Source organism: Pipra filicauda, unplaced genomic scaffold (genome assembly GCF_003945595.2).
Source record: "Pipra filicauda isolate LSUMZ 115617 unplaced genomic scaffold, ASM394559v2 scaffold637_size195860_pilon, whole genome shotgun sequence".
Taxonomy (NCBI): domain Eukaryota; kingdom Metazoa; phylum Chordata; class Aves; order Passeriformes; family Pipridae; genus Pipra; species Pipra filicauda.
In genome coordinates, this window is record NW_024104795.1 from 124,843 (window position 1) to 195,848 (window position 71,006).

Genomic DNA, 71,006 nt, shown 5'->3' on the forward strand with positions numbered 1-71,006 from the left:
AGCCACACAACAGTCCAGCCCAATCACAGCCCCCCAAATTGTCTGCCACTGGGCCACAATGGCACAGCCTCAAGCAACCAGCACCACTACAGCAGGGAGCCCAGGTGGCATAGCCCTGGAGATGATCCCCAGCAGAAGCTGGGAACTGCAAGCAGTCCAGGGTCACATTACCTCCACAAGCAAGAGCAATCTGGATGACTTTGAACCCATTGCCCATCCCTGGAGATGTTCAAAAGCCATGTGGACATGATCCTGGGCAACTAGCTCCAGCCAGCCTTACTTGAGCAAGGAGGTTGTGCAAGATGACCTCCAGCAGTCCCTGCAAACCTTCAACATTCTGTGATTCAGCGAAATCTTACGATCTCAAAGTTCCTACTGAAGAAAGCTGTGTAACTCCAGTTCAGCTACATAAAAAATTCATAAATATTATGTGACCAACTCAACCCAGTGCTTTTGTTGAGGATTGTAGAACCAGAATAGAATAAGATTTTAGAACTCATAAAATACAAATCAGCATACTTACATGAACACTCACATCTGGTCTTAGGTCCAAGAAAATCTTGATTTTCAGTAGAAAAGAAAAAAATGGTTTTATCAAGCTCTCCCTGCATGGCTACAAATCCAATATTATTCTGATGCATGGGAGCTTTGCTGTTTATATAATCTGAGTGTAGGAATACTACAGAGATCTGGAAAGAAAAGTGAAAATTGCTTAAATCAATATGAAAATGAAAATGCTCAAAATCAATAATATGTAAAGTTAATTACTTTCATTTCTTAATAAACAGAGATGAAAACGAAGCCTTAAGACCAGCAGGTAGCAAGTTACATCAATATTTGTTGAAAAAAATTTACTTTGCCCCTACCCATCTATTTTATTCATTTGATGGCTAGGCAAGAATATAATAGATAATGTCAACACAAAGCTAAATATTACAAAAGTGTATTTGCATTCCATTTAGGAAAGATCTGATACATGAAAGCCAAGAGCTGCTGATTGCTGCTTTTGTTTCCCAAATGTAAACCTAAGCACGTTGTAAGGTCTATAAAAACAACAAACATGATGAGTTCATTGGACTAAGTGTTCACTTTAACCCCAGAATATATTAAACTGTATGTACAAACACTGTGAGATGAATTCTCTGTTTCTCAATTACACACTGTGGCTTTTAGACATATGGTAAATAACCTTTGGAAAGGTTGCCTCTGATTTCCCTGCATAGTAAGCCATTCACTACTCAAACATAAATATAAATCACATATCCCAGGAAAAAAGAATTGGTTTTCTTGCAAAGTCCTGAAGAGAGGAGCCATTTTTCCTATGCTTGGTGGGTTCACTGGCATCAGTGACCCCAGAAGGGACTCCAGCAACAGCCTCGTGCCCTGTAATGCTCCTCACACAGGGAGAAAGCATGCCAGAGGGATAGACCAGACTCCCCACTTGGAAGAGAATTGCTCAACATATTTTACTTTACCATATGTTTTAGTATATACTGAAAAACAAGAAGAATCCACTGAAGAGAATGATGTTGGAGAGATCTGCAAGTATTAAGCCTGCAGAGATGCCATCTGCAGGTTATTGAGTAGGCAGGTCAGGAAAGAGACAGCATAGTTACACCCAATCTACTTTCTCAGATCCTCATTTAGACTTACTCATTCCATACCTACCACACTTGAAAATAACCTGTGAGCACTCAAGCCTTAGCAGAGAGATGATATTTTGCTTCACCAAGGCAGGATTTTAATCAGTAACAAACATAGACAGTAACTTGTTATTAGTCTTGGGAGGTGAACTCAGCCTGGTGGGAGGAAAAGGGCATATTCTGCTTGCACAAAGCTGCAGTCAGGTGCTCCTCTGAACCTCCTCATGTTGTGTCAAACCAAGCACTTTCAGCAAAAGCTGCATCTCTGTCCACTGGATTAACCCATGTGCCATTGGATACCTGGGCCTTTGCAACTACAACAGTGTAAACTTCTAGGCAGTGTGTCCTTTTACAGAGAAGGCAGAAAAAATGAAACATTCCACAGAAAATGAGATGGCTCAAGAAGAAACTAAGGACCAAAACACAGTTTGTTCTCAGAGTCCTTATACAATGTAAAAATTTCTATGTATATGCACATACACACACTCATATGCATTGGTTTTAAAGAGTTTACTGTGGGATAAGAAAAAAAGAATCAGCAAACTTACAATGTATATGTATTTTTTAATAGATTTTATTATGTTCTTGCAACGCCATTTCCAAAAGAAAGTTATAAAAGGTTTAACCAGAAAAAACTTTGATACTTCAGCTGAAGAAAAGTACATTTTCTAATTTCTTTCACCTCTAGAACCTACTGCATGCTTACATCACATCTTGCAGTGACATTTTTGAGATGGTTAGTTAGCTCTCTTATATTTCATCTTGCTCTATTGTCCATCCACTGCACGCCCAAGTGTATTCTTCAAAGCACCTGTTTTCAGTCCTAACAGCCTGTTTTATGTATTCTGCCTTTACCAGTAGAGCAAGATAGACTACAGAATGTTCTTTCCTATAAAAAGGAATTATTTGGGCCTGTCTTACAGGCAATGAAAATAATTTAATGGGTCTGGAGCCCTCAGAATTCCCTGTGCTGCACAGCCCTGCCTCAAGCACTGCAGCATGGCGATGCCATCTGCTTACAGCAGCATGCAAGGCACTGCGCACACCCCAACTTTTGCACCATCTCTGCAATCATCAACATGTGAAAGATGTAATCTGCTCTGCCTCTGGCATAATCGGGAGAAATCCTCAGGTTTGAAACACTGCAGGATATTGCTGCTGAGTGAAGGGAGAACTGAAATGCTGAAGCGCTTCTTAAAGGGCAGAAAAAGTAATTGAAAGAGTGGAAAAAGATGAGGGCAGAGGATTTCTTTTAAATTATTCTTCGCAAGCGTATTTTAGAGTATTTTTGGTTTTTTAAAGGAGTGAAAATCTAGGCTGTGATTTAAACGATGAGCAAAGTGGAGGCTTGCATGAGAGATTTAGCAAAAACTCTTGTGTAGGCAGATGAAGGAATATCCACTACAGAAGTAACAAGAACAAGACCTGTGGGTTTACTTCTCCATTCTTGGGTGGATATCTGCTGTTTTCCAAGGAGTTGGAGACAACAACAGGCAGCTTTATTTCACTTGGACCTCCAGGAATCCCCAAAGTCCTACCATAAAAGAGCTTTGTACTGTGTAGGTGCATGACCTCCATTACACATACAGTCCTTGATTTTTATTTATAGAAATCCTTAAGCAGCTTTCTAGCCCCACACATCCCTATTCCCTACAGCAGGATGTTGTGCTGACAACTACAAATGTCATCAAGAAACTAGAGGGCATTTAACTGAGGACACAAACACCTGCAGCATCTCTTTCCCAACAGTGTAATTACATAAGAAACTGGGGAGGAGTGCTGTCCATCTTCCTGAGCAAGAAGCAGAGTATGACCTCTCATCCCAAAGACAGGCTAGCATGTCAATACATGTTCCCTAACTCCCTTAGGTCTAGACAGTTAAAACAAATTTGCTTTTAATTAGAAGGCTAAAATCAAGCTGTGAAGTCTTGTTTTCAATCACAGTATCTGTTACTCCCACTGGTGAATAGGAATGGAGTTGCTCTCCATCTTTGAAAAATGAGGCAATTACATGTCCAGATAAAGGCGCTTAACGCTAGGAACTCAGATTTGAAGATTTTTGTCCAAAAGCCACAAAAACTTGTTGGAAGTGCTCATGGCTCATTTCGAACAAGCACCAACTCGTTCCCATCAGCACCTGAACTGCAGAGTAGGATAGAGATTAAAACTTCTTACAAAAATCCAGTAGAAAATTCCTTGAAGTGAGCTGCAAGTTGCAGACTATAAAAAACCTCTCATGCTAAGTTGGAAAAGAAGCAATCTAGCTGCAAATGCAAAAATGAGAGCATGGCTCAACTGTATCTTTTCTGTCCTCTAGTGTCAGCTTTTTGTGATGAACAGAATCAGAATAAGCCTTTTTCTGTTGTCTATTTTAACTGCCTTTTTTTTAAAAAAAGCAAAGAAGTACCCGTCCTATTGTGAACACTCAACACTGTTTAGCACATATCTGAAAAGAGGCTAAATTTTGACTGAAAAACATCAGTCTTCCCCAAAGCTAACTGCAGAGTTTCAGACAGCATCATTGCAGCACGATTGCAACCAGCAAACCTCAAATAGGGGATCTACTCTAGGGGAGAATTACAGCAGAACAGATTTTGCTCCAAGCTTTTCTTTTAACAAACGTTCTTGTACCCACAGAGTTGTTGTAGCTAAAAATATGTCAGAACTGTCTTGCCCTCCACGATCTATAGTAGATCTATACATGCAGGCTATTGTGCTTAAGAACTTCTCTAGCCAATCTCCAACCAACAGCAGGCAGCCATTTCAGGCGGGCATTTATGCCAGAGTACAGGCATAAATTGTACCAAAGTAGAGCAGTTCTATGAACAGTGCAATTGTCTCTGCATTTAGGTGTTGGTATTAAAGTATTAGAAAAGCATAGAATATGTAGTTACACTGGTTCAGAAAAACGAAGCCAGATTAACAATAGTTGCATTAAACTGTGATAGAGCAGGAGCAGGAAGCAAAGCGAGCCAAAGATCTCCAGCACCCTCTTCTGGAGCCTGCAGGCACCAGCGCAACTGGAAACCCTTCTGCTCAAGTGCCATCGATAGACCCGGGAAATTAATACACACGTAGAGGAGAGCTAAAGGATGCCAGTCCCCTCAGCAGCACTGAATTCTATAGGATATATTATTCTTTTGAAAATTTCATGACAAAATTTTGCCTGTTGAGGTTTTGCTCCTCACTCTGTACATACACTGATACATATGTTGCTGCTGCTGGGCACCCCCAACGTGAGCAGTGTTAAGAAACACCTTTCCCCAGTCCACACACACACCCCCGCCACAAGGCTCACTGCATCCCCAGAGGGGCAAGGGGCTCACCTCCCAAAAAAGCCAACACTACTATAACCCTTGTAACCTCACAGTTCTACCACTGTTTCAAAGGTAATCAACAAGGTTTCTTCTTTGCTAAGGCTTTCTACTTATTAGTTAACTAGGTCTGCCCATCCTGATTTGGTAAATCCTAAATTACCACATATAGCAGAGATGGGTTTATTACTTTTTATTAAAAAAATAACAATGAAGCAGTTGCAGAACCAGGCTCCTCTGCTTAACTCCCCTGCATCATCCATCCACACACCACTGAGCAGTTCACTACTCAGCCAGAACAATTTCACCCACATTTCCTCCACTTGCTTCCACATTTACTCTTTGACTGGACTTGAACACCATTAAAGCACTCAGACGCCAACTCACCCACCTGCAGGTGTTTCCTGCCTGCACCACGTATGGGCTGCCCTATGAAACCCTCCAGCTCAGCCTGGAGCTTTAAATCCCCACTTTCCATCTGTCCTCATCCTCCTCTTTGCAGCTTCTCCTCCCTCGGCATGTTTCTGAGCTCCCCTAACCTTACTGAGCCCCCAGCCTCATGGCTCCTGTTGCTCCTGCAGCCAGCACAGCACCAAGGAGTCACTGGCTACCTCTCCCCCAGGGTGCTCCCACAGCCCCACCAAGCAGCTCTGTCCCAGCTCCTGATCCACAGTGGTAGCACTGCCAAAGCCCCTCTTCAGCAGAGCCAAGCTGACCATCCTTCATTTCATCCAGCTGTTTCTGCTTAACACTGATCTCTTCCACCACCCAGCCCCAAGAGCAATGCCTCTGCAGAGGTCTCTTCACTCTTGTTTACTACTATTTCTTTACAAATTGTTTTCCTCTCTTGATTAGAGCAGTTTTTGCTCCAGCCTTCTCTCTCTACTCGCACTCCTTGAGGCCAGCTCTACCTGTAGTTGCTACCTGCTGGTAACCTGGTACCTCACAGGGAAAGAACCCAGTGAGTCCTAGTGGGTGAAGGTGTCATGTCTGTGTCCTCTGCTGCCTTTGCCCAAGTGGACCAGCTTCTGGGCAGGTCCTTTTGCTATGGACTTGCAGTTTCTGCAACACAAAATCTACCAAAAATTCAAAGGTGAAGCAAGCTGCCTTTCAGAAGTCTTAACAGCAGCCAGACCAAAAAAAAAAAACAACCAAACAAAAACCAAAAAACAACCAAAACAAAAACAAACAAAACCCAAAGAAAAATAAAAACCAAACAAACAAGAAAACCAACCAACCAAACAAAACAAGTATCAAAAAACAAAAACAAAACTTTAAGGAAAATGCATATTTAGTCTGCACTGTAGCTGCTCTCCCCAACTCTAGCAGCAATGCATCCTTTAGGTAATGGCACTTCTACACCCCAGGTTACTTCGAGCATGCACTCTCATCCTCAGAACCCACAGAACTGTGCCTGCTCCTAAAAATCCCTTCAGGATTTTGCAGAAGCTCTAGCTCTTTTCTAATCTCTTTTTTCAGTCTTAATTTTCCCATTCATACAAGAAACTATTCTAACATCAGGACCGCCTTTGTTAAGTGGCACAAGAAGGGTATTCAAAGAAAATTAAGGTCAAGATGAGAAATACAGAACCTTGCTGAAGGCCAGGAAGCACAAGCCTGTGCAACCCTCAGGCCCTTGCAGGCATGTGTTACCTGTTAGTCTTTAATTGCATAAGCATATATGCTTAAGGACACCTGCCTTGCAGTATTTTCTTTTTACCTACTTAACACATCATCCATGCTGTGCACAGAACACAGAACTACTCCCCTCCTCGTTAACTGCGTCTGTACTCCTGTACTGAGTCCGTCAATATTACCTTATCTTTGTATCTTTGTGATTAGCCCACAGTGTGGTCCATTTTCTTCAAGTGAGTAAATTACCAAGGTTAAAATAAAAACTTTCAGAAACATCCACTAAAATCAACATCTTGCTTGATCATTGTTAAACCTAGCATGTCCTGACCAGCTTTATGTTCTCTCAACATTAAAGCAAAAACAACCCAAAAACCCAAACCAGACAAGGAATAAAAGAACCACATCAAACTCCTACATGAACCACCTGAGATGCTGACTTTCTTACAATGCAACTGCATAATCTGGGATCATCACATGGACCAAATGTTGGCTGTAATCTTCTAGCACAAGACCAGCCCCTAAAGAGGCAGGGAGGAACACTTCCCTGGCAGCAGAACACAAGACTGTCACCACATGATCAGGATAGAAACATATTGCAGAACTTTCTTTTCAGAATTACGAGCCCATTTGCTTCCATTTATCTTTGTCACTAAAATTTCCTTTCCCTCTTCCGCCATGGAGTTCTCCAGGGTCGTGGCTGCCTTCAACACATCTGCTGGGCTCTCCCACCCTGCAGCTGCATCCCGAGTGACTTGGTCAGCCAGGGAAAACTGGTTCCATTGCGTATTTGGCAGTTAATTGATGGTGAACAGATCCTTCCACTGGAAGCAAAAGGTAGCCATAACCACAGCCAGTATCACCAGTTTCACCTGCAATACTGTGTTTGTTATTTAGCAGTTTATAAAATAAAAGACTAATAATTAAATAATACTAATTTATAGTTTAACTGAAACATTCAGATCCTTCCAAACCGCATTTTCAAAATAACTAATTCATTCATCTCAACTATGAAAATGTATTTATTCTGTACAAAGATCATTTGTGCATGCCCCCTTTGGAGATGGACAATATAAGAAATTGAAGCAAAGAAAAATAAATATTCATGTGAGGATTTAGTAAAGTATCTGTGTAATTTACATTCATACTCGAGCTTCTACCTGAAACAGCCTTCCAATGCAGACAGAACTATTTCTCAGCTTTTGGTAATGAAGCTTTGCATGAACGGTGGCTTGATTCAGCTGGCTGCTTACAGTATATGTCAATTCCTTACAGATCACCCCATTTCCAGCATTATACTTCCAAACAGTGTGCCTTGTTACCTAAAGCAATGTTGTAGGGAAAAGAAGTGAACCTGATAATTGAGGAAGAGGCCCTTCAGCCTGGCTGTAATTTAAGTCCTGTATACCCTGGGCAGGAAAGAATGTGATACTCATGACAAGAACCACCACTAACACCAAGAGGTACAAATGGCAAGCACAGAAAATAGATTATTGCTGACAATTCTACAATGTCCCCTTGTATTGCATTCAAATTGTAACAGAGCACATGTATGCAACACAGTGTGTGCACATGTATGCTAAATTACTCAAAGCTCTATCATTTTTCACCCATCCATGATGCACTGAGCTCAGACAGGAGCTCCATGACTTGATAAAGATGGTAGAACTTCAGCAGTCTTCAGCAGGAAGCAATGGGAGATGGGAGATGCAAAGATTACAATAGCACAGAGCCCCCAGACATCAAGCTACCACACAGAAGGAAAAAGAATCCTAAGGAAGCCACCATACCAAGGACACCATGGTAGTGTAAGCAGGATCACAGCTGCACGTCATGACCTGCTATTTGCTTTATCGAGCTTACTCTCAGGTAAGGAATTTAAGAAATGCATGCCACTATAGGTCCTGTGAGAGCTCACACACCCATCAGATGATCTGATCCGCACAAGAGACTGTGACAAAACAGACTTTGGTAGGCATTGCATTCAGAAGCAGCAGTACCCTCTACTGACAAACTGGTTTAAGGTATCAGTTTTTCTTGAACCTGTCTGAAGATCTTTTCCAGACTGCAACCCACTAAGAGAAAGACCCTAGAAGTTGCTTACAAATCTCGGAGGAAGCGCAAACCTCCTGAGACAGAAGACTTTTTGACAACTGCCCTGTGCCTCACCCAGAGCCAGACTGCTCTGCAGATCACTCCTAGAGCTGGTTTAGTGAAACCATTTCCTAGAGATGCACGGAACACACCTCTAGGGAAGGCTGCAGATATCCAGGGCATGAAACAGACCCCATTCATTTTGCAATAAAGCTCACTGATGACTAAAAACAACAGCTCAGAGGAGGAAAGTTAACAGCATGAGGAAAGCTGACCAGCTAGTCAACACATTTATTACCCTAATGAGCCAGTAATTCTTGGTGCACAAGTGCAATAATTCTTAATCAGAGCAAAAGTTCCCTGCAGCTGACTATACTGCTTCAACCGGTGCCCAGCAGAAAAGAGAAAAAGGGAAAACAAAGACATCTTTGACTAAACTCCTTCCAGTTTCTAGCAGCCAGCAGTTTAAATGTATTTACTGTAGAACAGATATTCCTTAAAGAAGAAACACTAAAGTTGAGGTCCCCATCACAAATCAAGCAGATTTTTTTTTCCTCCACAGGCAACTGCATGGGGGAATAAACCCTAATTTCCTTCACATTTGGTAACATTTCTCAAAGAACTGGGATGACCATAAAAATCTTCTTCAGAATTTTGACTGGATCCAATATGAATCAGTGGACACCCTAACTGTAGTTAACACTCTTTTCAGGAAAGATAACAACCTCTATTCCTCCTTAACAGAGAGGAAGACCCCACACAAGTCAGTGATGGAGGCCTCTAGTCATCCTAGATGAAGTAAAGGAGTCCCAGCTCCCCACCATAAACACAGGTACCCCCCCAACACCAGCAGCAGGCAGAGGGCACGTCCCCCATCAATAGCAGATGAGAAAAATGTATGACTTATCACCCCTCTTCGCTTTTGAAGAGGGTTGGAACGGGGAACCAGGAACAGATGCTTCCCTGCCAATAAAGCCAGGATGATGAAGAGAAATGGTAGGGACTGCAAACCATACAGCTGTGCCATGTTTGTGCGCAGCAATCAGTCATTACCATCAATAAAGTCAAGCTCTTTCAGCCCAGCACTGACAAACTATCTCCAGCAGAGATAGAGTTCTCCAGATAGAGTTCTTTACCATTCAAAGCTTACTGGTACCTACCATGGCAATGGGCAAGCTTTGTCACCACCTTCTTAAGCCTTGAAGGCAGACATTTGCTCAAGCAAAAAAACAAGAGAGGATTTATCCTGGGAGTGGATCATGGTTTACATATGAGAGAAGAAAAAGGCCAATTAACTACTAAAATTGCCCTGGGAAAGGAACAAAGTCAGGATAAAGTTCTATTGTTAAATGCTAGAGAATCAGGTTTCATTCTGCTTTCTCTCATCAAGCACTGAACAAAAGGGCGGGGAACAGTGCAATAAAATACTTTCACACATTTATGGAAGTAAGATATGAAAACCAAACATTGTTTCAAGTGACATCTCCCAGGAAAATAAAAAAACTGAAAAGAGTTCCACAGTGAGTGACTAAAGAAAGAGTTTCTTAAAGTGACACAAAAGATGATGAACACGCAGCTTTGCCATAAGTAAATACAACAGAAAGCAATCCAACTCCTTAGTGGAAATAACAAACCTTACCCACTTCCACAATGCTGTGAAGGAAAACAGAAATAACAGAGCAGGCAGATAACCATTTAAGCTAGAGACTACACAGACCTCTGTCAGGTCTCTGAACTGGCATAACAAACCACTGTACAGGACTAGAAATTAATCCAAAACTATCAGCACACACCAGTGAAGAAGCCACACACTAGCAAAAAAGTTACAAAGGCTGTAAAGGTGTTTCATTCTACAAAGTAAAACCATGGCCCAACTCCTGTTACCTCCTCTGCTCGCAGCTCATTATAACCATTCCTTCCATTACCAGTTTCAGGATATAAACTAGCAAAAAGAAGTACCAAGTATAACTAGTATTTCTACTTTCTCTGAAGAGAACTTTCCCTCTCAGTTCCAACTTCTAAGTTTCCTAAGTCTATAAAATTATAACACAATTCTTATATAATTACATTATCTTCCCAAAGGGTTAATTACAGAAGTGACACTTGTTACTAAACTGAATAAAGAGAGGGTGAAGAGTCTACATTCCACTTTGAGAAACACCAAGGCAAAAAAGTTTTTACTTAGTATTAAAAGTAGCGCATTCACATACTACCACATAATTAGGATAGGCAGAATATCCTGTTGATAGTATGTGAAAACCAAAAAGTGAACAAACTACACCAAGGTGTCAAAGTTAGTAAAAAAAAACCTGCAAGAGGGAAAGGAGAAAGGTGTGTAGGGCACGCAGGTAGGAAAGACTTCATTACTGATATGGCAGTTTTCTCTTTAAAAAAGAAACATTTTTATCCTGTTAAATTTAGATTAGAAAATGGAGTATTTCAATGCACCATGCTAAAATTAACTACATCAACATTTTCATGCCCCTTCTAATACAAAAATTGACCTCTTGAATAGAAATATCTATTTAAATTAATAATAAATAAAAAGAGAAACATACTAACTTTGGCCTAAAATTGATGCCACCTTATAAAAAAAAGTAGTTTCCTAAAGAAATATGGCCAAAATTTCAACTTTATAAATATTTTTGCTTGCTTTAGAGTTTTAAATTGCAAATAATTTCCTATAAGAAATAGTACAATTTAAAAATATCTTGAAGGGGAATGTCTATATATATATATATAAGCTATGTTATAAACATATATGACATCACTGAGAGCAGTTGTTCTTATGAATTAATGCTACACAGCCTGTAAAACTGTGGAAAATATTTAAACAGCTAAAATAAACCAAATAAAACTATAAATAATACAATATTGGTTTTTAAATGCACAATCATAAATAAAAAGTCTGACAAAAATTAAGCAAAACAAGTGGTTATTGCACAGATATAATTCTGGTGCTATAAAAGCAAGATCTGTGATGAAAGTATTTTCACCTCACTCTGAAAGGCAGCCATTGATGCCAGAGTACATTTAATATAAATGAAAACAAAACTTAGCAGATTTAAAAACAATACCCATGATGCTAAGCACTGAGACAACACTCTGTAAATCAGTTTATTTCCCATGTAGTGGACAAATCCAGTCAGTGTAATGATTTTTCTGCATGTTGAATAGTAAAATCACACTGTTTTCCCATAAGAAATGTTTTCACTGTGAGAATAAGGGTCTTGCAATACTCTTTAAAGCTTTCAATTCAAAGGTTAATTCTAAAAATTTGGAACTGTAACATCAGGGTCCTTTGCCATTAATAACAACAACGACACTACAAGTGGCTGAAGAGCAGTTATTTGTGGAAGTAGAACAGTTCAACAGCTCAGTTAAGGAAAAGAGGTTTAGTGCACTTTGCTCATTTGAGCCAACATGCTACATTGCCCTTTTTGCGTACAAAGTGGACTCAATGATTTCCACTGTAAGAAAGAAATGAGTTGGCAAGCAAAACGCTGTGTCGAGCTGCCCTTTTTTTCTTAGACATTTTAAGACAGAAGCTTTGCAAGACATTACACAATTCTTCGCTTTTATTATTAATTGAGAAAGTCTGATTTATATCATTGTCACATTGCTAGTCAGAAATGTTTCAGTGATGAAAGTCAATGCTGGGTCAACCCAACACCTCATTCTACAACATCTGTTTACAGACAAATTATAGTGATTTTCAACACACCTAACAAAACATTCTTAGCTTCCTTCAGAGGAAAGTCCCATCATTCGTTCTCTATTGGGCATGTTATTACATAAATTAGAATTATTTTTTTTTGGATTACACATCTCCAGTCTCCATGAGGAAAAAACGGGCTTCTACAGGTGTTACATAAGTCTTCATACATCATCATCATCTGATGTATCACTGCTGCTCGTCTCAGAATCCTCATTCTCCAGAGCAGGTTTGAAAGTGTTGTTTTTCCAGGGGCTAAATTTAAAATTACAGATGAGGCCATTTTTCAAAATGCCATTTTTCCGAAGGCCATTTTTTTGTAACTGAAATGTGAAAACATTACACATTTAGAGAAAGAAAAAGCCAAACATAACAATCTGTTGCAATTCAACATTCTCTACATCTTCATTCCTGGGCTACACTGGATCCACAGCACTACCTTTTCATATACACACAAAAAAGAGAACTCCCCTGAGCACCTTTACTTCTAGGCCAGCCACCTGTATTCAAGTACTTCCAACTGTGCTAAACTCCTGCAGTCAACAAGAGTTCACCCACTTCCCACCCACCCTGCCCCAGAGATGCCTCCTCCCAAATGGTCTCTCCTGCGATGCAGTCCCCTCTCCCACAGCGCTGCAAAAAACTGTGCTAAGAAGGGCAGGATCTGCAATACGGAAGGGGCCCAGAAGATGAGCAGCAGTGAGGGATGAGTATCCCAGTCTGTCTACCTGATGTCATCAGAAAGTAAAAGACACTGAAGAGAAAGTAAACAACTGATTCTACAACAAGAAAGGAATTACTGCATTTCCACACATAATGCAGAAGGTGGGTAATAAGACAAGCATGTGTGTAACTAGACTTATGGAAACATCAAATGTTCGGGTTTAACACCACACACGATTCTCCTTTCCAGTCCTACTCACTGACCCCACCAGGTATACTCAACACTGCTAATAAAAATAAACAATTAAGAAAAAATCCAGTTTAGATTGCCCTTTCATATGTTGTTACTAATGAATTAAATGTCTCTCGATTCCCAGGAAAGAAAATGAAGATTTTGGAGTACTCAAGGAAACTGCCTTGAAAGAAGATTCTTTTTCTTTAGGCTAAGTTGAGGAGCTGGAAAGCCTGTGCAATTCTACTACTAGCAATGCTGAAACCGCTCAGAAGCACTCCCTTACCCTTCCCTTGATATTTTGTGAATAGTCCTTAGGTACAGTCAGCACTGGCACCCTGTGTTTTTAAAGCAACTTTACTTCCAAAAGCACAGGACTGAAATGATACTGGAAGAGCAACATCACAAACCATCAAAATTACTGCAGATCCTCCTGAAAGGTAGGCATTTAGGGTAGCTAACCACAAGTTTACAATGCAACATTAAGTTAGTGTTACCTGTTCACTAATGACTTGGAACTCCCTCATCTCATCCTCTGTTAGTGGGGCACATGTCTCATCATTTTCACTGTCTTCCTGCCAGCCCATCTCCTTTAACAACCTTTAAATTAAAAAGGACAGCATCAGGTAATTTACTACACACACTCATTCAACGTCTGCCTATATAAATGTCTAAAGACCTGTAATAAATGCATTGATTAATCAGTATTTTTTTAAACAAACCCTTACATAAAAGCAGGTTCCAAGCTTTGCAAAAGATACATAAAGGACACAAGTTGAGTTCTCAGGTCCCTCACAGATGACCCTGTTTTACCACTACGTGTGGTGAAAACTGTACATTCATTCCAAGGTACTTTTTCACCTGTGTCAGGTGGAAAAGTAAGAATGTATTTCCTTAGCATAACTTATAACTGTTAGTGGAGCAGCAGTGTATCCCCTTGAGAACAGTATGAAAAGATGAAGACTCACACTGAGGCAATCTACAGCTTTTCCTGGATAACAGAGCAGTCATGAAGAGCACTGGTGGTGTCCGTCAAAGGGTACCAATTCAGGATGAAATGGCCTCATATAATTTCTTTTTTATAGAACATAATAATGTCAAGAGTTGTGTCAGGCTTCCTTACAAATGAGTCTCAGCTAACAGCATATGCTGATATTTCAGCACAGGCTACAACTAAGATTCTTGGCAGGATTTTGCCAGCAATGGAGAGCAGAGTAATACCACGGTAATTTGAACAGTCTGAATTTGAATTTGAAGAGTCTGGCAAGAATACTCTTAAACAGACTAATACCCGCTATAGCAGAAGGAATTCTACCTGAAAGTCAGTGTGGTTTCAGAGCCAACAGGAGTACCACAGGCATGGTATTTGTTCTCAGACAACTGCAAGAGAAGTGTAGGGAACAGAACAAAGGTCTCTATGTAACCTTTGTTGACCTCACCAAGGCTTTTGATACTGTGAGCAGAAAAGGTCTATGGCAGATTTTGGAACATTTAGGTTGTCCCCCCAAGTTCCTCAAAATGATCATCTCACTTCATGAGGATCAGCACGGCCAAGTCAGTTATGGCAATGCACTTTCTGAGCCCTTTCTAATAACTAATGGTGTGATACAAGGCCGCATTCTCGCTCCAACCCTATTCACAATCTTTTTCAGCATGATGCTCCAAAGGGCCATGGCAGACCTCGATGATCAGGACGGTATCTACATTCGATATCATACTGATGGAAGCCTTTTCAACCTCAGGTGACTGAAGGCCCACACCAAGACCTTAAACCATCTTGTCCGGGAGCTGCTTTATGCTGATGACGTCGCCCTTGTTGCCCACACAGAAGCAGCTCTGCAGCGTTTAACATCCTGCTTTGCAGACGCTGCTGAGGTCTTTGGGCTGGAAGTCAGTTTAAAGAAAACAGAAGTTCTCTATCAACCTGCACCTCAGGAAGCCTTCCATCATCCCCATATCACCATTGGCCAATCAGAGCTCAAATCAGTCCAACAGTTTAATTACCTAGGTAGCCTCATCTCCTCGGATGGTAAGATTGATGGAGAGATAGACAACAGGTTAGCAAAGGCATATAGTGCTTTTGGAAAGCTTCATAAAAGAGTTTGGCGAAATAAACACCTGAAGAAAAGTACAAAGATCAGTGTTTACAGAGCCATAGTGCTGTCTACTCTCTTATACGGATCTGAATCATGGGTCATCTACCGCTACCACCTGCGACTCCTAGAACGCTTCCATCAGCGCTGTCTCCGTACAATCCTAAACATCCACTGGTCAGATTATGTGACCAATACATCTGTTCTAGAACAAGCAGCTATCACAAGTATTGAGGCCATGTTACTGAGAACACAGCTGCGATGGGCAGGGCACGTCTCCAGGATGAAGGACCACCGCCTCCCTAAGATCTTGCTTTATGGTGAACTTGCCACCGGCTGCCACATGAGAGGAGCCCTTAAGAGAAGATACAAGGACTCCCTGAAACAACATCTCAGCCTTGGCCATATTGATCACCATAACTGGTCTACTGTGGCCTCCAATCAGGAGGTCTGGAGACACACCATCTATAACGCTGCTGCTTCCTTTGAGAAAGCACGCAGGATCACCCTTGAGGAGAAAAGGCAACGCAGAAAGAATCGCGGCCTGCAGAATTTACCACCTAAGGAGTCTTTCTGCTGTGCCTTTTGCAACCAGACATGCCTGTCTCGTATTGGCCTTTTTAGCCACCAACGCGCTTGTAACAAACGTGGGTAGAGACCCTTCCCAAATCTTCGTTCCCGAAGCCTAGCCATGATAACTAAGATTGAATTTTGGGATGAGGGGAGGAAATGAAACAAGAAAGATTCCTCTTGTAACTAAGTTTGAGATATCCAAAGATACAATAATCAGTGTAATTTAGCTAGTACCAAAAGAGGGACAGCAGTATCTGAGCAGGAATAAGATGGTTTTACATGTGAAGATGCTGTGAAAACAGGGGCTATCTGAGGGTGAAGACACCATTACATTTAAGAACGGTGATATTAAGTTTGATTGCCGCAAAGTTTTTGGCAAAAGGATTAGCACCTTCTTTAGGCAAACCAGGCATCTGTTGACCTTAAACGTTAAGGGAGATTAAAGCTATTTCACAAAAAATAAAGAGATTTCTAAAATATATGCCAGAACGGCATTCTCATACTCATGAGGAATAAGAGGAAATGGAAGTTTCTTCTGCAGTTACTACAAAAGGGAGAGTTCTTTAGTCCAATGTACACATAGACTATCACAAAAAAGAGAAAGATCTGTCCAATTAGTCACTGCAACTCTGTAGTTGCCAAAAACCGTAAGAATCTGACAAAGCTCATGACAAGCTCATCTCCAGACTGAGTTTTTTCCAGCAGCATCATTCTCATCTCTATCAATCACTAGTGCAGCTACTTTAATAATAGAATTGTTTCAATCCTTTTTGTGAAGTTACTTGCTCACCTTCCAGTGCACTGTCTTGTGATATCACTAACAGTGTCAACCAGTCAGCCACAGAAATAATTAATTACTTTAATTATGACAACAAACTCAACAGAGCTTTACATAACATGCAGCATTTAAAGTATTATTAATACAAATGGCAATTACATACATTGTTCCTCCTAAACACATTTAGATCAAAATCAGAGAGATGAAGTCACTACACAGTTTGCCTTTTTCTTTATACAGAAATACATCAAATTTTTAGTAAAGTAACTTTATGCAAGTCTAACAGAAACAAAGTATATTCCATGTTAAACTGGTACATGTCTAAAAGATAAATCTGACATTACTCATGAAACATTTTGTGTTCTCAGTTTTCAGATTCTGACTTCTAAACTAGTAAAAATTTATGAACATGCTCACTTACCATGAAGGAACCCACTTTATATAATGAAATACATACCTATGCTCTGCCTCAAGTGAGCTTGAAAGAACATTTGCCTGAGGGAAAGTTGAAGACTGAATGATCTGTTGAGGTGTAATTGAAGCATTGCCATTCTCCTGTGGAATTTCATTTTCAAAGTTTCGGTTTATATCTCGCTCATGATGACTGTTGCTGTTACGCAAGTTAAAGGACTCATCATCCTGTTAAAAATTATACAACATTACAAAGTTTAAAAGCAAATTTCATCCACAAGTACATATCCAGAAGTGCTGCAATTTAGTGATTCCATTTAAATTAAAGGAAGTTTAAACACAGAGACTCTAAACTACTTCACGGGTAATTCTGTTCATACAGAACTAGAGTTTGCAATACCTGCATACTATGGAAATCTTACAGTATGCTACTGATCAAGTAATGTAGAAAACAACTTCCATGCTTTTTCTCAAACATCTTTCTGCAAAGTTTCAAACATACCTTAGAAGTCAAACTTGCTTAAGCTGCCTTTCATACTTACAGAAATAACGGGCTATTGTATGTTGAACTTACAAACAATGTTCCTAATTAAATACCAGAGCCATGTGTGTCAGGAAAAGTCTGAAAGCAAAAGAACTCTCAAGTTTACTTAGTGTAAGGGGCAGGTCACACCTGCAATATGGCACCCGCATTCTCTGCCATGATTTCAGAAAGACTGTATATTACTCTTCAAATTCAGACAACTTCCCCTACACACGTACACTCACCCTAGCTTCTCGGGCTGTTGTGAACAGCAAATGTAAATTACTAGCCATGAAATAGGAGTTAAAGAAAATTTATTTAGAAAGCAGACTGTTCAGGTTCAGTCAAGGATTAAAAGGTCTTCAACCTATAAACCAGAAATGTCTCTTTTTTCCTCTACTCATTCAGCAACACGTAACTTTTATTTATTAATGAGCCAAATAGCCTCAGAAGTCTTACCAACTGTAAAAGCAAAGAGTATGGTCATTATTTAGTAACACTCTTTTCAACAACAAAATCCCCAAATGGGGCATAAAACAGCATTATCCACAGCAGGACACAATCATGCAATTCAGTGAATTCTGCATTTGTAAGCAACCATACTTCAGAGTCCAGAATCAAGACCGTCATCATTTCCTTCCCACTCACAGTGTTGTCTGCTTTCAGAAATTTTAGAATGCTCAGCAAGAAATTGCTAAGAACACATATCCTAGTAAACACACATTCAGCTGTTACATCATGTGCCTGAAGAATGCACCTCATACTATCAAGAAAAATACATAAAAATATTAAATTTTTATAAATAAAAATTTTAATATATAGGGGATAATAGTTTCTTCTAAGCATGATTCAGCAGCTGAGTATGATTTGCCACATTATTTCAAAATTCTGAATCTCAGGACGGTATTTCCCAGTATCTTTTTAATCTTAAATCAAAATATTTGTCTATTTCTTGAACACATAAACAACACTACCCCCATTACCCATCTCAGGGTGCTCAGCCCCCAAAAGCGTAATGAAAAGATGCAGACCTATCTTAACTCACACAAAAAATACGTAAGTTTTACAGTCCCATTACAACAAATTTTATTTTGCCTGAAATAGGATCAGGGTCAGACAAGTCAATCTTACTTTTATGAAATGTGCACTGGCACTGTTTGGTTTTTTCATATCTTGGAATCCTATTAAACATTCCTCAAAACCACTCATTTATCTAGTTGATTTGTATTTTATGATTTGGGGTTTTTTTAATAAAAGATTTTCAACCACTCATTTACAGCAAACATGCTTATAATCACCTCTGTCATGCTTTGAGAGTCTCAAAATCCAATTCTTGAGTCCAAGCCCCCCTCCCACATCTCAGCCCAGTGTGAGATGGGTTTTCCAGACAACATACGAGACTCAAAATGGGGTGAAAGGATTATATTACAATGACTTTTCACATAAATATTACAATACATTACACACACAATCTCAACTATCTCTACCATGATAAAGCAGTATTTACCATGGATCACATCTCTTCTCTCTCCAAATAAAAGTCCAGGAGGGAAGAAGGAAGAGATCCTTTCCACTCTCAGAGCAGCAGTGTCTCTAGGGCATCAGTCTCTCTCTCTCTCTCTCTCTCTCTCTCTCTCTTCTGTGCAGCAGCTGTAGCTGGATCACGTTTTCCAAATACCCATGAAGGGGATCTCCAAGACCCTCTCGGCCCTTCGACTCCAAGCGAGGGTCTTTTTCTTCCGTGGGCTGCGTTTACCAGGACAAAGGTCGCTTCACCATGTCATATCAACAAAGTGCAGAAGCCTTCCTGACGGTCCTTATCTTCAAGGGACTCAAATTCCCTTACAGAGCTCCTGTGCTCTGATTTTCAGAGCAGCAGGGGGGCAAAGCCCGCCTCTGCATTCCTTTGGTCGTCCTGGTCCAGCTCCAGGAAGCCTGAGCTTCTCAGCTCCTCTCTGCAGTGCTGTAGCACTCCAAGACTCTTCTCAAGTAAGAGTCCATCATCCTCCTCCTCTCTAGGAAGTCTCAGAGGGGTTTGAGGAGTTTGTTTCAGTTCTTACCCAAACTCTCTCTCTCTTCAGACAACTCTTCGTCTCTCTGATTAGCTGCATGCTTGGTTTGCTGCTTCTTCAGTTCTTATCTCTTTCTGGCTCTCTGCCCCCGTTTCTCCATACACTGCTCCTGCTGCTGCTCATGGTGGAGAAGAAAAACTCCTAGCTTCTCCGCTACAGATACTTAGTCCAGTCTAACACTGTTCCAAGTCTCTCTAGCCCCCCAGCTGGGGGCTGGGGGGGGGCAGAGCCCCCATCAGGCTCCTGCCCCTTCTCCTTGTGGCTCTACAACATGGTTACTCTCCAACAACAACTACAACTACAACTACAAGTCTTCTTTTCCGGTCTGGGTGATAGGTTTATATTTTGCAAGCGCTCATTGGTTCAACCCCAGGGGAAACCACCCCCTGGGGGTTTATCATTTTATAACTTCAGGGGGAAAACTTTTTCCCCCACCACAATCTCATTCTGAATAATAAAATATTTATCTTCACTTGGACTAATGATAACTTGTTGGTGGCTAGTAACATTGACACAAATATTCTCTGGTGTCAGTCAAGCACTGCATCAATCAATTCAGATTGAAAGAAGCCTGATGAATATTATATGCAGAGATTACAGGCCTCCTTCCCACTTAGGAAGTAAAAACTGGTGCTTTATTTATGCATATATTGGGCTATTGCTCCTATGATGAGGAGCAAGAATAGAGAACTTCTGGCTCTCTAAACACTAATTAGAAAGGAAATGGTTTGAGAAGCACAACCAACTTTTTTCTGTTTTGCAGGGTAACTAACATCCAAGGTATGAAACACTGTCCTCCACAAGTCTATGGGGCCAGATGAGATCCACACAAGAGTCCTGAGGTAGCTGGCAGAAGTGCTCACTGAGCTACTTTCACTTATCACCAGTCCCAGATAACCAGAGGTGCCAGCTGACTGGAGGCTGGAAAACATGACACCTATCTGCAAGAAGGGTTTGGAAGGAGATTCTGGGGAACCATGGGTCTGTCACTCTGACCTTGGTACCAGGGAAGGTCATGGATCAGATCAGTGTGAGTGTTGTTATGTGGCACACACAGGACAACCAGAGGACAAAGCCCAGTCAGCGTTGTCCTGCTTGACCAACCTGATACTCTCCTATGATCAGGTGTCTTGCTTAGTGGATGAAGAAGAGACTGTGGATGTTGTCTGCTTGGATTTTAATAAAGCTTTTGACATGGTTTCCCACAGCATTCTCCTAGAGAAGCTGGCAGTCCACAGCTTGGGAGAGGTGCACTCTTGTCTTGGTGGCCGGGCCCAGAGAGTGGAGGTGCATGGAGTTACACCCAGCCAGCAGCCAGTCACCAGTAGGGTTCTCCAGCACTCAGTCTTGGGGCCAGTCCTGTTTAAAGTCTTTAGTAAGGATCTGGACAAAGGAACTGAGTGCACTGTCAATTTGCAGATGACATCAAGTTGGGTGGGAGTATCAATCTGCTGAAGGGTAGGAAGGTTCTGCAGGTACAAGGTTCAACAAGGCCAAGTGTCAAGTCCAGACCTTGGGTCACAACAACCTCAGGCAGTGGGGCAGAATGGCTGGAAAACTACCCAGTGAAAAAGGACCTGGGGGTGCTGGTCAACAGTGGCTGAACATGATCCAGCAGCGTGACCAGGTGGCCAAGAAGGCCAACAGCATCCTGGCTTGGATCAGCAATAGTGTGGCCAGCAGGATCAGGGCAGTGATTGTCCCCCTGACTGGCCACTGGTGAGGCCACACCTTGAGTCCTGTATCCAGTTCTGGGGCCGTCACTATAAGACAGACATTGAGGTGCTGGAGCAAGTCTAGAGAAGGGAAGCAGAGCTGGGGAAGGGCCAGAGCACAAGTCTTATAAGGAGTGGTTGAGGGAGCTGGAGTTGTTTATCCTGGAGAAAAGAAGGTTCAGAGGTGACCTTATCACTCTACAACTACCTGAAGGGAGATTGTGGCAAGGCCAAAGTCAGCCTCTTTTTCCAAGTAATGCACAATAGGACAAGAGGAAATGGCCTGAAGTTGTGTGGCTTCTGTGTCAACAGAGGTTCAGGTTGGGCATGAGGAAGAATTTTTTTCACAGGAAGCGTTGTCAAACATTGGAACTGGCTGCCCAGGGAAGTGGATGAGTCACCATCCCTGGACGTATTTAAAAGACATATAAATGTGGCACCTGGGGACACGGTGTACTGGTGGACTTGGCAGAGCTGGGTTAATGGTTGGGCTCAATGATCTTAAAAGTCTTTTTCAACATAAATGAATCTATGATTAGGTTAGTTTGCTAAGCTTAATTTATTCTTTTTATTGTTGCTAAAGACACACACAAAGACACACACGAAGACACACACAAGTACGTAAGTCATTAACATGCATTAACAGTTACTGCAGAAAGATAAAATGAAACTACTAAGCAGCACTGGAGGAAGATTAAATCCATCAAAATATAATTCCCTTCTCTCATTTACAGATCCAAGACCACAACTTAGGAGCTGCTTACAACAAAATAAAAAGTAGTTGACGGTTCATCTGAAAACTACTATGGCTGGATCTACAATAGGCCTAACAAAACTACCTTCTGCACATCATGATTCTCATCTTCACGTTCCTCTTTCATTCTATCTCGTTTCAATGCCTTCAGAAATTCACTCTTCTTATCACTTCGCATTCTTGTCAATTTTGTTAAACGAGGCTGACCAGATTTGTCAATAGGGGATGAAGAATTTGACCGATTACACTAATGTAGGAAGTCAGAAAAAGAAAGAATGTTAGAATTTATTCATTTAGAAAACTTTTAGAACCAAAAACAAAGGCACCTGTAGTTTCAGGTTTCACATATATTCACAGTCAAAAGCAGAAGGGAGATTTGTATTTTGGTATACATAGTTTGTACATGTAAACCTCGAGATGCAAGTTTATGAAGCACTGCTAATGAATAGTGGACCTTCTGACCATGTGATATCATGCAGTTTTGAAATTTAAACCTAGCAGGTTATACTTCCTAAGGCAGGGGGGCTATTCCAAATTAAAACCACAAAGGAAACTGTGCAGTACTTAAAGGCCAGTGATGTGTCTTCCATCTTTCTCACACATTAACTTTCAAAAAAACATATTTAATATAATTCTGCATAAAACTTACTGACCACCCTAATATAGCCAAATTAAATGTTTTATAGATTTGATGAGAACTAAAGATATTGCTTTACCTCTTTCACTGAATTTTGTGTTACAGCAAATGCCTTGAGAGTTGATTTGAAAGGACTGAAACTGCCAACACCATATGCAGATTCGGGAGGAAACACATTCCCAAGTTTATTTTCTTTTGCTTGGCTTTTCCACTGTGTGTGCTAAACAGAAATATAAACAGAAATTTAAAGAGTCATTCACCACAAAAGAATTCTTTTCAGGAATCTTCAGAAAAATGATTAAGCACAAATCATAACTACAACCTAAATGTAGTGCAAACATCTGTTTTCTTCTGCAAAAGAGGGTTTTATGAGCAATTCATCTGCTCACAAATACTGTTTACATAAAGACTAAAATTTCAAAACAATTAAGATCTTCACATTTGAGGTATTAAAAATGAAAATATAAGTCTTCAACAGCTGAAAGTATTCCTTTTAAATCCAGAATGTTAGATATAAGAACTAGTCCATCATATGCTCTTAAGAGCACAGAAAAATTCCTGAAACAAAAAATTACAGATGAACATGGAAATTTGCAATTGGAAAGAGACCAGAATGACACTGATAGGTTACCCACATCATCTCTGCCTGTAACTGAGATAAATTCTGAAGGTATTACTATGCTGACTATACCTCTCCACTAGGTATCTCTTTTTTTTTCTGTTACAATCATATATACAAAAGGCACTGTTATTCTGTTAGTTAAAAACATCATTTTAACTCTCACTTGTACAGCTCCTGCACTTCTCAAAAAGGGTGAGAAAAAAAAGAGGGATCCAATTACAGTATAGTTTAAAAAGGAGAAAAAGTTGTTTCTATTCACTTTCAGAGTGTGCTGCACTTAGCAAGAATTGAAAGCATGATAATCTAGGAACAGAGAGGAAGTAAGCATATTCAGACTTACAGCATGATTTTTCTCAGCATGTTTTTAATGCCACCAGCATCCAATACTCACCTTTGCAGGTGGAGTGACAGGCTTGGGGACTAATCCTCTATAAACACTTGTGCCACTTCCATTCCTCACTAGCTGTGAATGAAGATTTCCCACTGCTGGGAATCCAGATATACGCAGTTCTTTCGTATTACCCTTTTTAATGACCAGCATTCTCTGAGACCTAGATTTAGGATTCAAAGGATACTCTGGAAAAAAAGAAAAAAGACGTGTGTGTGTATGTGCATGTGTATACAGTCTTTCTAGTTTCTAGTTCGTAAGGTACTGGACAGTCCTATGGTTCAGAGCAAACAGGTATAAATCAGAAACTTAATTCAGTATTAGTTCCAAAAAGAATACATTGTACAAACCTGGACAAACACAAGTTCTGTTTCATTTTCTACAACCATTATTTGTAAAATATTACATTTGGCAATGCAGGAACTGCACTTTTTGAAAGTCAAGATATTCTTCAAAGAAGCTAGATACACAGTTCTACAGAATCCTACACAGCAATTCTAAAATCAAGTTGTTGATACTTACCCAAACTTCAAAAGAGATTCTGGCTTTCGTATTCCCCCTAAGGTTTCTAAAAGAATAACTACTTACATATTTATTAACAGGTCACTTTAGAGCCAAATGCTCCACATGGAGGCTCTCTAAAACATGAGACAAGATGGGCACTACTCCAGACCATGTCAATGACTAGTTTCTCTAGCTTCATGCCTTAGATGGGTATAACAGCACATCTGAAGGTTACAACATTTCCATGTTCAATGGAGCACTAATCAGGGGACATACAGTCACCTGTCATACTAGAGAAACTGACATTTAGCATTTTTCAGGAACACCCATTAAAAAGAGTTCTAAAGTTTTCAAAAAGTGAAAAAAATACATGCATTCCAGTGCTTTGTTAAGAGCCTTTTCCAAGATTATCACCTCTCCCTGCAAGCAACTCTATCTCACAGGCAGGGTTACTATATCCCTCATTTAAAAAAGAACCCCTTATCTTAAAAGTGCATGTGACTTCAGCTTTGTTTAGCAGGTAGTTGTTACAGAACACTTGTCATAAGTGTTCGCTTCACTCTCATTAAACTTCATGACAAGACTTTTCACAGTACTTGCATGCTGCCATCACATACACAAATGGTAAAATGGAATCTAATAGAACCATAGATTTTTAGCAGGTACTAGAAGGGATTGTAACATTCCTCTGTCCCGAATATTGTTTCCTTTAAAAGGGAATAACAGCAGACTTAATTCCAGTTTTTCAGTTACAAAACAAGGTTTTCAATAGCAGAGCTGAAAAGCTGTAACAAGCCACTGCATAATAGTAGCTTGCAAGTTGGACTAGACGAGCCCTGAAGGTCCCTTCCAAACCAAACCATTCGATGATTCTTTGTGGCTAACAGAACTCTTCTTTCCTTCGCTTGTGAAGAGTGATGTCCAAAAAGCCTGGAAAGCTTGCCTTCTCTCAAGTTTCTACATATTTTTTCCCAACTTGGTTAGGAAAGAATTTAGTTATCAGTGGTCTTTCATTGAAAGATATTGATTTTCACATGAAAGCTGCTAAACACACAAATCCAGAAAGCTGTTCAATTGTTTAGGATCCTGCAAAGGTACATAGCAATTAGGTATTTATATTGAGGGGTTGGCCTACATCTAATGTTACTTAACAGTGTAAAACATACTGGGAAAGTATGATAACAAGAATCAGCAAGTTAAAATACCATTTAAAATCTCAGTATTAGTAACAGTTTAAGGAATAGCCTTTATGTTTAATTAAAAGTATTTTTTTAAATAAAGAGAAGTGTTTTTATTTTAAGTACATTTATTACTTTAAAACCCCCACAATCTAAACACCTTCTTAAGGGTAAACAACTGACTACATAGAGCCCATAGAACTGTAAAGTGATAGACAAATGTGCTCAAACAGAGATGAGAAAACAATTCTAGACTACAGTTCTGTCCAGTGCCTATCCTCAGGACTGGATTTGTTACAAATAATTCATAAACACAACCAACAACATTTGCTTCCAGAAAGAGACCTTAAATCTCGGCAAGCTAATCTACCCTTCAAACCTTCCCAGGTTTCTCTCCAAACTCTTCCAACACGTCTAATCATGCAGAAGCATTCTTTTACAAAGCCTTCAACTAACAATCACATCGCTAGTTTAGGTGACCCACCTTCACTGCATTTCTTCTTGAAAATAAAGATAGATGTCCATATGAATTCTTAACATCTTTACAAAAAGATGTATATTTGTTCTAGGAAAGAATCCTAGTTGTGGCTGCCTCTACAGACCAACTGACTGATATTCAACTAGAAGTGTTACCTCTTTCACAAAAAGATACCTACATTGTAAAAATATTAGTTTTCTCAATTTCAAATGCTACCTCTATAATTCTAAAAAAAGGCCTGTGTTTCAAAATAAAACTGCTCCAGATCTCCATTACCTTTTTGCACTTAAAAACATCAAAAATACTCACCCCACACACCTGCAGCTAAAGATTTAATCTGGTTTGGTTCCTTCTCATATTCAGGGTTTAAAGATGGCTGAAAGAAAGTTTTATCATTGTTAAAAAAATAAGTCTTGAATTCTGGGATGAATGAAATACAGAATCAGGGTAACATCAGCAGTATGACCTCTGCTGACAAAGATGTTTAAATGGAGACAGACTAGACACATCACTCTGTGATCCAAACAGGTCAGTGCTCGCTCATTTCTCTTCTCCAACCAAACACCTCAAGCAGCAGCCAATATCATTACACGAACTGCCCAGAGAAAGCAAAAACCAATGTATATTTCTTCAAAGAGAAAGAGCACCCCCTCCCTTACATCCTACATTCTAGGTTGAAGCATGGGATCCCAAAAGGCCATTGGCATAAAGATCACTTTGTTACTACTTCAGATTTCCAGTAAGGTAACTGTGTAGGATTTAATACGTACACATACCACAGTAAACTGGAATTCAACTGTAGTTTCACGTAAATACACAAGTAATAATAATGATAAAAACTGGATACAAAATGAGAAACATGTTAGTGGAAAAATGACTAACACCCTCTTACCAGGGAAAGGGTGATCCCTTATATGATGATCTGAAATCAGTCATATTCATGATGTAGATTGTAATGGGCAAAATGGTAATTGCAGAGAAAATGTAACCTTGTTTATCATAACTACAATTAACTTACAAAATCCTCAGCCTCAAACTGGTTGGGTACTTCTTTGTCTTCCTTTTTGCGGGTTTCATTATCAGGTACACCGATACTGTCATGAAGTCCTTGCCCTTTTCCACAATGGAAAGCGCTGGTACGAGTACAGGAACTTCCGCCATGGTATCCCCCACGATGGTTTATATTTTCTGGACCATTTCTGACTTGGGAACGCCAATCACTCCTCTCTTTTCTCCCAAAATGCCCTTAGATATTTAAATTTTAAAGACATGTAATTACAAACAATTTTATAAGAACTTTCTACTTTTGCATAATTGTTAAAGAAGCTAAGTCAGCAGCTCTATATTCTGGGATATGATAGCATAATAAACAAGTTTTCATTGACATAAACAGCAGGGAAGAATTTACAAAACAGTACCAGAGAAAGAGGATAGTCAGCCAACATTAAGACAATTCAACCTCGTTTTTTGGCTGCTCATTTAAATGCTGTTGGCTAGTGTACTAACTCAAAGTTCTTACTCTTCTCAAGAGCGAGATACAACTGGAGTCACATTACTTTAACCAACCCTTAGTGCTCACATCCTCTCCCAGAAGATCTGTCTTTCCGTTAGCGCTATTTTAGCGCAGAAAAAGAATTTAGCATAGATGAGCTATCATTATCAGACTTCTTTTCTGACTAGAGTGCTACAAAGCAGTGACAAACGTATTCACAACATTCCGCAAATTATACCTCCATTAGGCTGCCCAATGTTAGGATCAAACCCCTCCGAAGAGTTGTGTCGTCTGCGATTTGCCTCATAACGATTCTCTGTCCATGAAAAATTTTCAGAATGTTTCTCAAAATTCAGCGATGACTGTAAAGGAGCACAAGTGGCAGACTTGAGATCTGCTTAATAGCATAACTGAATCATGAGAGCTGGAACATGCACATTGTTCACAGTACATACAATCAATTTTTTGAGGAACTTTGAATGACAAACAATGCAGCAGTCTTTGAGTATGCACATGTTCAGAGCTATGTTGCCATCTCTCATGCTGGCAAAGTGGAAGCTGTATCCTCTGCTCAGGACACTGAAACAGCACTGAGGACTACGCTTGTGACAGAAGGTAAAAACCCTAAGTCTCTATTTTGTTTTGACAGCAGAACAAAGCACAAATGACGTGTGTTGTAGCAGAGGAAAAAAATAAGAGAAAAGGTAAAAAACGACAGAGGATCACAGTTTGAAAGGCATGAAAAGTCTGACATCTCAATTTGGATTTTCAGAGACCACACATGTGCACTCCATAGAAAGCAAGGTGTCACTTCCACCAGAAGCAGCTGTATCCAAATAAGCCAAATTAATTAGTCTTGTCATTATAACTTAATGTGGCAAATACAGCAGTTATGAAGTACAAATAAAACCTAGAGGGAAAAGTGTACAAATTCACAAAGATACTTAAAATTTTCAGCTTATAAATAGGCATATAAGAATTTTTTTTAAAAATTAATCTTTAATGTATCAGTAGGAGGACTTTATAAACTAAAACCTTATTTTGAGGAATGGCACTCAGAAATCAAACCACATCCAAACTAGAATTCATAACTAAAGAGATTAAACAAAAAAACATCTTGTCTTACACAACCCATTTTCCTTATAACTTCTGTCTGGGTGTACCTTTTTAACACTCCACCATTTCTTTTGCTGCTACATGTTGAAAATTCAAAACTAACCTCATTCTGCAGAAGTAATGCTGATCCCTACTGCTTTCCACAGATATTCACCAGTGACAGACAGCAGAGGGCTGTGCTACACAGCACCTCCCTCACGCATAGCCACCTTTGATGCAGAGGAACTAAAGCCCCCTTCCCTCCCAGCAGACTTACTGTGCTGCACACATACAAGAGATCCAGCACCTCCCAGGGCCACAAGAGGTACAAATACACAAAAGCACTGCTGGGTGGAAATATGCTTATTGACAAAAAACTCAACAAGAGTTGGCAGTGTGCACTCACAGCCCAGAAAACCAGTGAAATCCTGGGCTGCATCAAAAGCAGTATGGCCAGCAGGTCAAGGGAGGTGATTCAACCCCTCTACTCTGCTCTCATGAGGCCCCACCCTGGAGTACTACTTCCAGCTCTGGGGTCCCCAGCATGCTAAGGACATGGAACTGTTGGAGCGAGTCCAGAGGAGGTCCACAAAGTTGATAAGGGGACTGGAGCACCTCCCTTATGAAGACAGGCTGAGAAGTTGGGGCTGTTCAGCCTGGAGAAGAGAAGGTTGTGTGAAGACCTCATTGCACCTTCCAGTATCTGAAGAGGGCCTACAGGGAAGCTGGAGAGGGACTCTTCGACAGGAACTGTAGTGACAGGACAAGGGAGAATGGCTTCAAACTGAAAAAGAGTAGGTTTAGATTAAGTATTAGGAAGAAATTCTTTGCTATGAGGATAGTGAGGGACCGAACAAGGTTGTCCAGAGAAGTTGTGGACGCCCCACTCCTGACAGTGTTCAAGGTCAGGTTGGATGGGGCTTTGAGCAACCTGGTCCAGTGGAAGGTGTCCCTGCCCCTGGCAGAGGGCTTGAACTAGATGATCTTTAAGGTCCCTTCCAACCCAAATCACTCTATGATTCCAGGGAGTATCGACTTTGCCGCACCCAAAGTACCAACTCCGCTGCCTGAAGCTCACTCCCTCTCCTCAGCAACATTCAGGAGAAAAGGTACAACAGTAATGGTGAAAATGAAAGCTCCAAGTTTATTTCAACAGTTATTACCCAGTAACATCTAATCAAGCTATATTAGTATTAAAAGTACTCCACTGATCAAAGTGAGCAGGAAAAAAAAACACACAAAAAAGGAAATCACAGTAATAGGCTTCACCACTTTGGAAAACATTGAAGAAAATTATTTCCTTCTTCCCATCTCTCCCACAGAGACAATCACACACAAAAAAAAACATATCCAAATTCTACTGATAATGCCCCTGCAGAGCTCAAGGTGTTGTTCAAAATTCACTTCTTAAAATTTAAACTCAAATAAGCAGATATGTTGAAAACTCAAAGCATGTATTTCCAAATGGAACAGAATTCAAATGTAAAGGGACTGCCCGCTCAATTTGAGACCTGAGAAGTGAATTACTTGACAAACTTGGAGAAAGAACAGAAAACTGCAAGAAACTATCAAAATATTTAAGTACTTCAAAAATTATCAAATTAATCTAAATATTTAAGTAAAAAATAAACAGATTTTGAATAAGCTGCCAAAAATTTCAGAAAGTTCCAGATCTGCCAATCATAGGTGAAATTTTAGAAGATAGCTTCATGTGTACATTTACATAAAACAACAATCTAATACTGCCTTTGGAGTTTAATTTTCGTTTTTTCATAGTACCTTCAAGGAACAATCAACATTTTCACAAAGTATAACTGACAGCATTTTATAGACAGTGTTCAAGTTGTATATGATACAATAAATCTGAAGTCTCTAAAATGTGTGCAAAGATCATGCAGTTTCCGTTTTCCCCACACGATGGAGGTACCAGGCTAGGAAGCCTCTTGTGGCAGAGATAACAGTAAGCTTTGTAATCAAAAGAAATCTGATGGTAATTTCTGGAAGTTGAGAAACTGTCTGACTTGGTTCAGCCAGCCAAGAAAAAGGAAAAGAAGGAGCACAGATTTTTAGAAGCATAAAAAGTCTTACTGCTTAACAAGAAGTAAAAGTGAACTTGCAAAAATGGAGTTTATTTGTCTGCAATCTCCTCATACACTCTTTAGAGCAATTCTTTCTTCAAAGTTTTGTCCATATCCCAAAATGGCTTCACTCTTCACAACACCTTCCAATTTTCACCTGCCCATCTGCAATAGTGCACCGACACAAATACAGTAGTACCACACCCAAACAAAACCTGCTGACTGATGGGTACCCACCTATCTAAGTGGATTTTGCTCTGTCAGCAAAGAGATGACAGAAAAGCTTGCTGTTAAGAGGCAATCAGCAGCAATACATAGGATGGATTTCAGTCAAGCTGTAATCTGTATTGTCACATTAGAAAGCTCCTTCACAATCACAGCTTCCTGGCATTGAGTTTTTATAAGCTAGCCTTAAGCTATGTAAGGAAAAAAGTCTCAGGTACCAAGGATTGAGGAGGGAAACCAAGCTTCTGTAGGTACAATTCCTGAAAATGCTTCTTCAGGAAAATAAAAATTGATTGAGAAGAGTTCACTTTCTCCTTCTCAAGTTTAAATGTTGTTGATATCATAGGTTGCCCCAGCTCTATTCTGCATGTAATATGAGACACCTTGCCTTCCTCAACCCTTGCCTTCCTCAACCCACCCTTCCTCTTCATTCTTCTTATCTGCTCTTCTGCTTTGTTGACACAGAAAATAAATCTATTTTAGGAAATGGAGCAGAGAGGGGGCCACAACATTTGAGACCTGTCTTGTAGAGAGCAATGACAAGTCTTATTCTGTAAACTAAGAACTACTACATATAAGAACAAACTGTCAAGTGCTTATTATCCAAATGTGCTGTATATCACAGAATGTTGACCACTGAGGAGGGAGTTAATGCAGGGAAATAAGGTGCATTCCCAACAATGACACACAAAAACTACAACTGAGTAAGCATACAGTATGGAGTTTTTGGAAGAGAAGGAAGTTCAACTAAACTCCTTTAGGCAAAGAATCACGAAAGAGAACAGGATCCGCAACATATACTTGTAATGTAATTTCACACAATTCAGGAATGAGGTGACAAATATAACCAATAACTCGGATATATGCTAGTGGTACTGGAGTAGTTCTGAACATTACTTTTATCCTGCGATATTGACACATATCAACATTTACAACACATTAAATTGAAAAAATCGGATCAAAAGAGTTGTAAGCATCAGAAATTATGTAGAATGAAAACAGACTCCATGAACCACCATGGAAGAGATATGCCTGATGTTCCCAGAAAAGCAACTGAGTTGCTAATAGATTATCCTAAACTAAGCATCTAGCCAGGTCAGAGTAGAAGCGCATAAAGAGAGCAAAAGAAATAAGGACATTAAACAACTTGATTAAAAAAAATGCACGGGTGTTAAGTGTGTGTAGACATACATAAGCAAAGCATTAGGAACACAGCTAATGCTGCCAGCTATCTGTGAATTTAACAACACCATAAGCCTATTGCCATAAATTTTTCAAGCCTAAGCACTTTTCATGGACATGAAAGACTGCATGAAACTTCATATAAATACATTAAAGAAAGGCAAACCCATTCTCATAGCTGAAGATACAGATATTGCATTCAAGAGATTATAATGAAGACAGGTCTACAACTAGGGAAACAGATGACAAGAGTTTTAATACCCAGTGCTGACTCTGCTTCTGCATTTGCACGAATTAAAAAAGAGTAGAAAGACAGGTCAGGAAAAAAGAAACATTCCCAGGACAGACATACTCAAGATTTCCTAGAATATATACAAATCCTAGCAATTTGGAGGTTGTTATCTCCTGTTTCCAAATTAACTGTCCCATTATATAAAGTAATAGTAGTTCAGATGAAACAACCAGAGTGAAGATGCACAACAGTTTGAAAGGGTCACACTCCATCAGTAGCAACAAGCATCCCACCATGCAGAGCCACTTCAGATAATATAAAAAAAAACATTTTTTTTAATCACTTGGATGACAGAATAACAGTTCTGCAAAATTTATAGGACACACAGAAAAGTCAGAAGCAAGAATATCAAGTACATGCCTCTGCCTTGGTACTTCTAGCAAAGAATACAGTAATCACTTTAAACTCCTGATGAAGGCAATCTTAAGCCAACCACAGCTCTGACAAGGCCAGGCATGTGCTTCTATCCACAAACTCAGCTGCTCAAGCAAAGAACTCTATGATACAACTACTTAAATCACGACAGCAAAACTTGCCAGATATCATCTATCACCACCCTTTTCATGAAGAGGTTTTTACTGTGAATGAGGTTACGACATTTACTTCCCAAATAATGGGAGTGCCTGTTCAAAAGAAACATACCTTTGTTGATGATGGTGGAGTAGGAAAATTAAGCCAGGCTGGAGCAAAGTCATGCTGCGCCATTTAGGTCCAGTCTCATTGAATCAATGGAAAAAGGCTTAGCACCTCATGGCAAGTCCCTGCAAACAGAAGAACAAGAAATGGAGTACTTACAGATGTTACAAGAGGAGTAAACTTCTTGTGCTTTGATCTGTATTTCCCTTCTGTTTTCCAGTATTATTTTCTCACACAGATATGGTTTAGAATCTAACTACCCTCGTCTCATTTATAGTATCACATTTGTGCTTTTATTACTAAAGTGTCACACAAATCAAATATATCGCAGGAATCAGGAAAATACAAAGGTAACATTCCTTTCTTTATTTCCTCTTATAAATTGGATGAAGTTTCTTGTGTAAGGTCTGACCCAGAACGCTATGGCAAAATTAGCTTGTTACAATACTTCCTGGTAATATCTAGAATGGCTTTCAGGAGCTATTTCTTCAGCTTCCTAGAAGCTGATTTTTTAATTAGTCCCTAAAAGTTAGTTTCAGAGGCCATATTAAAGTTCCTTGTGAAAAAACTAGATGTTTGGGACAACCACAAACCCCTCATTGTCTCTAGATTCAATGGAAACAGAGTCTACATATGCAAAGTGTCAAAATCCAGTAAAATTCTCCCGTTTGAAAATGGGCAAGAGAAAGTAATGGCTTAAGATTAAAACTCAAGAATACTTTTTCTACCCCACACTCTTCCCACAGATAAGAAAACATTTCTTAATAAGCAAGAGAATGTAAGGTAATATGAACTCTATTACCCAAAGCTGAACGATAGCACAGACAGGAAAGAAGTGGATGAAACACTGCCTGAATTATGTGAGGGTAATTGAATCATGCTCTGCAGCTAGTCATTGCAAAATGATCAATGATTCAAAAATACTTTAAGTATGATACACACTATTAGAACTTCATATGAATTTGTGAAAACATAGTAAGCACCCACACACATTTCACATGAAGATCCAAATAAATGTGAGTGCAAATCTATTAGTCAGAAAGCACAGATGTAGTTCACTTTAATCTAAGGCTGCTGTAATGTGAGTAAGAGCTGTGGAATCTGGTATACAGTAACCCATAATTATTGTCGTAGTTATGGCCTGAACTAGGCTATTGCAGATTTCCAGGGACAGATAAGAATGTTCCAGCTTCTAACAGATTTGTTAGACTTTACTTAGTGTTAAACTGCACTTAGTTGAGCATCTTTTTGATGACACGAGCTCATATTTAGGTTTTTAGGTACCTCCAATACCAGAGTTAAACTTTAAGGTAAGACAGACCATTACTGTCATTAAATAGAGAAGACAAGGTTATAAAGGTATGTCTCATCCAAATAACTCACTATAAATTACTCTGCTGAAGTCATCTAACAGTCACTTCAAAACTAATCTCACCAAAAAATCCAGAGAAATTTTCTAAATATTCCAGTTACGTCGAACTAGTGAAAAACAAATGAAGAAAGTTCTGGAGTCAATGAACCATCACAGAAGTGGCTCCTCTTTCTCACAGGAATCACGTCCACTTTTACTGATATATCCTACTCAGCAATAGTATAGAAAACAGATGAAGCAATTAACAAATCTGAGCAAATCATAGAATCATAGAATCGATTGGGTTGGAAAAGACCTCCGAGATCATCGAGTCCAACCCTTGGTCCAAATCCAGTCCATTTACTAGATCATGGCACTCAGTGCCACGTCCAATCTGCGTTTAAAAATCTCCAGGGATGGTGAATCCACCACCTCTCTGGGCAGCCCATTCCAATGCCTGATTACTCTCTCTGTAAAGAATTTTCTCCTGATATCCAACTTAAATTTCCCCTGGCGGAGCTTAAGCCCGTGCCCCCTTGTCCTATTGCTGAGTGCCTGAGAGAAGAGACCCCCCCCACCTGGCTAGAACTTCCCTTCAGGTAGTTATAGACGGTGATGAGGTCACCTCTGAGCCTCCTCTTCTCCAGGCTAAACAACCCCAGCTCCCTCAGCCTCTCCCCATAGGACTTATGCTCCAGTCCCTTCACCAGCCTTGTTGCTCTTCTCTGGACCCGCTCCAGCACCTCAATATCCTTTCTGAACTGAGGGGCCCAGAACTGAACACAATACTCAAGGTGTGGCCTCACCAACGCAGAGTACAGGGGAAGGATCACTTCCCTGGTCCTGCTGGCCACGCTATTTTTGATACAGGACAAGATCCCATTGGCCTTCTTGGCCACCTGGGCACACTGTTGGCTCATGTTGAGCTTCCTGTCAATTAGTACCCCCAGCTCCCTCTCTGCCTGGCTGCTCTCCAGCCACTGTGTCCCCAGCCTGTAGCACTGCATGGGGTTGTTGTGGCCAAAGTGCAGGACCTGGTACTTGGCTTTATTGAACTTCATCCCATTGGAATCAGCCCATCTCTCAAGTCTATCCAGATCCCTCTGCAGAGCCCTCCTGCCTTCCAGCAGGTCGACACTCCCTCCCAATTTGGTGTCATCAGCAAATTTGCTGATGATGGACTCAATGCCAGGAAGAGAAAATTTTCTTCTCCTTCCCTCAGATACAGTTCTTATCCTCCAAGTACAAGAATCAGGAAATCTTTAGAGAGGATCAAGACAGGCATCAATACTGAAAGATCAGCACAAAAACAATGAAATCTTCAGACCAAGGCACTTACAGTCCAAAAAGCAATGAGTAAGATTAGATTTATACCAAGTAAAAACATAACAAAGATTCCACAAAGTACTACCAAGTTACTGGTGCCTCAGCTACGAGGTACAGGACAACAAATGCCCTAACAATCTGATTTCTTAACAGACTGATCTTACTCTTTTTAGAAAACTAGTCAAGCTTCCTATCACTATTTATGCAACTGTCATGAGAAACATTCGTTATTAACTCACTAACATCCCTACCTTTTACCCTTTGCACAAAAAAACAAGGATTCAGGAAAGATTTGGTGATCACCAAGCATCCAAGGACTGGAAAGGTGTTTTTAGATGAGCTTTTCCCACAGCTCACTGACACTGGGTGTCTATGTCTTCATGCAACAATTATTCTAGAAGCAGATCGAAGTCTTCCTCACATTTTCAGCTAAAAAAGCTCTAGAAAAGTTTTTGATAGTGCTGCTCTGTCAGAGAAGTCAATCCTTTTCCTAAAAAGCAGTATAATGAAATGGTAAGGACAGAGGCCTGGGCCAAAACTCACACTCAGAGCACAAAGTCAGCAGCAGAATATCTGTAAATTTCAATAAGCCCATAGAAGAAAAACTCTCCTAGAACTAATTCTTCCAAATAGTTTTAATAAAAGAACTTCAAGAACAAAAGCACAAATGTTTTTCTAGAACATTACCTGACCAAATTCACAGATTTACAGTTAAAGACTAACAAGAAAAACAACTCCTGTGAATACTAACCTCCACACCAAAGTCAAGAAAACACTTTCTTTCATCTAATTGTACATATGATTGGTCTGGCAATTAGACATGGGAACACAGAGTACTTTCATTATTAAATCTTTCTAACTCTAAAAAGGCACAAACACCCCAGGCGTTAATTAAATTACAAACAGCAGGTCAGGAATAGTTATTTTCTTACAACTTCTCTAGAGTACATAGCCTACACAGCTTAAAGTTGACAGTTCCATGTTTTACCAGCTTCATTAACAACTCTTACAGATGTTTTCTGATGTTGTTCACAAGTTCATCCTAGAATGTCTTTTAATAAAAAACAGTTTCATTACAAGCATGATCTCTGTTTAGATGATCAGACACATCTCTGATAGCTCTTGGATACTTTTCCTTCTAAGGAAGGAATTTTTGATAAATGGTAAACAGTTCACCAACTGTAAGAATTGGAAGTCAGTAAGGTAGCTCTGCTCCCACATACAGGATTTACTATGCTTAAACCCCTCATGATCAGCTTAGTTGCCCACACTAGTGTGTTCCTTGCTTGCTTTCCAACTTAAGTTGGACCAACAACCAAGTCTAGCAAATTATTCTGCAACACATTTGAACACTGGAGAACTTCCTTCTACCAATTCTGAGCCAGGGTTTTTTTTCCTGTTATTCAGACCCATTACTTCAGCTACCCCAAGAAATCAGAGACATATCTGCATTTTGTGTCCTCCAAAGCACCTGCAACCTTTATTAAGATTCATATTATTAGCAAATTTAATACATGTACACTTTATTTCATGACTGAAGTTATTAATAAAAATACTGAAGGGACTTCTTAAGCAATTTGCTTGATAACATATTTCCAGCTAGACATCAAACAACAGCTCCCTTTACAAAGACTGAGGACACACTAAGGCACATGGTTAACACTAATCAGCAGATTACTTCCAAAGAACACCCCTGCCTTGAAGAAACATAGAATCAACCGTGTTGGAAAGATCTCCGAGATCATCAAGTCCAACCTTGATCCAACACCACCATGGTTACTAGACCGTGGCACTAAGTACCACATCCAGTCTCATCTTAAAAACCTCCAGGGACAGTGAATCCACCACCTCCCTGGGCAGCCCATTCCAATGCCTGATTACTCTCTCCGTAAAAAATTTCTTCCTAATATCAACCCAAACCTCCCCCACAGCTTAAGATCGTGCCCTGTTGTTCTACTGCTGGTTGCCTGGGAGAAGAGACCAACCCCCACCTGGATACAACCTCCTTTCAGGGAGTTGTAGAGAGTGATGAGGTCTCCCCTGAGCCTCCTCTTCTCCAGGCTGAACAACCCCAGCTCCCTCAGCCTCTCCTCACAGGACCTGTGCTCCAGTCCCTTCACCAGCCTTGTTGCTCTTCTCTGGACCTGCTCCAGCCCCTCAATATCCTTCCTGAACTGAGGGGCCCAGAACTGGACACAGCACTCAAGGTGTAGCCTCACCAGCGCTGAGTACAGGGCAAGAATCACTTCCCTGGTCCTGTTGGCCACACTGTTCCTGATCCAGACCAGGATCCATTGGCCTTCTTGGTCACCTGGGCACACTGCTGGCTCATGTTCAGCTTCCTGTCAATCCAAACTCCCAGCTCCCTCTCTATCTGGCTGCTCTCCAGCCACTCTGTGCCCAGCCTGTAACTCTGCATGGGGTTGTTGTGGCCAAAGTGCAGGACCCAGCACTTGGCCTTGTTGAACCTCATCCTGTTGGAATCAGCCCATCTCTCCAGCTTGTCCAGGTCCCTCTGAAGAGCCCTCCTGCCTTCCAGCAGATCAACACTCCCCCCAACTTGGTGTCATCTGCAAATTTGCTAATGGTACACTCAATCCCCTCATCCAGATCATCAGTGAAGATATTAAAGAGAACTGGGCCCAACACTGATCCCTGGGGGACACCACTAGTGACCGGCTGCCAACTGGATGCAGCCCCGTTCACCACCACTCTCTGGGCCCGGCCCTCCAGCCAGTTCCTAACCCAGCACAGAGTGCCCCTCTCCAGGCTGTGGGCTGACAGTTTTTCCAGGAGCATGCTGTGGGAGACAGTGTCAAAGGCTTTGCTGAAGTCCAGACAGACCACATCCACAGCCTTCCCCCCCCATCCACCAGGATCACCTGCTCATAAAAGGAGATCAGGTTGGTCAGACAGGACCTGCCCTTCCTAAACCCGTGCTGGCTGGGTCTGATCCCTTCCATCCTGTACATGCTGTGTGATTGCACTTAGGATGATCTGCTCTGTAACTCTGCCAGGCACTGAGATCAGGCTGACGGGCCTGTAGTTTCCCAAGTCCTCCTTGCAGCCTTTTTTGTGGATCTGCGTGACATTTGCCAATTTCCAATCATTTGGGACCTCCCCAGTGAGCCAGGACTGTTGCTAAATGATGGAGAGCGGCTTGGCGAGCTCTTCCACCAGCTCCCTCATCACCCTAGAATGGATCCCATCTGGTCCCACAGATTTGTGACGATCCAAGTGGCTCAGCAGGTCACTAACTGTTTCTTCCTGGATTACAGGGGGGCTATTTGGCTTCCTGTCTCTGTCTACCAGCTCCAGAGGCCAGTTGTCCTGAGGATAACCTGTCTTACTGTTGAAAACTGAGGCAAAGAAAGTGTTAAATACCTCAGCCTTTTCCTCACCTTTGGTGACTATGTTCCCTGCCATGTCCAACAAAGAATGGAGGTTTTCCTTTCCTTTTGGTACTGATGTATTTGTAGAAGGACTTCTTGTTATCCCTAAGAGAAGTGCCTAGACTGAGTTCCAATTGTGCATTTGTCTCTCTGATTTTCTTTCTACATTGACCTAACTATATTCCTAAACTCTTCCTGAGTAGCCAGCTCTTTTTTCCATAATCAGTAGGCTCTCTTTTTCCCCCTAATTTCGTTCAAAGTCTCCCTGTTCAGCCAGGCTGGCCGTCTTCCCTGCTGGCTTGCCTTTTGGCAGACTGGGACAGCCTGCTCCTGTGTGTTCAAGACTTGCTTCTTGAAGCATGTCCATCCCTCCTGGACCCCTTTGTTTTCAAGGGCTGTTTCCCAAGGTACCCTCTGAACCAGTCTTCTGAGTAGGTCAAAATCTGCCCTGAAGAAGTCCAAGGCTACTTTTAAATTAAATGAAAACAACAATATTTAAAGTATGTGAACAGAATGAAAGTTAGCAGAGTATGACACTGCTTTAATTATACTGACATGAAGAACCCATATGTCTGCTAGAAAGTTTTCTTATGTGCACACCACACAATATACAATTCCTGTTCAGTAACACAAAGCAGTTGATGTAGTCCCAGTATTAATAGAGCTATCAGAAGTAAACTGAGACAAACACCACAGACTTGAACACAATTCCAGTGCTTTCAGAAACTAGCTCAGTAACAGGAGAGTAGGCCCAAAATTTATCACAGAATGTCTCAGCCACCAATCCCTATGAGCACAAATCTGCCATTCTTTAACCAAACTGGGCTCAGCTTATGTGCTACTGCAACAGAGCTGCACAGTTCTAGCAAGGTAAGAAAAAGATACTGAAATACTGCTACCCTCATACTATTAACACTCAAATGTCTTTAATCAGGCTGATCAAAGTACTGTCTCATCTCAGCAACATCATCAGCAATACCCAATTCAAGTACTGTGTACTGACTTCAGTAAAAAAAGTCTTCATAGCCCATAAAGTTAGGTAACATTCATGTGTTCCTTTGTTATAGATAATAAAATAGTTTACAGCAAAGGAAAAAATCTTGTTCTTAAGTTTTACATTGTGCTGGTTTAAAGGTAAACCAGCGGGGGAAATGAACTCAACTCAAAGAAGAGATTATAAATCAGAATAACAATTTAATAAAATAATACAATAAATACGATTATACAGACAAACAGTTGGTTTTAACCCACAAAACCCAAATGTATAACCCAGCACCCTGGGGCATGAACAGAGTGGTGTTCATTGGGCCCCCTGAGTCCAAAGTATAAGGAGAGGGAAAAAACCTGTTGGTGAGAGTGCTGTTGCAGTCTGGTCAAGGGTGGTGACTGCAGTCCAGTCGAGGGTGGTGGTTGCAGTCTGGTTGAAAAGTGGTGGTTGCAGTTTGATTGAGAGCGGTGATCTGCAGTCTTCCTTTGGATCCCATGAGCGGTTAAAAAAATCCCAAAACTCCAAGATTAGATATCCTCCAGTTCAGGCAGGAATGCCCAGTACCTCCCTCAGGGCGGGGAGTTCCTCAATGAGTGCGAGGACAAGAGCACCCTCCTATCTCACAGGCCTCTTAACACCCAGTTTATAGCCTGAGGACTCAGGCTCTATGGGCAGAGGGTATAAATGGTCTATTGATAACAGTTTCTGGGAAATGGCATGGAAGGCTATAGAACACACAATTTTGGGTTACAGCCATACAGTGATGAACTGGTCCCAGCTGTTCTAACTAGGACATACATCTTGGAAGGGCAGATCTGAAAGAAGTCTGTAAAGCATTCTGTTTCAGGTAACATGAAACAATTAATCCAATTTTCAATTAAATAAAATTTAATTCTGTAGTTTTGTGAAGTATGATCTTCAATAATAAGGCTGTGACTGTCAAAGAATAATGAACAGCTCGTTCTAGGTGATGTACAGTGAAGAGATTTGTCATAAATATTACTCAGTCATCTACTTGGAGCCACATCTGCAGCTGAGATAAGAACACTGCACCACATATGCTTGACCAACACGCAAAAAAATTTTGGGATAGGGCTTTTCATGGTTGAGTTGATAAGGTGATAGAAATGATTTCTCAACAGTTGTAAAGTAGCAGGAAACACTATTTTCTAAACAAATTTGTGTTATCTGAAGAGCATTTTGGAAAATTTAATACATTGCCTCTCTTTTAGAAAAGGAAGTAACATGGTAAGAAAAGGGTATTACAGACCACTGCATGGATCAGGAGTCAAGACTTCTGTGAAAAGGCTAAGAAACAATATCCAGAGTCAATCCCCAAACCCTGCAAAACAAGAAAAATGAAACTAAAGCAACTATCATTAGTTTAGCTCATGCTTACCAAATCAAACAAAAAAAAATCAAATATTAAACAGTATAGTCAATTTTCCCTTCACTGCTACATTTTGCTTTCACCATAGAAAGAGATACAAGTGAAATCACACTTTGAGTAACAGCACAGAAATTCAAGATTTCTTTTGAAAAAAGAAATTTCTTTGTGCAATGATGAACTATTTCGGCAATCAGGGAAAAGACAAGTCTAAGGAAATTACTTGGCTTGCTTTGCCTCACAAAATGAGGACACGAGATGTATTTAAGCAGTGGTTATGGACATCTTAAGGAGTAAATTTCATCAAGAAAGGAGATATCTTAATCCAAAACACCATCGGAATCACAAGAAAATATCAAACGTAGCAGATTGAGGCTGAACACATGTTCTGAAGATCAGAACAAGATTTGAAACAACTTCAAGACTAGAGACAAACATTTTGAACCTGTCAATTTCTATTACGCTTCTAAGTCAGACACTAATAATTGTAAGTAAAAAGTTTAATGTGTCAGACGATGCATGTACAGAAGGATAACACTGTAATAGTTAATCCACTTTTTCGCCATCTTCAGTGGTAGCCATGTAAGAATACTGTCTCCTCAGCAATTATTTCCCCTCTCTCCCTTGCTACTTGAAATCAATATACCATTTAAAAAACAAACTTTTTAAACATGAAGAACACCACTACAACCAAAGTATAAGTCAACTTCTTTTTCTTGCAATAACACAGACAGAATTCAATATGCTCATCATCATCATGGCTAGGCTTCGGGAACGAAGATTTGGGAAAGGCTCTATCCACATTTGTTACGAGCTGGTGGCTAATAAGGCCAATACGAGATAGACATGTCCGATTGCAAAAGGCACAGCAGAAAGATTCCTTAGATGGTATATTCTGCAAAGCACGATTCTTTCTGCATTGTCTTTTCTCCTCGAGGGTGATCCTGTGTGCTTTCTCAAAGGAAGCAGCAGCATTATAGATGGTGTGTCTCCAGACCTCCCAATTTGAGGCCAGAGTAGACCAATTATGTTGATCAATATGGCCAAGGCTGAGATGTTGCTTCAGGGAGTCCTTGTATCTTTTCTTTGGGGCTCCTCTCATGTGGCAGTCGGTGGCAAGTTCACCATAAAGCAAGATCTTAGGGAGGCGGTGGTCCTTCATCCTGGAGACGTGCCCTGCCCATCGCAGCTGTGTTCTCAGCAACGTGGCCTCAATACTTGTGACTGCTGCTTGTTCTAGAACAGATGTATTGGTCACATAATCTGACCAGTAGATGTTTAAGATTGTACGGAGACAGCGTTGATGGAAGCGTTCTAGGAGATGCAGGTGGTGGCAGTAGACGACCCATGATTCAGATCCGTATAAGAGAGTAGACAGTATAGTGGCTCTGTAAACACTGATCTTTGTGCTTTTCCTCAAGTGTTTATTGCACCATACTCCTTTATGGAGTTTTCCGAAGGCACTATAAGCCACCAGCGTGCCTGTAGCAAATGTGGATAGAGCCTTCCCAAATCTTCGTTCGCGAAGCCCAGCCATGATATGCCTTTGCTAACCTGTTGTCTATCTCTCCGTCAATCTTACCATCCGAGGAGATGAGGCTACCTAGGTAATTAAACTGTTGGACTGATTTGAGCTCTGATTGGCCAATGGTGATATGGGGATGATGGAAGGCTTCCTGAGGTGCTGGTTGATAGAGAACTTCTGTCTTCTTTAAGCTGACTTCCAGCCCAAAGACCTCAGCAGCATTTGCAAAGCAGGATGTTAAATGCTGCAGAGCTGCTTCTGTGTGGGCCACAAGGGCGGCATCATCAGCATAAAGCAGCTCCCGGACAAGATGGTTTAAGGTCTTGGTGTGGGCCTTTAGTTGCCTGAGGTTGAAAAGGCTTCCATCAGTATGGTATTGAATGTAGATACCGTCCTGATCATCAAGGTCTGCCGTGGCCCTTTGGAGCATCATGCTGAAAAAGATTGTGAATAGGGTTGGTGCGAGAACACAGCCTTGTTTCACACCATTCTTTATTAGAAAGGGCTCAGAAAGTGCATTGCCATATCTGACTTGGCCACGCTGATCCTCATGAAGTGAGATGATCATTTTGAGGAACTTGGGGGGACATCTTAAACATTCCAAAATCTGCCATAGACCTTTTCTGCTCACAGTATCGAAAGTCTTGGTGAGATCAACAAAGGTTACATAGAGACCTTTGTTCTGTTCCCTGCACTTCTCTTGCAGTTGTCTGAGAACAAATACCATGCCTGTGGTACTCCTGTTGGCTCTGAAACCACACTGACTTTCAGGTAGAATTCCTTCTGCTATAGCGGGTATTAGTCTGTTCAAGAGTATTCTTGCCAGGATTTTGCCAGCAATGGAGAGCAGAGTAATACCACGGTAATTTGAACAGTCTGATTTAATTTCTTTCTTCTTATACAAAGTGATGATGACTGCGTCACGCAGGTCTGATGGTAGTTCGCTTAGTTCCCAACAGCACATCACAAACTCGTGAAATTTATCATGGAGTGCTTGGCCCCCATGTTTCCAGATTTCAGGTGGAATTCCATCAACCCCAGCTGCCTTGCCAATTTTCACCTGCTATATGGCCTTGAGGGTTTCTCCCAAAGTGAGGGTAATATCCAATTCATTCTTCACTGGTTGTTGTGAGATGGACTGAATTGCTGAGTCTTGAACTACACGGCTTGTACTGAAAAGAGTCTGAAAGTGTTCAGAGCAACGATTCAGAATGGAGGCTTTATCTGTCAGAAGCATTTGACCATCAGCACTGAGTAGAGGGCTTTGACTTGGCCTGTATGCTGTTTTCAGGGCCTCATAGAATCCTCTGTGATCACCCGTATCTGAGCATAATTGAGTTTTTTCAGCTAGATTGATCCACCACTTGTTCTGGATGTCACGGAGTTTCTGTTGGAGCTTGCTGCATGCAAGACGAAAGGCTGCTTTTCTCACGTGACAGGAAGGCAGTGCAAGGTGTGCTTGATGAGCAGTTCTCTTCTTCTTCAACAATTCCTGGATCTCTTGATTGTTTTCATCAAACCAGTCCTTGTTCTTCTTGAAGGAGAACCCTAAGGATTCTTCAGAGGACTGCAGGATGCTGTTTTTAATATGGTGCCAAAGTGTTTCAAGGGAGGGATCTATACAATCTGTGGAATGGTTTTCGAGCCTAGTTTGAAGATTTGCCTGGAAGCTGTCTTTCACTGTGGCTGATTGGAGATTGTTAACTTGGAGTCTCCTCCTTGGGATACTGCCCCTTTTGGGTTTGAACCTAAGGTTGAAGTTAAGTTTGCAGCACACAAGTCGATGGTCTGTTTGGCTTTCTGCACTGGGCATCACGCAGGTATGGTGAACATCATGAACATCTCTCTGCCGCACCAACACATAATCAATGAGATGCCAGTGCTTAGATCTGGGGTGCATCCAGGTTGTCTTCAGACTGTTTTTCTGTTGAAAGATAGTGTTAGTGATGGTGAGCTGTTGCTCTGCACAGAATTCTAGCAGAAGGTGTCCATTATCGTTGCAGTTTCCAATACCATGCTTGCCTAATACTCCTTTCCAGGCTTCAAAGTTCTTTCCTACTCTGGCGTTGAAATCACCAAGGATAATGATCTTATCATCTGCAGCAACCTTCTGGGTAAGGTGGTGCAAGTCAGTGTAAAATTTATCTTTTTCAGCAGGGTCAGCTTGGAGAGTTGGGGCATATGTACTAAACATATTGCTTGTTGTGTAGTGGAAGGCGTAAGGAGATAATGCGGTCAGAGTGACCTGTCGGCAGATTTTCGAGTTTAGGAACAATAGAGTTTTTGATCTGAAGCCAACTCCTGAGAGATGCCTTTTGGTTCTGGGTTTACCTGACCAAAAGTGTGTGTAACTGGCACCATGTTCCCTAAGGCTGTCTTCCTCGTGGAGACGAACTTCAAGAGAGCAGCAATGTCGATGTTGAGACATGACAGTTCGTGGGCAATTAGTGCAGAGCAACGCTCAGGGCATCCACTATTCGCAGAATCAAGCATGGTTCTGATGTTCCAGCATGCTAGAGTCAGTTTGGTTTCACTTTTGGAGGCAGGTGTATGCCTTTGTCTCTTGATCTTAGTGTGACCACCTTAGTAGAAGATGCCCATTGGCCGTGGTTAACCAACTGGGTGAAATGTGGAGATGAGCTTTGTTTCGGTCACCTTTTCTAGGTCCCTCTCCGAGTGGAGCAAGCAGTGCTGTCCTTGAAAAAGGCTGCTTGGTCATTCAGGGTGCTGCCCCAAGAGACTGTCATCCCTGGTGAGTCTCTAATGACCAATATCCTGAACCGCCTGCATGCAGGGTTGGGTCTGCGGCTTCCAGTGCACCTCTCACCTGCCGTTTCGACCCTCCCCCGTTGCTACAGGGCTTTGTGAATGTGGGTAAAGCCTTTGAGCCTGCGCAGTGGATTTTTTAGGTGAGACACAGAATGCACAGAACTGGACCCACCCTTTAATCCTAAGGTTCATCTGCCAGGGCCGAGTGAGCTTGGACAGTGGCAGCGAGGTCCTCAGGACGTAGGTTTGATTAGAGTGTCCTTCTCTTAGATGGATGGCCTTACGGGGCTAAGCGAGCTCCAACAGCCCCGGTCTGGGATTAGAGTTGTCCTTCTCCTAGGATGACTGCCAGAAGGCTAATGAGCTCATCCTGCCCAAGGATGTATTGTATCTGACCCTACAGTTTTGACCTGTCTGGCATGGGCGACCCTACCGAAGGCATGTACCATCACCAGCGTAGCTCACAACAACACAGGATTACACAGGCTACATTTTTACTATTAAAACGACTAGGGCAAGTCTTACACTTCCTACTTTTCTGCCACCTGTCTATATTCAATCCCAAGGAAATACCCAGGAACAACCCTTTGTCCTGACCACCCTTTCAGGATGTAACGAATATATCCAGAACATACCAAACCTGGGCAGTAGCCACAGGTGAGACAAAAGCAAACAAATGAACAAAACGGTTCCGGCCTCCATACCCACCTAGGGCTTGAGTACCTCTCAAGGCCCCAGCCCGGCCGAGACCCCCAACCCCCCAGAGGAAACCATTATTCACTCTGACCTTATCCTCCCCTCACCGTGTTACCTCATATCTTCCCACGCACCGCTTACCTGCAACACTTCATGCAGGGCTGCCCCGCCTGCCCACCCTCCAGTCTGAGGACCCCCACGGCCCACCCAGTACCCTTCCCCTCCCCCTCCCCCAAACCGGACCGGCAAACCTCTGTGTGCTCCGAGGCTTCCACTCTCCTCTCTCAGGAGGGCGCAAAGCCATGCCAGCGAAGCTCCCTCTCTTCTTTCCCTGCCGGGGGGTAGGGGCAGCCCCACGCGGGCCCGGGGCCGGCCCTGGGCTGCACGGCTCCCACGGGGGGGGCACCCCCGGGCCACAGTGCGGCTTCCAGGGGAGGATGCCCCTGCGGCCGCCGCACGGCTTCCGGGGGGAGGGCACCCCCACGGCCACCGCACGGCGTCCCGAATTCAATATGCTACAAAAGCGGAAAACAGTGTTGTATTCATGAACATTCACACTAACTTACTTTCAGATTACCTTAACAAAGTGCATCTTCAAGCTTCATCTTAATATTACAAATTTCACCTTATCTGCAATGTTTAACTTACTACTGCTGGGACAAAAAGTGGAACAGCCAAAATTACTAACATTTAAGTTTCATTTGCAAAACTTGCTTGTAAGCTAAAACCTCCATGCAACTCTCACACTAAAAAGAGAAATGAAATACAACAGATCAAGAAGATCCTCATGAACAAACTATCCAAAACAGTGTTATGGAATACACCTCAGCTTTAACAAACACAATTTGTCACATTTTAATAAAGTTTGTGTAATTCCCTGCAGTAAAAATTAATTTTTTTAATCCCCTTCTTTTTTCCTGCCCTATGTTTACCGAGAGAGAAGGGGGGAAAAGAGAAAAAAATGCTTTCTCATTCTCATTCCACAATGCTAAATTAGGGACTGCTGCCACCACAATCATTTACAGATTTCACCCTCCTTCACTGTGGAGCAACTTCACCAAATTGGCAGACTGGCTGTACGTAGCAGTACTTTCCAACCACTAGTGAAGCCTCAGACCACTACAAGCTAAGCACAAAGCAGAACCCCAGCAAACACGTGTTTGTTACTCCAGCTTGTATTTCGGCGTAGCACATCAAAAATGGAATACATTGCAGTCACATACCAGACTCATTACAGACAGGGCAACTGCAGAGTCACTACAGACAGAGAAGCGTGCATTTAATAACTCAGCTTCAGCACTACACCAGGAAGCAGCTGTGCTGTCAAAAGTTAGGAAGCAAAAGGATAAGGCACAAAGAAAGACAGACTTTTTTTCCCCCATGCCAGGCACCTATAAAATTAGCCCAGACAAAACTTTAAAATAAATAAAATTAAAATTAATATTAAACAAACAAAAAAATAATAAAACCAAAATAAATAACAATAAAAATAATAAAATAAGAAAGTCTCCAGCTCAAGTTCTGCAGCAATTACAATCTAACCAGACTATTTTCATATAGTAGAAATTTATATCATGTTTTCTGTGCTGCTCCTGCTAACAGTGGAACAATAGCAAATTCCTTTACAAAAGTCTTTAATCTGGCTTTAAACATGTCATAAAAACAAAGGCTGCTGAGATCTGGAATAAACTGGTTACACAAATGTAATTCACCTGATCACTCCCACTCTCTTATAAAGATGATCCTTTCCCTAGAATTTCTACTAGCTTTAACCATATCCATCAAATCTCTACAGCATTAAAAATCTTCTCTCTCTCTCTATTTACACAACACTAAAAATAGCCATACAGCATCTCTGGAAGGGCACAATACTCTTCAGGAGTTGAAAAAGTGACTCCCATGAGAATTGAGGTCAAGGCAATCAATCTCTGCACTGCCTGTGTCAGTGGACGTGAGAGCCCACACACAGAGAGGCAAAAGGAATCATCTTCTGGAATATTGCAATCAAAGCATTTGCAATTTCAGTTCCATGTTTTTTCTATAAACAGGTCAAAAAAGAAAAAAATAGGCCTAATTATTAAAACAGAATCCTGAAAGGACTATGGAAGATAAAATAATATGCACTCACATTTAACTGCTGTGATTTTTTTGAGATTTTCATTACTCAGTTTAAGTAGCTCTAAACAGAAGAAATACATTTACCATGATATTTTTAATATACTTAACTATAAACACTATAACAATTTCACAACCCCTAAGAATCAAGTGTAAAAACATATAACCCTACCTTTTTTTTCCCCCAAGTCCACACCCTTCACAAATTATAGAAGGAAACTCTCAACAATGCAGCTCTTTAATTCATGACAAACAGGGCTGTGAACTTTAAGCATCACCTTGTAACAAAGCTACCTTGCAACATCCTTCTGAGGGCAACCTCTCTTACTCTTGTCCTGACAGTCTGTAGCATTTACAAAAATAAAGTCTCCATCATCATTTTCACCTTCACACAATTCTACAGGAGAAACATAAGTTTAATAGCTTACTGATTTTAAATTTTGAAAGTACCTTCTGAAAAATTAAAATATAGCATCCAGAGATATTTCTGAAAGACTAATGATCATCTTGTACTTCCCTAGAAGTTCAAGAATCAACCTCTGCCTAAAGGAAGGATACTGCTGTCCCTTTATCACTTTTGTGGTCCTTTTCTGAACTCACTCCACTAAGTCACATCTTTTTTTTATCAGGGAGCCTATAGCAGTGTTACATAGCCTGTACTGTGACAGTCCTCCACATGAGGCCTCACCAGGGCTGTAGAGGAGCAAACTGAACTCCCCTCCACCTGCTGGCAACACTTTTCCTAACGTGGTGCCAGGAGATGTTGGTTTCAACATGAGGATGGTTTGCTGACTCATGGTTGGCTTGCTTTCCAAGAGGACCCCCAGTTACTTCTCTGCAGCTGGCATATGCAGCTACTACTCACCAGACACAGGGCTATCGGTGCAGGGGCACGGAACAGATTGCTCACAGGCCAATTTGGTCAGCAAAATGTCGGTTTATTACAAGAACACTCATTATATACTGCTGCTACACCCGGACACGTGATTCCTCTTCACACAGCACTGGATACATAAGAGCAACATACTTTGTTGTCCACTGCTAATTGGACCACAACAGGTGTCCATATGAGCTGAGGGCATACGTTCACCCTCTTGAAACTCCACCTTAACCTTGGCAGGGAGCCTTCTTTGTTCTAACGTCAAAGGCTGAAGCCATATCAGCTACGCAGTTCTTTTACTGTCTGTACCCAGCCATGCCAAGGCAAGGCCTACAGAAATGCAAAGGAAATTGTTCATACACGATCTCTATTCTCCCAACACAGGACTTTGCATTTTCCCTTTTCTTCATGAGGATCCTCTGTCCAGTTCTCCAACCTGTCCAGGTTCCTCTGCACGGCAGCACAAACATCAAGTGTGTGCGTATCATCCAGTTCTCCCCATTTTTTATGATCTGCAAACTTGCTAGGGGTAAACTCCACTCCACTGTGCAGGACTTCAATGAAGATCTTCCATAGTAGGGGCTCCAGCACTGAACCCTGGGGTGCACAGAAAGAGATGCTTCCAAATGATCTGTGTGCCCTGATCACAGCCCTGACAAGCTGGGCCTCACCATTCAGCCAGTTTTGGATACACCTCACTTCTCTACACATACTTGTCAGCTTCTCTATGATGATATCATGGAAGACAATGTCAAAATCGTTACTAGAGTCAAGATAAACACCATCCATTGCTTTCTGTTCACCTACCAAGCCAGTCACCTCATGTAGAAGGCTATTAGCTTGGTTAAGTGTGATTTCCCCATCATAAAGCCATCGTGACTGCTCCCACTCACCTTCCTGTCCTTCAGGTGTTTGGAAACAAGTTTCCAGGATCAGCTGTTGTACAACCTTCCCATGAACTGAAGTGAGGCTGACCGGCCTGTGGTTCCCTAGATTCTCCTTCTTACCCTTCCTCATGACAGGATTAACATTTGCTCTCTTGTCATACTCAAGAACACCTTCCATGACCATGAGACCTCTCAAAGATAATGAGGAATGACCTTGCAATGACATCAGCCAGATCCCTCTGCACTCACAAAAGCATCCTGTCAAGGCCTATGGACTTAGAAATTACTTCATTTAAGTGATCTCTAACCTGATCCTTTCTACACTGGGAGTGAAGAAAAAAGCACAGCAGAACTAAAGATGACAAGGATGTGAGATCAGAGACTGACCCCACAAAATTTTAAGGGCATGTTAACTCGTCTAACCAGTATTCAGAGGCAAAGACAGTCTCACTAGTACTGAACAGATCCAACTCCAGAGAGGTCTCCTGAAGTGTATAAAATACAAATACTTCCCTAGCTCAGAAAGGTGTCTCCAATATTTAAGACAGGTTTCATTATTGTTGATGAGACACATTTGGTAACACTTTGTAATAAACAGCTTTTTTTTTTCATAATATTCTAGCATGAAGAAACAGATAAAATAGTGACATCACTATAATAAGGATAAGACTAAGCAGTATAATAGTAAAATAGCCAAAAACTTACACACTTTAAAAACTTGATTTACTAGAAGTTTGTGTGCTTTTGGCCATATTACTAACTACATCCTGTTTAAGTAGAGCTGACCAAAATATCGTAGGAAAAACAGATTTTAAACTAATGCTAAACATTGGGGAAAAAAAAAACCTGACAGCCAAATTCATCATCAAAAGACAAGGAAAAACAGTTCTGTATTTTCAGCTTCTATACTCTCATTCTCTGTGGAGAGTCTATATCATTTTACAGGAAACGGTTTCCATGGCACTTGAGTATTTCAGAGATTGTCAGAAGACCATTAAAATAAAAGGCAATATACACTCAACTAGTTAGGCATACTTGAAGCTTGTGAATGGAATAGCAAATTTAGTAACAGGGAAGAAAAGAAAGCTTCAGGCCACAAATTCACTAAGTTAGAAGGGAGATACAAATTTAAATTTCCTGATGCTCCCTGAAGACCAGTTTAGAAGTTCAGTCTATTGATTTGCACAGAGAAAACCATGAACAGAATAAATGTTAAAAGCACACAGATATATGCACATTCATATCTTTCAGGGAAGTCTAAAATTATCACGTACGCATATGTAAGTGGCACATTCCCATGATCTTTTACCTAATGCCTCACAGATTATTATTACATTAAGTATATATAACATTAAGTACAGCACACCATAAACTACATGTAGGAACCTTAACTACACACTCATTTGACAACCCACCCTCATCTTGTCATCATAATTTTTAGTATAATTTTTATAAATGTGGCAAAATAAGATTGTAAACCATCAGAATTAAAGTATACTTATAGTGTCCTGAGAGGAGGAGAAAGGTTACATTCAGTGTCTCAAGTTTGTAGCTACTGCTGGGCTGCTTTGCTTTCTTGGTAATGAGCTCCAGCAAGTGTATCAAATTCTTACTTCATCAGAAGGCAAACGAAGCATATGTCTGAATTTCAGAAGGTCCAACAAGTCAGTCTGTATGACGCCTTAGAAAAGACTGACCATCTAACAAGAAGAGAAAAGAGGCACACAGTTTTCTAGGATTAAAACTGAATGTTTACTATCAAAGATATGCCAAACACCAACTGTACTGCATTTCATCACAACAAAAAGATAAAGGCATTTGCCACAGTCATTTCTTTTTTCTGAAGCATCATCATCATAGGCAAAGTTGTCACTAAGATAGAGCAACTCTAGAATAACCGAGCTACAGAGTAAACTCTCCTTTCAGTCCTCACATCATGGGCCAGCTTCAAATTTTTACTTCAGCTACTTAGCATGAGTCACAGAAAAACTTCTAAGTGTTGGTCTGAATTAGGCAAAGAAACTATGTGCACAAGTCCCAGCCATCAGACTACACACTCTCCATATACAGAAATATTCAGCACTTTTCTGAAGGCCTAAGCAGGCGTTCAAAATAACCCACTCCATCAAAAGTTTTTTCTTCTGCCGCAAAACACACCTTCTGTCAAAAAAAACCCCTTCCTTAAGTGGTTTGCACCACTGTTATCACTTCCTATGATAACAGATTCTCCTTTTCTGTTATCTCTAGTCAAGAGTAGCACTAATTTGAAGTTGCCAAGTGTATGCGCTAAACAATACTTTTGTTCAAACCCTGTCTCAATTTTCATTCCCCTTTTAAAGACACATTTTATTAGATATCTTCCTTACTACTCTGCAATTCATGTAGTCCTAACAAAGCAAAATAAACTAATTTCAAGTTATTTTGCTATCCAGAATTTGCACGTTAATAAAACAGAAAATAATATTCAAACCGTTACAAAGCTTTACGAGTTTTTGAAACTGGAGGCATTTCTACCAATCACAAATTGCTGCAAAAGCATGACTACTTCAACTAAAGATTCTTTCTTTCTTTTTTCTCCATGTAAATGAACAGCCACAACAACAAAATAAGTTTACATCTTTGCGATCAAGCTTTTAACGCTCTGAAGGCTAAAACGTTCATGTCACCCCCAGCTGCGTTTCAATGTAAAGTCATCTTTCAAAAAGGTTAAGTTTGCATACAGTAATTCTCTCAGGTTTTTTGGTCCTCTAAAATTTATTGTCAAAGACTCACACCTTCAATAAAAGAGATCAGAACCTTTAAAGGTCTCTCCCATTGGGTCAGGAGACATTTAAAGTTCTAAAATAGTTCAGCTGAAGCCTCTTCTTTTTCAACCATGGTACTGCAGAGCCAGACAAAACCTCTAGCTTTAGTTATGCTGTCCCCACCATCCAACACAGAACTGACCTGATGAGTATTCTATTACTGAACAATCTGGAAGAACAAAAGATATCCATACAATTTATAATTTATCTTCTTGCCTCATGTTTTAAAAAGAAATATAGCAACTAAAGCTTCCTGTAGAACACTGAGAAAAGAACAAGGTCTTCTGTCAAATCTGACGACTTCCAAAAGTCTTAGGACGTGCCTAGGCATGAGAAGTGTACAAATTGCAATGGTCAGTTTTCTAACCATTTAAAGCCAACACATTCTCTAGTACAGCCACAGTCCTAACACCTAGCTTTACAGAGACTTAGCAAAAAACAAACAAGCAGACAAAAGAGAAAAATGAAAATCCACCTTCATTTGTACTCAGGGCCCAAGCCCTTTGTTTTACATAAGGATCTAGAATGTCAGCAGACCTGGGGGGGACACTGGTATTCTAGACATCCCAACCACTGTGCTTTATCATATGATCACCTTTTCTACATATACACACAGTTCACAAGCAACAGGCATTATATTACTTCTGTGGGTCAAATATAGATGTCACAACAATCAAAGTTAGTAAGTTCTTTAAATAACATTACCAAGATTTCTTATCCAAAAAAAGTTTTTCTTCTGGCACTGTACCAAAATGTAGAGTAATAAAAAAAAACCCCAACATTATTTCATAACATGAAATAACTTCATATTTGAAGGTAAACCATAACCAGGTTTCTTCCGCTTGAAATTCTACACACTTTAGTGTCTAATGGTTCTGCTAAATGGTACTGATCATCAAGCAGAAAGCTTGAGAAACGCTAATCTCTTGCCCTTTTGCAAGGTTCAAAGTCCAAAAGCTGAAGTGTGAGTTCAGTAACATCACCGTCCCAGTCAGCATACATTACATAATGAGGAATTATTTTCCAATTTGGAGTCTTCACAAGGATCTGAAGAAGCAGAAGTAGAAAAAGTAGAAGTAGAAAAAGGCAGAAGTTCTGCCATATCCTGAGCATATAAAGCAGAGAAACAATTCTCTATATCTATCCCTGACTACGTTTACCCAAAATATGAAAGGAGGTGACTGTGTAAGAGTTGATAGCACCACATAGGGCATCATCATCAGGTGCTATGTAGTAATTACTGCTCAAACACAGAGTAACAAAAACCAAAACAAAACACAGGCCAATTCTCAATCACGTTTATTTATAATAAGGTCTCCAAATATTTCTCCTGTTCTCTCCTCCACCTAGCAGGACAGAATTTACTCCTACTACTGAAAACATAAGTAAAAGGAACTTCCTCAGAAGTTATTGATGCACTGTCACCATTGCACTGTTTTATCCACACATTTTAAACAGAATAACCACATTAGAATGGAGGGGGGGAAAAGGCACATAGAGTACGTTAACTTGTGCAAAGCTAAATATCTGCACAATTTGCCTTTATCATTTTACACCTGTAATTCCACTTCAGCTTTGCTGCAATATTAAAGGGTGCGTATTCTCAAAAGTTCCCACCAACAGCTTTTTCACACAGTAGAGCAACCTACACCATTCTTAAGAATTGGACAAAACAAATGTACTCATTTTACAATTCTACCAAAATAAACACATCAGTAAAAGACAAACTGCTGACAGTTATTCCTCTACAAAAACTATGTTTACATCAAGGCTTAAAGTATAAGCTCTTGGGGGCAAGAACCTTATCTTCATAGTCGTCTGCAAACCACTCAACAGACTGTCAGCACTTAAAAAATAAAAACCTGGGGAAGAAATTAAAGTCGACCAGCAGGCTTGGCATTTTCTCCTCAATAGGCCTCACCCGTGTATGAATTTTGTTTAGGATACAGGGCACTGCTGTAAAACATGCCCAAATCCTTGTAGAACACTTATGCACACAAATAAAATACACTTTTGTAGGATCCCAGAAGGGGTAGTGTGTATGTCTCAAACACCAACAGCTGGATGGCTGTGGAGCCAACCAAAGATTGTTGCTATAAAACACACAAAGGATTGTTGGTACTAACACTCCCAAAAGAATGGGATGTGACTGGAGAAGGGGCCATGCAGAGCTCATGATGGCTTTTTCTTTCTCTCTGTTGCCCTCTCTTGGGTTCACCTCTTCCTTTGTCTTTCACCCTTTATCCAAACCCCACTGCCATGTGCTTGTATAGTGCTTATATAGTAGGACTAACATACCAGTTTCAATGCCAAATGTATAATTTACTAACAAAACTTCGTGATTTTTTGGTGGGCCCTCTGACTTTTGTTCTTCCTTTTGACCAATGAGCATTTACAAATTTTGGGTGCTTCCTTCCTCTCAAGTGTGGGACGTCACAACTTCCCAAGTGTAAACACTTGGTGAAAAGAATGAAAGCATTACCCTACCAACATACAGAGAGGGGGAAAGACAGAGTTAATTACATGATACTAAAAAGCAAACTCTTCAAAACTTCCAGAAGGGAAAGAATCTAGATAAAGATGTCACCCAAAATAGTTAAGTGCGGGAAGAAGCTCCTAGATTTCAGTGAGAGCCTCTTGAAGAGAGATAAAAGTATCTCACAGCACTGAAGTAGCTTGAAGAAAAGAGACACATCACTTTTTCTATGAGTTAAGAAGTGAACACCTAGAATAATATCATGAGCATAATATAGGCAACAATCAAATGAAATGACCACTCACACCTAAACTCTCCATTTACCAAATGCTTTCAAACAAAACACATTGAACCAAGCACGGGAATGAGGAAGATCACTCTTTTCTATTGGTTTGGTTCCTTCACAAGTGGCTCACCTTACCAGTCAATTCCCAGCCACACCAAGACTCAACACAGAAGAATCACAAGCCATAGCCAGAGATCACAGAAACAACCTCCTATTCATGCTCCACAGTTTCCACGTTTTCAAAACAACAAAACTGAAATACAAGTTAAAATTACAAAACAGCAAGACCATCCAAAGCAAAAAACCAAAGCTAGTTCAACTTTTAGATACTGACAACACGTAGAATATAACTTTAGTGAGTCCAAGAATTTATAAAACTGATGTAAATGCAAGTCCTTCATTTGTGGTCAAAATAACAAGCTACAGAAGGAAAAAAACACTGTAGTAATCTTTAAATACAGTTTCACATGCTTAACTTCACTTTTTCTACAAGGTTTTAATACAAGCAATCTTCCCAATCATCTTTGCAGTGCCTTTAGAGAAAACCTTTCTTTTTTTCATTAGTTCACCACTACTAATACTCCAGTATTGCAGAAGACCTTAAAAATATTTTTAAAAACTGACAACTAAGGTAAACGTGCCGTGTTTACCAGACTCTCAGTTTAAGGTCTACCCAATAACACTTTAATTATTTAAAGCTTTATGAATCATCAAGAGGGGATAGAGGAGAAAGAACTTAGTAAAATTACCACTGACTTTTGAATTAAGTTGCTCTGTTCATCTTAATTTTCTTTAAGGCAGTAGCAGCTCAGCTGAATGCAAACCTACAAAAAATTATTATAAACATATTAATTTCAACATTTAAATTTTACCCACAGAAATATTTAATCACCATACAAGAAAGGGAACTGCAATACATCTAAAAATAACATATAAGATTAGCCACTTCACCACTAGATTTTGTTTTGAATTCTTCCAAGACAACAGAGCGTTTTTGTAATGCTATACTTGCAGACCAGCCATACTCATTCATTCATTCCCATTAGAGAATAAAAAAATACATTGAACCCGAATGTAAAATATCAACACAGTAAAAAGCTAGTCTGTACAGACAGTAAAATGTTTTTTGGTAAAAACTACCTGGCTTTCACAACTGACAAAGAACAGTGGAAAGAAAAAAAAAAAGAGTAAAACCCCACCTACATTAGTACCACCTCGATGCTGCAAAAACATCTAATACAAATGGGAAGACTGAGACATGCAAGCCATCCAGCAGACTTGTTCAGATGTACGTAACAGCTCATTGCTGAGATTACAACATCAACATGAAGGTTAAGTTCCGTATGGATTTAGTCTAGATGTATCTACTTTTTAATCTCCCATAAAAATCCTACCTACATGCTTCTCCATGTACATGTATTCTTCAAATTCATAAAGAAGTATTCCATTAATTACAAAAAGCAGCAAGTAAAAATTAACAAGCTCATTTCGAGGTTCTCGAAAACAAACCCCAAACAACAACGTCTAGGCAATAAACACTACCATTTTAACTGTTCTATTGATAAAAGGTTTATTCAACTGTAAATGGATTTATGAACACACTACAACACTTACCTAATTCAAGAGGACGACACAAGGTGTTACTACTGTGAGATCTGTATTTTTCCAGTTTGTTTTCCTTGAGATAATATCCCGAGTTCCCGTTGATACTACATTCGTAGCACTCTGACATAAATTTGACCTCACAGAAATCAGCTATCCATCCTTCTTTTTACAGATTCAACAAGGCTATTTACAAAGTTTGCCAACGGTCTGTTTTAAAAATCTTTTCTTGTCTCTGACAGCTTTTTGTCTTGTCTATTCCATGTAAATATCACTATAAGAGGCATCAGCTCCAGGTAAAATATATACACGTTTTACACCACAAACTGTGAAGCCAAAAATCCAACTTTCACATACGAACCGTAGAACATTTCCCAGCTTCAGGTAACAGAGGCGTTTGTAAACAACAGCTATCTGGATACCTCCATACTGCTTATTGGCAACAACATTTTTCAGCAAAAATACTACATAAAATATAAAGGAAAAAATGATAAACAGACGTCTGTTAGATTCTTCATTTAGAAAATGGGTCTCACTGCAAAATGGAAGAAGGTTATGTCAAAAAATCTAAAAAATAAGGTAAGGGGGAAAAAATATCTGCCGTGAAACTTTTCAGCAATGTCTACACAGTGAGTCAGGCCACATTTAACCTGGATCCAGTTAACAAAACTGGTTATGCCTATGACTCAGCCAGAATGCTGCCTAGAAGTAAGCGTACCTAAAAACAACAAAGCACTTTATTTTGGCAGCCGAAGTATTCAGAATTTGATACATTTAGCAATGTATCCATGCCATGAGGACAAAAGATCCCAGGGTGACGTGCTCGGCACTGATTGAAGAAAAAAATCTCACGACTTCTTCAATTCTCTTCTCAGATGCCTACTGATTGTTTGAGAAGCCTTTTCAGGACGCAGCACGCAAAAATAATCCCAGAACAGTGTCCGGTACTTCTCCCCTTTCACAGGAAGCAACTGCTGCAGGTCAGCGTGAACCTTTTTTTCTCCTCTACCAGCTGGAGCAAAAGGCTGTAAAACATCCAGGATTCCCTCTGTCGTCCACGCCGCCTATGGTAAAAAGAAGCAGAATAATCAGTGTTCCTTTACGAAATCTGGACTGGTGCTAGACAAACACAAAACAACAATACCCCACAAACCTAAATCTTAAAAACAGAAACAAACAGAAACCTGGATCTTAAAAAGCAAACACGGATGCCAAACCCGAGAGCGGAAGCCTCGGTTACACCTCCACTCACATCCCGGAGAGGGCGGCAGGGATGTTTGACGGAGAGCACAGCCTATCAGCGACACCCTTCTTCTGTTTCTCATTCCCGAAAGAAAAACGGCAGGAGAGGGATGACGAGAAAGGGAGGGTGGGCTTGGGGACGGAAGAGAAAAAATAATCCAGAGGGAAAGAAAAGGGTCATTTCTCGTTTTACTGGGAAAGGTGAACAGCTGTCCAGAAGGCGCCAGGCGGGAAGCGCTGACCTGGGCCCAGGACACCTCCCGCGGGAACAGCTGGAACCCCTGCGCGGCCGGGGCCGCCTCTCTCGGCCCAGGGGGGGCGCGGGCACAGACTCCCGCTGCCGGGGCACGGCTTCTCGCTGCGGCCCCGCCGCCCCGCGCCGTCACGGAGCCGCCCCGCTCCTGCCGCGGGGAGCGGCTCCCGCCGCCCTCGCCGAGGGCGGGCCAGGCGGCGCGGCGGGGGAGGGACCGGAGCAAAGCGGGGCGGCTCGGCTGCTCCGCGGCTGCTGTGCCCGTATCCCGGGGACGTCCCGGGGGTATCCTGGTGGTATCCGAAGGTTATCCCAGGGGTATCCTGGTTGCTCCCTCCGGGGCACCCCCGGCGGTCGTCGCTCCCCCCTCCGCTCGCCAGCCGCGCGCACACACGCACAGGCGCGCGCGCGCACACGCACAGGCGCGCACACGCACAGGCGCGCGCGCGCACACGCACAGGCGCGCACACGCACAGGCGCGCGCGCACACACGCACAGGCGCGCGCACACACGCACAGGCGCGCGCGCGCACACGCACAGGCGCGCGCGCGCACACGCACAGGCGCGCGCACACACACGCACAGGCGCACGCACACACACGCACAGCGCGCTCCCCTCGCACGCTCAAAATGGCGCCCCTCAGCGCCGCAGTGCCCCCTGCGCGCGCCCCCGCGCCAGCCTCGCGAGAACCGCCGCGCAACACCCCCACCCTTCGTCCCCCCCGGCGTGAGCCCCGGGGGAGGGGCGGGCGGGGCTTCCCGGGGCCGCCCCCGCCGTGACGTCACGGGAACGATCCCGAACGTTCTGCGCGGGGCCGGGAATCCCCAGCGCGCTCTCCGCCCCGCCCCCGCCGCGGGAGTCCCCGGCGCCGCCGTAATTCACCGGATATTGGCGCAGCCCCCACCGGCGCCCGGGGCATGGACGCTGCAGTGTGTTCCGGCGCCGGAGCGGTCCGAGGCCGGTAAGAGCACCAACAACCACCATTTAATCCAACAACAAAGTATCGGCAGATGAACCGACAGAAGCAGCTGGCTTTGCTAATTACAACGTTTCCCTCTGCATCCAATAAAGTATGGAGATTTTCCTTGGCCCTCCTTTTGTTGTTAATTTATTTGTAAAAACTCTTTTAATTATCTTTCATAGCAGTGGCTAAATTGAGTTCTAGCAGAGCTTTCGCCTTTCTAATTTTGTCTCTACATGACCTAACAACACCCTTGTATTCTTCCTGAGTACTTCATCCAAAGGTCAAAAACTCTCTTTTTTACCCTGAGTCCCAGCGAAAGCTCCCTATTCAGACAGGCTGGTCTTTTTCCCTGCTGGCTGTCTTTCAGCACATGGAGACAGCCTGATCCTGCACCTTTAATATTTCCTTATTAAAGTATATCCAGCCTTCCTTGACTCCTTTCTTATTAAAGACTCTTTCCCCAAGGACTATTCGAACCAGTGCCCTGAAGGGGCCAAAGTCTGTCCTCTGGTAGTCCATGGTGCAGGTTTTGTTGACCCCCTTTCTTCCTTCACCAAGAATTGAAAACTATCAGTTCATGGTCACTCTGCCCAAGACAACCTCCGACCACCAAATCACCCACCAGTCCTTTTCTGTTCACAAACAGCAGGTCCAGTGGGGCATCTTCCCTTGCTGCTTCACACACCTGCTCTGCCAGGATGTTACCTTCTAGGAAGGTAACACTCTAGGAACCTCCTAGACTGCCTCCTCTCTACTGTGTTGAGTTTACAGCAGACATCTGGCAAGTTAAAATCTCCCACAAGAACAAGGGCCAGTGATCATGAGACATCTGCCAGCTGCTTGTAGAATACTTTGTCTGCCTTTTCATTCTAGTTGGGTGGTCTATAACAGAATCCCACCAGGACATCTGCCTTGTTGGCCTTCCCTCTGATTCTTACCTATAGGCACTCAAACTTATCACTATCCTTGATCTCTATACAATTGAAACATTCCCTAATGTACAGAACCACACCACCACCTCTCCTTTCTTGCCTAATGGGATGATCTATGAGATTGTCCTAATTACAGGGGCCAGGACCAGTTTATCACTATGTGGGTATAACCAAAACTGTGTACTCTACACTTTCTCTGTAATTTCTGATGGACTATTAATAATGGATCATTTGCAGCAGCTGCCCAGGGTACACCTGACACCTCAGGCTACAAGCTGGGTGTTAAAGAATCCTGCGAGGAGCATTTTCTTTGTCTTCACACAATGACTCAGCTGTGATAACTCTCCTCCAGGGAGGCATTAGCACCTTCACACCTAGCCTGAGGGGTCATCTCTGCTAATGGGCCATACTGGACTGGCATAATAGTCACCTGCAACGACCTAGACCATCAAAGATCTCAAAAATATCCCATGAATCACAGAGTTAAAATCACCCATTGTGAAACTCCCAGCCCTGGGGGAGGTACTGGGCATTCCCATCTGAACCCAAGCACATAAAATCTTTGGGTTTTGGGACATTGGTACCGTTCATCGGATCCAGAGGAGGACCATAACTTCAACAGGACTGCGACTGCCGCTCTCAACAAGACTGCGATCTTCACTTTGACAGAACTGCGACCATCAGCGAAGCCAACAGGTTTCTTTTCCTTTTATTTTGCATCCAGGGGGCCATGTGGTGCTCAGCACGGGGACTAACGAACACCATTCTGTTCTTGTCCCAGGGTGATGGGTTATACATCTGTCTTTGGGAGTTAAAACCAGTTTTCTCTGTATCATTGTATTTATTGTAATATTTTTAGTAAATTTTAACTGTGACTTGTAATCTCTCTTGAGTTGGGTTCATTTCTACCCATAGTTTACTTTTAAACCAGCATAGAAACCAAAAGTTTAAAATGTATTTTGGCAGGCACTTAAAATGTGCTCATTTCTTCTAGCAGTAGAACCTAAGACAACTGAAGGCCCACACCAAGACCTTAAATCATCTTGTCCGGGAGCTGCTTTATGCTGATGATGCCGCCCTTGTCGCTCACACAGAAGCAGCTCTGCAGCGTTTAACATCCTGCTTTGCAGACGCTGCTGAGCTCTTTGGGCTGGAAGTCAGCTTAAAGAAGACAGAAGTTCTCTATCAACCGGCACCTCAGGAAGTCTTCCATCATCCCCATATCACCATTGGCCAATCAGAGCTCAAATCAGTACATCAGTTTAATTACCTAGGTAGCCTCATCTCCTCGGATGGTAAGATTGACAGAGAGATAGACAACAGGTTAGCAAAGGCATATAGTGCTTTTGGAAAACTCCACAAAAGAGTATGACGTAATAAACACTTGAAGAAAAGTACCAAGATCAGTATTTACAAAGCCATAGTGTTGTCTATTCTCTTCTATGGATCCGAATCATGGGTCATCTACCGCCACCACCTGTGACTCCTAGAACGCTTCCATCAACGCTGTCTCCGTACAGTCCTAAACATTCACTGGTCAGATTATGTGACCAATACATCTGTTCTAGAACAAGCAGCTATCACAAGTATTGAGGCCATGTTGCTGAGAACACAGCTGCGTTGGGCAGGGCACGTCTCCAGAATGAAGGACCACCGCCTCCCTAAGATCTTGCTTTATGGTGAACTTGCCACCGGCTGCCACAAGAGAGGAGCCCCGAAGAGAAGATACAAGGACTCCCTGAAACAACATCTCAGCCTTGGCCATATTGATCATCATAACTGATCTACTCTGGCCTCCAATCGGGAGGTCTGGAGACACACCATCTATAACGCTGCTGATGCCTTTGAGAAAGCACGCAGGACCGCTCTTGAGGAGAAAAGGCAACGCAGAAAGAACCGTGTCTTGCAGAATTTACCACCTAAGGAGTCTTTCTGCTGTGCCTTTTGCAATGGGATATGTCTGTCTCGCATTGGCCTCATAAGCCACCAGCGTGCCTGTAACAAACGTGGATAGAGCCTTCCTAAATCTTTGTTCGCGAAGCCCAGCCATGATACATGAGAATACAAGATACTTTTGTGACTATAGTACACACTCAGATTGCTAATTAAGCAAATAATAAATAAAAATATGGAAACATACTTAATTTCTTACTATTACACATTTTTGTGTCACTGCATGAAGATGTACAAATACTTAACCTTACACAAAACCCAGTGTGGCCAGTATCAATCTGAACCAAAGGATCAGGCAGAAAGCCAAAGTCAAAATTTTCATAGAACAGGTTTAAGTCTGATTAATACACATTTGATCCAGAAAGCTTCTGATGCAGTGAGCCCAATATTTAAAGACAAGAAAGCAAATGGCCATCTAATGTTAGTAATAAAAACCCAACTCTAATGTATGTTCTTCTAAACAAAGGAGTATTTGTACAATCAGTTCGCAAACACAGTGAGAGTTCCTCAGTACAAGCACAGTTTTAATGAACAGCCTTTATTTCAAAGTCTTAAATATCTTTCAGCTGCATGTTCACAATATGAAACATTTTAAGCAGACAAATTAAAGGAATGGAAGCATTATACAGAAGTGCATGGCAACATCTGGTCATTATTATTTGCAGTAACACGATGAAAACTAGTAGAAAGTGTATGGGCTTGTCTATTTTTATGTATTATCCCTTCTAGGAAAGGAAGGTACGATGACTTTTCCAATTGATTTAGGATTTCAGTGGGTCTGTCTACAGAAATAAGATAACAGGATTTGACTGTATTAAATAACCCACCATTATTATTTCCACTGTATGATGTATAACCTCTAGTTACTTGATTTTTCAATAATTCTGAGCATCTCTGTGTCCTATGCATTAAACACAATAAGCAAGTACTGAACAGGTCTGAAAGTTAAAACGTAAGTTGACTCTTTTTTCTGAAGAACTTTCATATTAAAATTACCACTGACTTTGATGGTAGCAAAATTCTAGGCAAAGGCTTCAATAAAGCTGTAGTTAACATTTCATATTTTGAAGTAATACCACAGTATTAATTTTGAATGTCACATAAGTACATATTTGACCAACATTATTGAAATTAATCATTTTATCTCATTCAAGATAATGGTGTTTCTACCTCAAAGAATCAGTATCTTGGTGACACAAGTGAAAAGCCAGGATAAGAACACAGAGGCCATGCTTTTGTTTATACTAATTAGAGATTAAAACATTATTTAGAATCAAGCTTTTAAAAGAGCATTTCAAGTTTTTTCACATATATTGTAACTGAAAATAGCCTGATTAGTAGCTTTTTTCCCCTTTAACAATAAGAGCACCGTTCTCCAAAAATGCATTTCAGAAACATGGTGCAGTATTAAACTACAGGCTATCTGAAGCTATTTTAATGGGTTATCTCCATTAAGTAGTATTCTTTTCATGTAATGAAAGCTAATAAATTGCAGTTAAAAGGGTGCAGCTGTTTTTCAAATATGTCCCAGATGAATGTTGCCTAAATTATATTTATTCTGTTGAAGGATAAAGTCATGGTATACAACTTCTCCAAAATAATACGTATGTAAGTCCTAAATGTACTTAATTTCTACTCTATTCCACCCAGAAAAGTGAAGCAACAGCAAGTGAATATTGAATATTGTTCTAAATTTTATAAAGAAATCAAAACAAGAAACTGTTTAGATGAAAAGGAACAAGTTGGAGGAATTATGAACTGAACGTTCAATACCAAGTGACCAATTTTCCTAAGATGTTTGTCTTTACCCTACCCTTTTCTCTGTAAAGTGAAATTCCTGTGTTTTCCCCAAAAATTAGCCTTGCTAAGTTGTGAACTAAAAGCAGACATCAAGAGACCAGATGACTAGCATGATGTTAGGATCTTGTACATACCTAAATAAAAGCAAATCTCATTTTAATAGTTTTGTTTCCTAGCCAAATCTATTTGCTTTATCCCTTTTTTCCTTTAAAAAAATCTGTATTGGCATGAACCTGTGCCAATTTTTTTTATTTCCCCCATTTTTTAATTACTAATTTAGAAACTTTTCTCATCCAAATGAAGTGACAAAGAACATTTTTGTAAGGATTTGCTGCAAGTTTTGTCCACCACCCATGTGCATAGTAGGTTTTTTTTAAATATGTGTATCTTTGTGAACTTTTTGATAGACAATGATGATAGTTATTGTAAGCTTGGTAATTTAGGGTACTGAGGGAGTTGGTGGAAGTCTCCATCATTTATCATCAGTCCTTGCCAAATGAGGACATCCCAGACAAATAGATGTTGGCAAATGTGATGCCAATCCACAAGAAGGGCCAGGAGGAGGATCTGGGGAACTACAGGCCTGTCAGCCTGACCTCAGTGCCTGGCATGGTTATGGAACACATCATCTTGAGTGCGATCATGCAGCACACACAGGAAAATCAAGGGATAAGACCCTTGGTTTTAGGAAGGGCAGGTCCTGCCTGAGCAACCTTATCTTTTAAGATCAGGTGACCCACTTAGTGGATGAGGGGAAGGCTGTGGATGTTGTCTACCTGCACTTCAGCAAAGCCTTTAACACCATCTCCCTTTAACACATCATTCTCCTGGAAAAGCTGGCAGCCCACAGCTTGGACAGGTGCAGCCTTCATGGCTAAGAATCGGATTAAGAACTGTCTGGATGGCCAGGTCCAGAGAGCAGTGCATGGTGCCACATCTAGTTGGCAGCTGGTCACTAGTGGTTTTCCCCGGGGCTCAGTAATGGGTCCAGTCCTATTCAGTTAAACTTTACTGGTGATCTGGATGAGGGGACCAGGTATACCCTCAGCAAATTCGCAGGCAACACCAAGTTGGGTGGGAAGGGTTCAAGAAATGACAGGACATGTGGCACTTAGTGCCATGGTCTAGTTGACAAGATGATGATCAGTTAAAGGTTTGACTCAATGATCTCAGAGTTTTTTTCCAACCCAAATGATTCTGTCATTCTGTAATTATAAATTGGCTCACAAGAAATAGGCCAAATACACTCAAAACACAAGTACAGGGCTTCCTGTTTAGGAAACATTCCTCCTCAGTCCTCCCAAAACGATAAAATCTTATTACACTATACTAACTTTGCCAGAATGGCTAACAGCATTTCTTTAATACGTTTCTTAAATATTTTTCAAATCATGATGGCAATGGTGTACACATTTAAAGGATTTTGAGAGACATCAAAAAGCACAATGGTTTTCTCCCTTCACCCAGTGTGACACATATGTCACTGTTATAAAATGAAAATTAGCAACCTGCAATTCTATACTTTATAGAAATTTTTTCTCGTTATGCTCGTTGTTGTTTATAATTCAATTACACACCTACCTTTTCATTAAAAACTTCTACACTCCTCCTTGCCCAGCAGTAAGACATACAGAGGCAGTACTCGGTAATCTGTAACTCATATGGCTGCTCTGGAACACATATCATGACCCGCTGTGATAAAGCTATGAGGTCATGCTATTTTATCAAAGAGAACTGAATTATAATAGGAAAGCTCAGTTCTAAATCTGATAAAATACTTTAATTGGCAAATAAACAACAAATTTTTCTGTAAAATTACACACAATTGAAAAGCTTAATCATGTTGAACAGCCTAATGACTCAGAAGTAAACTACATCAGAAGTTAGGAAATAGCTACTTGCATACAAATTGGGGAGAATTCCTATTATGAAAATGTACATAGTAGCAAATACGTACTTCCCTGAATTGGGGATTTTTCCTGCTGCATTTTCTATGCTATTTTGTTGATAAGGTAAACAAGCCTGTGTATGTGTTACACATTCCGAGTTCATGAGAAGCAATTTGTCTCACCCAAGTTGAGGCTTCAAGAGAACAGGGAACTGGGTTTGTCGTATCTGGAGGTGTCATAGATTTACTTGTTCTAAAACACCAAGCAGGGAACTTTTCTTTCCAGTGCATTTGTGTAAAAGAAAAATGTTGAACAAGGGAGGGGGGTAGGTGTTTGCCCAGGGTAATTGACACACACAAAGGAACTAGCTAGTAGATCCACGTTCCAAGATGATGGCCCTCCGAAGACTGTGGGGAGGGGTGGGGAGGGTTTTTTTTTTCCTCTCCTCCAAAACGGACACTTCACTATTGCCCTAACTCAGGCACGGTGTATGTTGGAGGAGTCCGAGGTTCACTTTGTTTTCAGCCTGGTCACCTGGCTCTTTCTGGTCCCAGTTTGCCTCCGCTTGCCTGTGCCCTGCTCTGCCCCCAGCCCGGACCTGCTCGGATTTCGCTTCTGTAATAAATAAGAAATGGTAAAATTTACTTGTCAAAATATATATTGTACTTTTCATATATTATAGCTAATGCTTTGTTGGGACTGGGGAGTTGTAAGCTGCGGAATAGTTAACTGCTGTGTTACTATTATAAGTTGACTATCCTGCAACTGGCAGTTCCCTAGTTGGCAAGATAAAGTATTCTGCTTTGCTGAGCACGTATACGATATCCTGCTTTTCTAAAAATATTGTCTAAGTTACTCATTAGAAAAGGAAGAAAAGAACAAGGATCAGAGGGTTAAGGATGGAGATGATAAAGAAGAGCCAAAGAGAACATCTGGATACCATTCCCATACCCAGCTCCAAGGACATCAGAGCTAATTAAAACTACTGATGGGAAGTACCTGGCAATTAAAATGGGCCTACAACAGAACCACCCAGAACGAAGCCCGCGAACTCAAGCCCAATGAAGAGCTAACAAGTGACTATGGGAGGGGAGTTGAAAAAGTATAAAAGTTACTGTTTGTCTCTATTGAGCTTGCGGGCCATTGGAAGAGCAGGGGTCTCTCCAGGCCGCCCAGCGCGCTGATTTGCTTATTTGCACTTTATATAAATCTTATAATAAAAATTGCTGCTATATTTTGATTTGGTTTATTTACATATAACACTTCAGAGAGGCTTGACCCACCTGCGGATGAACTTTTTGGGGAGGACATCGCCCTTTCCCTCCTCCGCTCCTGTGCTGGCAGTGGCTTGTGCCCATCGACAAAGGGGAGGGAAATCCCAGCCACAGTGAGCCGCAGACAGCGTGAGTTTCGTGGGAAGAGCCCCCTTTCCCCCCTTTTTCCCTCTTCCCCTTCGCGGTGTGGGGGGGCAGATCTCCATTTTGGGCTTCTCCCGCGTACCGGGCCCCACGCGGGGACCGCCAGAGCCCGGCAGCGCCCCCTGCCGATAACACCGAGCACGGCAGGCTCTGCTCCTCCAGTGATCCAGCAGCGCCCCCTGCCGGCCGTGGTTAGAATTGCGCCAAAAGGTGGGAAGTACCGAACTGTTTCCTTTTTGAAGGGGATCTTTGGATACAGGATTATTGTTTGGTTGGTTTTGTGTTCTTTTGTTGTTCTGCCAATACACATTTATCCTTTATTAAAGGGCTGTTATTTTTTCTCTCTCCATACTTCCTCAATTGGAGCCTCTTAAATTTGGATTTGCAATTGCTTAGAGGGAGGAGTTTGGTCTTGCTCATAACTCATCCTCCTTAGCAAAACACTTCAGTCTCATTAAACTGAGACAGGAAGGAACAAAACCGAGAAAGGCTAAGGAACATTAGTGGGTTATAATGGCATTCCAGACCAGTCAAAGGTAGAAAAGATTAAATCTGCTTTCTTAATTTTTGAGTGGAAAGGATTGAATCTTCCTTCTTAATATTTATGTGCAGTGTGTTCTGACATAGCCTGTCTGTCTCTAGCTGATCATTTTTACCAGGTAATTTTGAAAAAAGGCAAAGGCTGATCAGGTGTAAGAGACTAAAGTACTGATGAAGCTGCTGTGACTGTTACAACTTTCCTAAAATGTATGTTTCCGCAAAGTCTTGCAATTTTTATGTTGTCATCATCTTACCCCAGGTAAGTAGGGCTATTGAAATTTTGGCCAGAAACAGAAACATCAGTCCAAAATTAAAAGTATCGGTCTTCATAGCCCGAGATGAAGAAATTAAGCAAAAAACAGCCCAGTCCCACTTTATGTGTACCAGGACAAAAAGTACCACTAAGAAATCAGGAAGAGTGTGGCCAGCAGTTCGAAGGAGGTGATCATCCCCCTCTAGGCTGGCCCTAGTGATGCCACATCTGAAGTGCTGTGTCCAGTTCTGGGCTCCTCTGCGCAAGAAAGACAAGGAGCTATTGGAGAAGGTCTATCTGAGGGCAACAAGGATTATGAGGGGTCTGGAGCATCTCTCTTATGAGGAGAGGCTGAGGGAGCTGGGCCTGTTTGGTCTAGAGAAGACAGAGAAGATCTCATTAATGCATACAAATATCTCAAAGCCAGGTGCCAAGGGGATGGTGCCAGACTCTTTTCAGTGGTTTCCAGCAACAGGACAGGGAGCAAGGACCATAAACTAAAATACAGGAAGTTTCATCTCAACACGAGGAAGAACTTCTCTACATGGAGGGTGTCAGAGCACTGGAACAGGCTGCCCAAGGAGGTTGTGGAGTCTCCCTCTCTGGAAACATTCAAAACCCACCTGGACGTGTTCCTGTGTCATCTGCTTCAGGTGACCCTGCCTTGCAGTGGGGTTGGACTGGATGATCTCCAGAGGTCCCTTCCAACCCTAACAATTCTGTGAAATGGAGCAGATATTACTTATGTGTAATAGACGTACAACTTTTAGATTAAAAAAAAAATTTTTTTCAAAAAACCCCAAACACTGCAAAGTAAATTTCAATTTCCCTGTTTATGCCAGAGCAGGCGACGCGCAGCAGAATGGCTGAAAGCTTTGGAGTTCTGTTTTCTGTTCCTGACACCTCGGGCGTGGGCGTCAGCGTAGCCAGCAGCCCTCCGCACACCGGCACCCGGACAGGGACTCGGTACCGAGGTGCCGCGGCCGCTCCCGCCCCAGCCTCGGGCCGTCCGAGCCACCCGCGTACTGCCTGCCGCGGGGCGGGCGGAGTGCGGCGGGCGCCCTCTCCGGGCGGGGCCGGGGCGGGCCCAGCGCCGTCGCCGGCCGGGGCGGCGCCGCCAGAGGAGGGTCCCGGCGGGTCCCGGCGCTGCTGCCCCGCCTCCGCCGCCCTGCTCGGCCCGGCCCGGCCCGGCCCGGTCCGGTCCCCCTGCGCCGCACGGACGGTCCGGGGCCCGCGGCCGCCATTGGCTCACGGCGCCATCCGGGCACTCGGCGCGGCGCTGCCGCTCGGCCCCATCGTCCCAATATGGCGGAGGTGAGCGGGCCGGGCGCGGGGCTCCCCCGCCGCCCCGCGGGGCCCCGCGCCCGCAGCGCCTCCGCGCCGCCCCCGCACCCCCAGGGGGAGCCCCCGGCGGGGCCGACCGGGGCGGCGGGGCCGGGGCGGCGCGGCCTGCGCGACCAGGCCGAGGGTCGGCCGCGGTGCCGCTGCGCGGCCCGCGGGACGGGCCGGGCCGGCGGTGTCGCCGGCGGGGAGCGGGCGGTGGAGAAGCGCTTGGAGGGAGAGAGGAGGAGCGAGCCCCGGGCTGGGAGCGGGAAGGAGGTGGCAGCCAGTCCGGTCTGTGTCACGTCCCGCCCGGGCCGGGGCCGGACGGAGCGGGAGCGCCGGCCGGGCCTGGCGCGTCTCCGGGGGGCCTCCTGCCAGGGGAGGAGGAGGGACGGAGAGCCGCGGGCGGGAGCGAGGGAAGGAGGGATGGGAGAGGGTGAGCGGGATGGAGGGGCCAGCGTGGGGGGGACGCGGGGGCCGAGGCCGGCGGGGAGCGGGGGAAAACGGGGCGGCGGGGAAAGGGGGCAGCTTCCAGGGCTTCGTGAGATGGAAGAACCCTGCCTGCTGCCGAGCCGGAGGGAGCCCGCTCTCACCTCGCTCTCACCTCGCTCTTTCTTCTTCCCTGCAGGCTTCCTTTGGGAGTTCGAGCCCAGGTTCGTCCTCGTCCACCTCCTGACCTGGCACCCGGCCTGTCGCCCGCGCACCGCTCTCTCCTTGCTGCGTCTTCCCAAATTTATTCTCTTGTAGTTTTTCTGAGGCTTCGTGTGCACGCTTTTAACCACCTGCCAGGTTCTTAAGCGGAGATGTGGGCTGCGGAGTCTTTCTCTTAACTCCAGTTGCAGTTAGAAATTGACTGCTTGGAACCCAAAACGAAAACAGTTTTGTGGCACTTTTAAGTCTACATCTCAGTAAATCCGTGTAGCCTGGAGAAACCAGTTT

At 41.9% G+C, this 71,006-nt stretch overlaps 1 protein-coding gene across 5 annotated transcripts; it reads right to left on the reverse strand.

Annotated features, from left to right (window-relative positions):
* Positions 1-11,776: 11,776 nt before the first annotated feature.
* Positions 11,777-59,380, reverse strand: GPBP1 (GC-rich promoter binding protein 1). Of its 5 annotated transcripts, none has more exons than XM_027718312.2 (13): positions 58,988-59,380; positions 57,516-58,567; positions 56,658-56,725; positions 33,026-33,144; positions 27,750-27,873; positions 27,038-27,264; positions 26,329-26,395; positions 23,863-24,047; positions 22,929-23,069; positions 22,298-22,459; positions 17,195-17,376; positions 13,791-13,893; positions 11,777-12,721 (listed from the first exon to the last, which is right to left on the reverse strand). In XM_027718312.2, the coding sequence occupies exons 4-13, from the start codon at positions 33,086-33,088 to the stop codon at positions 12,563-12,565; spliced, it is 1,413 nt and encodes a 470-aa protein (XP_027574113.1). In that variant the 5' UTR covers positions 33,089-33,144; positions 56,658-56,725; positions 57,516-58,567; positions 58,988-59,380; the 3' UTR covers positions 11,777-12,562. The 5 variants fall into 5 exon arrangements, with proteins under 5 accessions (XP_027574113.1, XP_027574114.1, XP_027574111.1 ...); XM_027718313.2 differs by lacking the exon at positions 58,988-59,380 and adding an exon at positions 58,756-58,972; XM_027718310.2 differs by lacking the exon at positions 58,988-59,380 and adding an exon at positions 58,688-58,972.
* Positions 59,381-71,006: the final 11,626 nt, after the last annotated feature.

Coding starts and splice junctions, on each gene's coding strand:
- GPBP1 (XM_027718317.2), bottom strand. CDS start 33,078: ATGACTTTGCTCCAGCCTGGCTTAATTTTCCTACTCCACCATCATCAA. Junction 27,265..27,749: donor CATTGGGCAGCCTAATGGAG/GTATAATTTGCG, acceptor TAAATATCTAAG/GGCATTTTGGGAGAAAAGAG. Junction 24,048..26,328: donor TTTAGCTGCAGGTGTGTGGG/GTGAGTATTTTT, acceptor CTTTTTTTCCAG/AGTATCCTTTGAATCCTAAA.